A 72,089-nucleotide genomic window follows, 5' to 3' on the forward strand; every position below is an offset into this window, starting at 1 on the left:
TCTTTACCTTATATATGGTGTATTCACATGTATATCTTCTGGAGGGTGGGGCGGGATGAGGGCACAGAACTAGAGGAAGAAGGGTTAAAAAGTACATCAGTGGAGCTCACTGACATTTATGAAAGTGAACTACACAACTCGTGGGAAATGGGAGGGAGATGCTGGGAGAGAATGAGGGAACAGAAGACACTGTACGAAAGGAAATGTACTCATTACCTGATTCATGTAAATGTAACTCCTCCATATGTCACCTGTATGATAACAATAAAAAACAGAATTTGAAAAGATAATGTCTTGAGTTGAATATCTCCCCTTCCTTTTTCTAACCTAAATTTTATCTATATTTCAGTGAGAAGATGGGGTCTGTATGTCTTTGTGTGTATATGAGTGTGTTTGTAGAGACCTCCTTAATTGCTTCGAGACTATTTTTGGAATTGTCATATTTATAGTTAAAAAGAATAGCATGCTTGGTATGATAAGCTTGTTTATTCTCCACTGAGAAATTTGTTTCTTTATTTTTTTATCCAGTATGTTATAGAAACAATGCAATCCTTAATTTGTCAGGTTCTCTTTTAAATTCATCAATGTACGATTTATAGCTTTTGAAATTAGATCTCTAAACGAGCACAGCCAAGCATCTCTAGGGATGGGTATAGAAGTCGATCATGAGTATTAGAAAGATGTGAACCAGGATAAAAAGCAGAGAAGAACTGGAGGAGAAAGACTCTGTTTCAGACTCTTAGCCAAGCGTTGACACAAAAGAAGCGCCATGTATGTTTGCCAAGTCCAAAGGAGACAGTCTCTCACCAGGGGCTGTGTGCTGGATGAGGAATGAATGCATAAAGTGGGGATCCAAGATGAAGTCAGCTGGATGGGACTCCCAGCCCACTGCTTTCAACTGCTGCCATAGCTATGTATTTGTTCCTAAGTGGCTAGACTTGAGGCTGCTACCTGACACTGAGTCCTGGCAGGAAGGAATTCTCTTTGTGGACTAACACGTATCAGAGTGACTTCTAGCATTTGGTTCATTCCCACCCATATTTTTATTTTGGAAAGATACTCCTGACCTTTTGTATGCTTCTTTTCACAATCTCTGTATCACATTTCATATTGCCTTTTTGTGCTTTGTGATCCAGGGGGGATGAATTATTCCAATTGTCTTCCTTAACTGGCTGCTATTGTCTGGAGGGAACTTTAGTGAGGTCAGTTTACTTGGTAGACTTTCCCTCTGAGATTTTATTTCTGGTAGACTTCACTCATGAGCAGAAATACTCCTATTACAGACGTCGGTTTATCTGTAGATGAAAACCTTTGCATCTTAAATAAAACACTCAGCTAGCAGGGTCAGGCTGACTCTGGCTTCTCTGAAACTGTCTGCCAAGTCTGAGGTCCCAGACACAGACATCTTGGAGAAGCACTAAGAGTAAACGTGCTTTTCACTGAGTGTGAAAAATAGCGTTTTCCTGAAGGATATTTTGCTCAATTGCTCCAAAGTAATTTACCTTTGGGAGCACAGGCCAAGTCTAAAACATTCAAAGCTGAAAGGAAACTAGGGGTTTCTTCCTTCTCTTTAAAGAACATATATTTATGAGCAATCAATAGAAGGGATTTATTAGGAAAGTTATCTTTCATCCTTGACGGTGATATTGTGGTAAAAGACATAATACATTTATGAGCAGAAAAATGTAGAAGTTCCCATCTCTTATTCTCTTCTTATTTCTAGCTCCCTTCATTTTGAATGAGGAAAGCAAGCAAATTTGACTGTGAGGTTTATTTTAGCCAGAAAGACAGTTTTCCCAGTGTCATACGATTTTTATACTATGCAACAACTGTTAATCTATTTTATTTAGTTTATGCAAATGAAATAGACTCTTGGTGGTGGTAGGAATACTCAATACAATCACACTGTTTTCAATCTCACTTTCCTAATATAGGCATGGTATTTAAGATGGTGACATTTTCAGTTTCCAAAAACCTTATAACAAGTTTTAAAAACTGGGCGTTAAATCTGAGTGTTTTTCCTTTTGTTTACTTCACACCATGAACTTATACTTCTCCAAATTCTACATGATAGATCTGGCAGTCATCTCCATTTCTAGAAATCCTCATGGTTTATTCAGATTCAAGGATGTAAAATCAAAATAGTTAAACAAAGGTCCAATTAGATGGCATTATTTTCCCAAAAGACTTCATTGAATATGTTAGTATGTAAAAAGTTGTGCAAAGTTAACGTAGACAAATCCATGAGTTTGGGATAAATATTTGCCACCTCCCATGGTTCTGCCTTCTTAGTGGTTTTCTGAATTTTTAAGATCTATTATTTTAGAAAATTACTATAGCTCTAATCATTATTTTCTTTGATGGCAATCCCAATTTCTATTCTAAGCAATAATGTACTGATGCTCCATTTCTCTACGTCTTGACATTATGCCTTATCTTTTTCTTTTTTGAATACTCAACATGCTAACAGGTGGAAGGTGGTATTTCATAGTGGTTGTGATGTGTATTTCCCTGATGATTAATGGTGTTGAGTCTTACCTTTTTATATACCTGGGCCATTTCTATATGTTCTTTGACAAGTGTGTATTCAAGTCATTTGCTTCTTTTTAATTGAGTTTTTTTCCTACATTATCTAGTTCTATATATCTTTTAGGCATCAGTCAGGTGTTTTGTGAATATTTTCTCCTATTCTGTAAGTTATCTTTTCATTTGGTTGATAGTGTCCTTTCTTGTACAGTCCTTTACATATGAAATAATCTTATTTATCTACTTTTGCTTTTTATGTCTGTTGTTATGGTCTGAATATGAAACATACCCCTCCCCCTGCAAAAATCCTTACGAATTTAGGTCTTGGTCCAAGTGGGGCTCAGAGTGTTTAGAGTGAAGCTTTTGGGATTGAATGATTAAATCATGAGGGGTCTGACATGATCAATGGAGTCATCATTTGAAAGACTATGGGAAGGTGGTGGGGCCTGCTTGGAAGAAGTAGGCCAGTAGGAATATGCTGTGTATTTTCTGCTGTCTCTTGGCTTCTTGGTAGCCATGAAGTGAGCAGCCATCTTCTACCATGTTATCTTATCATGATTTTCCTGTCTTAATACTGGTCTCAAAGAAAGTAGAGCTAGCTAGTCATGGAGTAAAACTTCTGAAGCTGTAAAAAAAAAATAAGTCCTTTTTTTTTCTTAAAGTTGATTTTCTCAGTGATAGAAAAAAGTGACTAACCTACAAGTGCTTTTGGTGTTCTTTCAAGAAAATTATTTCTTTTTAAAAAATTTTTTTTAATTGTGAAAATACTGTACAGAGGGGTTACAATCACATGAGCAAGGTAATGAGTACATTTCTTATCAAGCATTGTTGCCTCCTCCTTTGTTTTTCCCCTACAATCCCTTCCCTCCCATCTCCACAGCTACATTCACCTCCTCTCCCTCTCCTTCCCCCTCCCCCCTCTTCCTAAATTGTAAAGTTCATTTTTTTGACATAGCATCTTGTACATCTCATTGCTGCAATGGGTCAACCTGTATCCCTATTTAAACAATTTGTTTTTTCCCTTTGCTCCCCAAATTATACCAACATCAAATACAGTGAAAATAGGGGTTATACTGTGGGGGAGGGACATACAAAGCCACAAAAAAAATCAAGTGGTACCTTATAAATACTTTAGAAACAATAGCAAGAAAGAAAAAAGCACTTGTGTCCTTATCTTGGGGTTCATTTTTGCTTAACATCATCTTATCTGACCTTTTTTGCTTGTCTCAGATATATACTAGTTATTGCAAATAAGGGAAACCATGGGACCCATGTTTCTTTGGGTCTGGCTTACTTCACTTAATATGATTTTTTTCCACAAGTAGAAAGTCTTGACAATAGGATAGACCATGCAGAAGATCAAATCTCGGGGATTGAAGACAGCTTAGATATTATAGAGAAAGAACATACAACTATCCAAGACAAATCCAAGAAATACAATAAATAGATCTATTCAACATTTGGAAGACATCATCAGAAGGCCTAATCTGAGGACAATGGGTGTAGAGGAGCACCTAGAGACAGAAGTTAATGGTCTGGGAAATTTATTTAACAGGATCCTAGCAGGAACTTCCTAGACATGCAAAAGATTAAGATACAAGATACAAGAAGCTTTTTTTTTTTTTTTTGATACAAGAAGCTTTATTAAGCCTATTAAGATACAAGAAGCTTTTAGAACCCTAAATAGACCAGACCAGAACAGGACATCCCACTGTCACATTATAATCCACACAGGATCAATTCAAAGGAAAGCTGTCAAGGAGAAAAGATCTATCACCTATAAAGGGAAACCAATTAGAGTCACCTCAGATTTCTCAGCAGAGACAATTAAAGCAAGAAGAGCCTGGAATGATGTATGCCATACCCTAAAGACAAACAACTATCAACCAAGAATACTGTACCCAGCTAAACTCTCCTTCATAACAGAAGGTCAAATGAAAACCTTCCATAGCAAAGAAAAATAGAAACAATATATCTCCATCAAACCAGCTCTACAAAAGATACTTAAAGATGTCCTACATATAGAAAACCAACAAGACCACAATAAAGGCCAAGAAAATTATTTCTAACAGCAGTGTTAAATAGGCTTCTCGCTATGTTTTCTTCTAGTGTTTTTTTTTGGTTCATCTTTTAAAAATATGTTTTTATTGTAAAAATACTGTACAGAGGGGTTACAGTTGCATGAGCAAGGTAATGAGTACATTTCCTACCAAGCATTGTTGCCTCCTCCTTTGTTCTTTCCCTACTATCCTTTCCCTCCCACCTCCACAACTACACAACTACACTTCCCCCTCCCCCCCCCCCCCCACTCCACCTAAATTGTAAAGTTCGTTTTTCAACATAGTGTCTTGTACATCTTGTAGTGTTTTTTAATTCTAGGTCTTACATTTAAATCCTCACTCTATGTTGAGTTGACTTTTGTGTATGGAATAAGATATGAACACAATTATATTTGTTTACATTGGTGATATTCAGTTTTCCCAGCATCACTGCTTAAATAGATTAACCTTTTCTCATTGTGTGTGCTTGCTTTTGGTATCCTGTCAAAGATACTTTGCCCTACGTATGTGGGTTTATGTCTGGGCTCTCCATTCTGTTCTGTTGACCTATGTGTCTGTTTTTAATGCCACTACCATTCTGTTTTTATTAGTATAACTTTGTAACACAATTTGAAGCCAGGAAATATGCTACCTTCAGCTTTGTTCTGACTCTAATTTGTTTTGGCTATTGTGAATTATTGGCTATTCGGAATTATTTTCCTATTTTTGTGAAAAATTCCACTGAAATTTTGATAAATATTGCATTGAATTTATGTATTAATTCCAGCAATATGGACACTTTGATAATTTTAATTCTTCCAACCCAAGAATTCCAGATATCTTTCCATTTATTTATGTTTTCTTCAATTTAGCAATGTTTTGAAGTTATCAATGCATAGCTCTTTTACATCTTTGATTAAATTTTCTCCTGAGTAGCTTGTTCTTCTTTTGGGGATATTAAAAATGAGGTTGTTTTCTTAATATTTTTTCATATAGTTTGTTGCTAATGTATAGAAACAACACTTGTTTTCACATATTGATTTTGTATCTTGCAATGTTATTGAATTTGCTTATTAATTCTAATGGTTTTGAGTCCAGAGAGTTTTCTACATGTAAGATCACATATCTGCAAACAGAGACAGTTTTACATCTTCCTTTTATTTATTTTCTTTCTTTCCTGATTGTCTAGGAATTTTAATATATGATGAATTGAAGTGACAAAGGGGATGATATTTGTCTTGTTCTGAGTCTAGAGAAAAGGCTTTCAGTTTATCGGCTTGAAGTACAATACAGTGATAGGATATATGGCTTCTGTTATGCTGAAGCACATTCCTTCTGTATCTAATTTGTTCAAGTAGATAAACAGAACAGTGCAATTCACTAACAAGAACTGCCTATTTGTGAAAAAAAATCTGGGATGGGCAAAAAAAGTTATGTCCATAATCTTTAATTCCCTCACTATTTTTTAAAGTTTGAAGACATTTATAGTTTAGAAAACATAAGATAAAAAGGTAATTTAGAGCATTGGACTAGGCTGCCTGAGCTCAAATATTACCTTACAGTGTCTATCTAACTACGAAAAAAAAAGTTGAAAATGTCAGGCATTATTTTCAGCAATGAAAAGTTTAAAATAAATTGAGTACAAATGCAAAAGATGAGTGTTGATTGCTTTGAAACATCTCATTTGAGAATGGAGTTTGTTACTGTTTTGCCTCTGTTTTGATTTGCAAACTGAATCTCAAAGGATTTGTTTACCTCCTTGTGCAGTGAGTTCAAGTGGTTCTTAGCTGACTATGCACTGAATCATGTGGGGGCACTTTCAAGGCTAGCTTTGACAAATTCTATGCAGACATCTAAGGTGGGTCTGGGGAATTACACTACTTCATGGAATCCCTGGTGATTTCATTAGGCAGTGTTGAAGTGGGAAGTTAGAGTGTTAGTTGTCTTTTGCCTTGTCCAGATGACTCAGCTGCCACTTAGACCCAGAGTAGCCTGACCTCAGCCACAGGTCAGATGATCTAAGGAAGATGAGAATTTTCTCTTTTGTATTATTCTGTCAAAAATAAATCATAACTCATTAGTGAAATCAATACAAATTGAGCAACAAAGAAGGTAAACCCAAGAGCAAATTATAGAAATCCTTCACCCTCATTTCTAACCAATATTAACTTATTCTGTAACCCTATCTCTTCATAGATCTCCAGTAAAAAGGTTCTTGTTACCCAATGCTGTTTCCTGGAATTTAAATACAAAAGCTCTCCATGGGTCAGTCCTAGATCCCTGGAAGAAACAGACTTCATATCCAGGACTGCATATAGAACACTTTCTATGGACAGGGCATTGTGTTAATCTCTGCAGGCATATTGTCTTCTTGTCCTTACGTGCATCAACATAAGGTAGGCCTAATTAATGTCCCATTTTTCAGATGGGAAGAAACTATCTTAGGTCATACACCTGCTACAAGGCACAGTTAAAGGGTATATGTCCTAAAAGCAGAGCAGAATAGTGTTGGGAGTATTAACATTGGGGCAGACAGACCCGAAAAGTTGTCACACTTCCTGTCTGTACTTTGGTTTCTTCATTTGTAAAACAGATTTATAGGTGTAAATCTTCCTGCTGTTATTGTTAGAATAATAACACTAGAAATGGGGAATAAAAGTGACAGTTATTAATGAATCAGTAAGTTAGATGAGTTAATTGTCATGGAAGAGTTCTACTTATTTTTGTTATAGGTCATTACTTTATTTTTAAAATTTTTTATTGTCATTATAAAGGTGATGTACAGAGAGATTATAGTTACGTAAGTCAGATAAATAGTACATTTCTTGTTGAGCAATGTCACCCCTTCCCTTGCTCTAACCCAGTTTTTTACCTCCTGTCCCCAACCACAAGTTGTACAGTCCATTTTCAGCATAGTGTCTAGTGAGTACCACTGCTGCATTTGTTCATCTTCTGTCTCTCCATTTCTGTGACCCTTTCACTTTCCCAAAAATGATAAATGAATGAACAAGAAAAAAATAAAACAAAAACAGCAGCAAAGAAAAAAAGTTCTTGTTTCCATTTCCTGGAGTTCATTTCAATAAATATTATTTTATATGATCAGATGCACATACATATTTTGCATAAGAATATCCTCTTTTGGTCTCACTGTGTGTCAATACTAGAAATCCTGTATAATTTGTCATATTCCGGTGTATTTTGTAACCATCCAGTGTGTATTCTTGTAGATTTATAGGCATATTCTAGTCCCCACAAATGAGGAAAACCATGCAACCTATGTTTCTCGGAGTCTGGCTTACTTCACTTAATATAATTTTTAATACACTATAAGCTTTCTGTTTTTTTGGCCAATGTTACATTAATTCATTTTAAAAAATGATCATGAGGTAGTTGTAAAAGGGTTTCCAGTCAACATGTCAGTCTGTGAGGATGATGCATCTTGATCCATGTCACCCTTTCAACATTCCCCCCAGTCTCTCCCAACTCCACCCTGGGCTTTCAATGGATTAAAAACGTTTCTTAAATTATTTTATAAGAAATACACATTGATTGTACAAAATTGAAGAACTCAAACAAAAGGAAAAAAAAATCACTATTAGTCTCACAACTGGGAGAACTTACTGAAAATGTTTTCTGTCCTCTCTGTATTTTCTCTATGTACACACATACACCTTATTTAGATGTAGAGTTGGGATGCTCTACATTATTTTTCTTCATAATGCATTGTCATTCAGTAATGTTGATATTTCCTTTTTCTCTTAAAACATTTTTTTTCCTAACACATTGCTGTTACGCTTGTGTTTGGATGCTTATACTATTGGTGTTTAGTTTACTTAAAAATAAAGCAGGTCCTTGCCATGGGGATCATAATTCAAGAATTGTTCTCTATAAGTAGTTCAGTAGTTTTTCTCTGAGCAAAGATTATTCCTCTCAGGTATACAGAGTGGAGTGAAGGTGCTGAGGCACGTGGAACCAAGCCTGCAGAGCAGCTAGTCAGAGCTAGTCATTGTTTTTGGAAGGTTTGGTCCTGGAGTTCATCAGTTAAGCATTTCAGGAGGCACAAAGGAGACACCAAGGAGGTCTCTGTGGATACTTGCGTTGTAATTGGGAGCTAATGGCAAATGGAGTCCAGGACCGAAAGGAAACCTTGGCTTGGGAGAGACTGAATATACAAATGGTCAATAGCTGGGCCATGTATATAAATAGAACTCTGATATGCAACCTAGAACAACCTGCCTAGAAACTACCCTCTTATCTACAATAAACAACCCAGGTAGCTAGCCTGCTGTAAGTCAGACTTTCGGGAAGCCAGATTATTATCTTCAGTAATAGTCCTGAAAGCCAAACAATAACTTCTACAGACATTAACCCGAAATAACCAGGCTTGATTAATACATAACAACTTCTCTAATTCTATTCCTTATTTCCAACTTTGGACCAGCAAAGAAAGTCAAATATGTCCCCCTAATGAATCTAAAAGGATGCCCCTTTTCTGGTGAGTCTGACTATAGTGTCACATCTCACCCTCCATTAGAGCACACTGATAATTCTGTTTCCACTCTAAACCTTCCCTACCCCTCTGTCTGCCTTTGACTTTCTGCCAGGGTCATCAGACTGCCTGCTAGAGTGAACTTTGAGTAGATAGGCTTGTTTCCCTCATTTGATTGGTCTTTATTTATTTCTATACATGCTCCATGCCTTGGCTGCTCGCATGTAACCTTTGTAAAACAGGCCCTTTGTCTTTAGTAGAACTTCACTTGATTTCTTTTTGTGAGATGCAGGCTATTTTTCTAGAAGGCAGGGATCATAACTTACTTAAATCAGTATTCTTAGTGCCTAGGACCAGCCTGGTCATAATAAAGGAAGGAGAGCTGGGAAGGTGGCTCAGTGGTAGAGCGCTTGCCTTGTGTACATGAGGCCCTGGGTTCGATTCCTCAGCACCAAATAAGCAAAAAGAAAAAAGCCAGAAGCGGTGCTGTGGCTCAAATGGTAGAGTGCTAGCCTTGAGCTGAAGAGCTAAGGGACAGCACCCAGGCCCAGAGTTCAAGCCTGCCTGCGACTGGACTCAAAATAAAATAAAATAAAATAAAGGAAGGAGAAGAAGGGGAAAGAGGTCCCACACACTCATATGAATTAGGCCTTTAGCTTTCTTGTGTGGCTCCAGAACAGCTCAACATGACTACTTTGCTTTGATAACCTGAGATCACCCCAAATGCTAGCTTAAATGTAATCCAGAAAAAAGAATTGACCTATAAGGTGGAGGCGTTAGCAGTCTTGGATTTTGGAACATCTTTAAGAGAACTACTTTCAAATCTTTGGGGCAAAACTTCTCTCTCCCCTTCACATTGCCTCAATCTAAATTCACATGACATTTGAGGGAAATATAATTTAAAAAATATTTTCCTCTATCTAAATGGAAATAAGTACTGTTGTTCAGACTAAAGAAAACTACTGCTTGCACTACTGCTTGCTTATTCTCCTTGTTTGCCACGAAGATGACTAGAATGATATGAAGCCAGTTCATTGTCACTAAGCTGAGTCTCTGTGATGATCCTCTGCATGATATGTCCCACCAGAGCCCTGACCAGAGACACCAGGCTTTGTACAAGTCATAACCACTGTAGACACCCTCCTAGAGAGCAGAACATCTGCCCAGGTGAGCCAGGGAAGGGCCTAACTTAATGTGCTTAGTCTGTAGATCACCTTGACCTTGTGTGTTCCCCAGAGCACTCTCTGGGGATTTGTAGCTAAGACTTGTAAATGTGTGGGAACAAAATGTAAAGGTGAGTAGCTTGCCTGCCCACTAGTGAGGAAGCTCCATACTGCATGAGCGGTGTCTGTCTGCTTTATTGGTGTTTCCTGTACTTGACATAGAATAACAGCAAAATTTAGTTCCATGACGGGTAGGAAGTCGACATTCAGTCCTTGACGGAGGTGTGGCCATTGCTTGATCACTGTGGGACCAAAAGCAAAGTCTCCAATATAAAATTCTTGCAGATATCAACAACACTGCAGCAACTCCTCTTGCTGAGAGAGGGTTCTTTTGACTGGGTTTGTTAATAATTACAGTTTCCTACACCACTCTCTTAGTAGAACCTTTGGTGGGTCAGGATGTTCTGCCCAATGAGTCTATCTCCTTCCACTGTGCCTTCTACACACGCTAAACAGTTAATTACTCATCAATTGCACCATCCAGCAGAAGTGAGGTTGTACTAGATGGTGGACATTCTGTAGAGCAGAGTAAGGAGCTCAGACTCCTAAGGCAAGGAAATGAGAGTCCTAAGGAGAACGATTCTTGTCCTTCAATGTTGCTGCCAGTGGAGGATTGCTACACTGGAAAGCTTCCTCCACTTGCATATAAGCTCTCTTTCTCCCCAGTCATCTAACATGCAGCTCTGCTGATGCTATGCCATCCATTTGTACACCCTGACTGTACCTAATCACCTGCTTGTCTCATATCTCTTCCAACAGTCTGCAAAAAGAGGGATTGAAAAGAAGGTTGATTTGTATAAGCATAAAAACATGTCACTCAATATCCTTTTCAATTTCTTTATACTGTGGCTTCATAGCTAAAAAGGAAAATGTTGCATCTCCCAGACTCCCTTGCAACGTGTACATCTGAGATGTAGAAGGCTCACTTCTAGAAGTCATACTTCTTTAGAAGACAGAGAAAGAGACAGAGGTATTTCCCCTAGCTCAAGAATCTAGAGCCTTTACTGTGGATGGAAGGAGAAAACTGGGAGAGAGCGAGGGAAGAGGTGACATTAACCAAAAAGAAATGTACTCATTACCTTATGTAACTGTAAACCCTATGTACATCACTATTATAACAACAACTTTTTAAGTAGCCTAGAGCTCGTTTCTTTAGTACTCCAAGAACTCTGTAATTTGTATACTGATATAACCCCATTCCAGTGAATTCTCTGCAATAGAATCCTAACCATAAAGCCTGCCCATGAGGGACTGAATCAGACCTTCTGAGTTAGGTATTACTGAATTCTGCCCTCTCCAGTTTTGATTGCCTTGGTTTTAGATACTTATTTGCAAAAGCACTCATGTGTTACTTCTGATTCCTGAATTCCAAGCTATTGTGTATTTGTCTACTGTATTCTGGTAAATGGTAAACAATTAGAAATGCATAGTTATGGGTTTTATTATGTTGACTAAAATGTTGAATCTGTTACATATTAAAATTTGTTCAGAAAAGTGTTGATCTTACTAATTAATCCATCTAGGATTTGGGCCTAGGATCACCCCATTGGTTATTTTTTTTTAATTTTTAAACTTTTTTATTTAAATAAGGAAGAGTTCTTTCATATGGAAAGAGCTAGTACAATCACATATTTGAAAGGAGAAACAACAGGTTCTGAACTGGAGGGAAGGGAGGGTGAACCCACAATTCCATTTTCCATCTGAGGTATCAGTTTCTCCTATAAACACATATCAACAAGCTGCACAGTACACCGTTAGCCATCGTCTGCCCTTTCAAATACCTGGTCTACATGAAAGAGAGGATAGGCCAAAATGAAAGCACAAAGAAATGAAAACAAAAACGTAAGTTTCTCAAAAACAAACCACACAAATCTTTTTTTACTACATGAGGGATGAGGCCCCAAAGCTTAGGTACAGGTGCACTTTGCACAGTGGGTCCTCGGAATTGCCACTCAGAGACTGCAAGTGCTGTGACCATCCTGGAAGCCACCAAACTGGGTGGAAAAACAGTGAACTGTTTTTCAGCACTTGAAGGTCACTCCCTAGACCTATTGGTTATTAATGAGTCTGTGCTCCCTGGAGTCTCAGTAATATCAGATGATGTTGAACATAAAATCAATACCAATAGCCAATATAATAAAGCATTGTATTCATGTTTTCTGTGATTTGTGAAACATGTGATCCTTTAGTAAGAAGTAAGGGAAGCCATTCAAAGAAGAAAGTGGACATTCAGAGAAGTACAAAAATGTGTTGGATATCACCAGGCTGTTAGCACCAAAATCAGGTCTACATCAGGTCAGAAAAGACAGAAAAGGTCAAAAAAAGACACCAAAAAAGTAACTTCCTAGCCAGGTGCTGGTAGCTTATAATCTTAGCGACAAAGAAGGCTGAGATCTGAGACTCGCAATTCAAAGCCAGCCAGCTCAGGAAAGTTGGTGAGACTCTTATCTCCAATTAACCACCGGAAAACTGGAAGTGGAGCCGTGGCTCAAAGTGATAGAGTGCTAGCTTGAGCAAAAGAGGTCAGGACACAGCACCCAGGCCCTGAGTTCAAGTCCCACGATTGACAAAACAAAATAAAACAAAAAAAGAAAAAGAAAAAAGAAAGGAAAGAAAAGTAACTTCCTGATGGTACAAGTTTTCTCCACTAAGAACTGGGTAAGGCCCTGAAACAACTGATAGTAACAGTAGTCAATTGAAAAAGATTTGTAAGATAGTTAAAAAAAAAGTGGCAATGACTTCAGATTTACCAATTTCTTTGCAAAGGTTGGTGGCTAGGAGTTGTTGGCAGAGGGACAGAAGAAGGGACAGGATTCCAGCTGAAGCAATTCCTACAACATCTGTTAGTGCTGAGTCTGAGTCTGAGGCGAGCTTGGGTTACGGCTTTGTTCCATAAAACAAGGATGTGAACTCAGTATAAGGAAAAGACATTAGGATGTTCCGAGCAGGGCGAAGGATAGTAGAGGGTAAGTTGTGGGGAGCAGAGCAGATGACCTGCTAGGCTTAGAGCCTCAGTTAACACTTCTTTTCTGCTTTCTTCTTGCTATTAATTTCTATTGTTAAAGATCTCTTCCAACGAATGGTTGCAGATTTGAAGCAGAATGAGCATGAAGCATGCTTTTCCACCAGATTGTTCTTCAACACTTATGGCTAAGACTTTCCTGGACTTCATCAGAGCTTTTCTGGTACACGAGAAGGTTTCCTTTTGCTATGGAAGGATTTACATGGAGCCAAATATTTCACAGCCGTATCTGCAATGTGCTTTAAAGCCTTTTCTGAAAGTGAAATTTATTTAAAGGAAAAGCTGTTTCCTACCAGTTGAAATAGCTTGGAGTGGGGTGACTCATGCCACTGAGCCCTGTGGGGCCTTCCCACTGGAACTTGCCACAGAACAAACAGAGCAAGCCTAGAGATGAACATCTTCAGAATCAGGACCTAATTATTTCTAGTGATTTTTATTGATTCCTTTGGGAAGACAAAGCAGATGATTGATAGTAGAAACTAAAGCCTGGTGATGATGTGGCCTTTCACTGAAACATACACTTTGGGAGGAGGTAAATTGGTGGCTTTAGAGGAAAGTGGAGGTTAAGGCTTCCTTGTCCAAAATCTGGCCTCCAAATCATGGCCGAGCCTGTGTTGTTAGGTCTGCCGAGGATCCCGGCAATGTCCTTCCATCATGGACCCTTCCTTGCCTTTGAATGCAAGCAGATCTACGCTCAGTTATTTTCTTTAGCTGTAAGGAAATTAGTTAAGCAAATCATTTAATCTCTCTTTCAGTCTGGATTTCCTTCCTGGCTTGTAAAATAAAGGCGATGCCATCAAATCGCTATTGGAAACACTAGGGAAAAAAAATCATTTCAAGGTGACAAGTGCTTGGTGCACAGCAGTTACTCAATAATTGTCAATGACAACTTGAAATACGATCATCGTTATTTGCTGGTTGTTTCCTTGAATCAATGAAATACAAGTTTCTTTCCAGAAGTCTGTGCTATCTGTGCTAATTGTGACTAGCCTGTACTAGCTTACTCTAATAAATACTTGAGAAAATCAACTTACAACGAGAAGAGCTTGATTTTGGCTAATCAGCTTTCAGTCCACGGTTGATTGAATCTGTTGTTTTAGGCCGGTAGTAAGAAGTGAATGGTAGAGCAAAACTACTTGGGTCACGTCTTGAAAAAACAGCAAGGAAAGGGTAGAGGTCTCACTGTCCCCTTTGAAGGAACTCCCAGCCTGAAGCCCTTCCAATAGGCCTGTCTCTGAAAGTTTCCATCACCTGCCAATAGCACTATGTAGGGACCAAGCCTTGAACACATGGATGTGTGGGGAACATGTAGGACCAAACTACAGCAGTTCCCTGTATTGCTGTTATGAGCACGAAGTTTAGAATGCTTTCACATTCTAAAACTTTGTGGAGGAAGAAGGGGTAGTGTAGATGTGGAGGTGGGAAGGAAGGGATGGTAGAGGGAAAACAAAGGAGGAGGCAACAATGCTTGATAAGAAATGTACTCATTACCTTGCTCATGTAACTGTAACCCCTCTGTACAGTATTTTCATAATAAGTTTTTTATTATGAAAAACTTATTTTAAAAAGTTATCCTGATAATAAGCTTTGCAAAACAGATAGCCAGGAGAGTTAATGCCTTTATTTAGAAGTCAAACAATGAAGTCGAGAAACAAACAAAAAAAGATAGTGAAAAACTACCCCAAGAGTTCTACTTTGAGGGTTTATGGCCTTTAAATCTCTGAAAACAAATGCAAAAAAACCCCCCAACAATAACTTTGTTTGATACATTTGGGTTGTGAGAAAGTCTGTAGCATTTGTTCCTCAGATTCTCAGAGTGGTCTGGTATTCTCCCCTACAGAGACAGTTAAGAAGCACCATGGTCAAAGACCTTCTAGACTAGAAAACTATTTGGAGACAGTTCATGAATTCTCTGAGCCAAGCACTTACCAGGCTCACCAGGCCTGACTCGGCTCAGATTCTGAGGTTAGAGAAGATGAAGGTGCATTCAGAATATTGCTATTGATAGCTTCTGCTTTTATGCAGGCAACACAGTAGGACATGTTCAAGTTCAAGTTCAAGAAATTGGTGTAGTAGTACAACTTGCCTTTGGCACCAAGTCACCAGGCACAGACTCACCACATACAGTTGTGGGGAATCTGGGACTTCACCTGCAATGTGAAGAATGATTGTATTTCTCATGAAACATTTGTGAATACATACAAAATGTTATCTATAAAGTGTTCAAGGACTTCATATGATAAATGCTCAAATGAAAGGAACTTATTACGAGTAGTAATATTAGAGAGAAGGAACAGACGGAAAGTCTCACTTTTGATGGGAAATTGCTGGTTAACTGAATGAGCTTATTTCTTTCAGTTGTTTTTGAGCATGGTTTTATTCATCTGGAATATTTGTCAGGATCAGTCCTAAACTGTGAAGTCTAATGACAAGAGCAGATCAGTCACATTAGGAATGATGGGCAATGTCATGTTGTTCTTTCTCTTTCATTTTTGGTTTTCCTCCATGAAAATGTATGACTTTAATTAAAAAGAAACTTTGTTTTTTTTTTCTTTTTCTCAAAAGGAGTCTCTTGCTGTGTGATTTATAAAAAATAATTCAGTCTATTGTAATAAGTTCTTTAGTTAATTAATCAGGAATTTTACTCCCCCTATTATGTTATTTAAAAAAATTAGATTATACTCAAATTGTTTTGGCTTAAAAGGCACTTTTCTGGAATTAAAATGCATTCTTAGGAAGCCAGCTTGGGTGGAGGGGTTACAGAATTAGCCTTTTAGAAGATGTGGCTTACATAGTGAATACTCTCTGTCCTCTCCACCCCCTCGTTGGTTCTTTCTTTCTTTCTGTCTTTCTTTCTTTCTTCCTTCCTTTCTTCCTTTCTTCCTTCCTTCCTTGCTTCCTTTCTTTCTTTCTTTCCTTCCTTCCTTTCTCCCTCCTTTTCTCCCACTCTCCCTCCTTCCTTTCTCCTCTCTCTCCTTCCTTCCCTCCATCCCTCCCTCCTCATTTCCTTCCCTTCCTCTGCTCCTTCTTCATCATTACTATTGGTAGTGCTGGGAACCAAATTCAGTACCTTGTGAACACCAGACAGCATTCTGGCATTGAGCTACATCCATAGCTCTATAATTGGCTAGCTTTAGAAAAGATTGAAAAATTCATTTGAGTTTCCTGAACGAGCTTTCAAAGGAGAAAAATCTTACAAAATTTGTAAGATATGCATGAAAATATACTTTCTGAAGAGTGGACTGTACTTTTTAGGTATATTAGTCTTATATTTAAAAAAAAAAAACAGGAAATGGCGCTGTGGCTCACGTGGTAGAGTGCTTGCCTTGAGCTGAAGAGCTCAGGGACAGCACCCAGGCCCAGAGTTCAAGCTCTACAACTGACAAAAAAAAATTAAAAATAAACCATTAGTTAGATTAATTAACATTGACATATTGCTACATATGGACAAATATTTTCAGCTGCAAAAGTGATGAACTGTGGATTGTAAAGTCACATAGTAGAGATCAACAGCAGGAGCCAGGCCAAATGAAAAACCAATGAAGTGTTAATATGTAATAAGCATTAGTAATGCAAGAATACAGACTTGAACTTTGAGATGAGACTCCGTTTTTTTTTTGTTAATGACAGGGATAGGTGGCAAAATCAATAAGCTACTGGGAAAGAAATACAGCAAAGGAAAATAAAACTTAAGAACTTATATGAACAAGAGGGAACAGCATGGGCTTCAGATTCAAAGTAAGTTCACAGGTCCTAAGAGGAACATTTTGAAAAACTACAGCTCTGATTTTGAATTAAAAGTTTGCGGTAATCAATGAGGAAAAATAAAAGGTAATGAACTGATAGTGGGAAAGAGCCTGCTGAGAATAGGCTCAGGGTTGTTTTTAGTTTTAAATCTTTCATCTTCCTTTGCTTAATCTAATATCTGCAGCTTTCCCCCAGCACCTTGCCAACTACATCTCTTTAGCATTAAGCTCTTCACCAAGTACTGCTGGCTCCTTGAACCCATTCCCTAGACAAATCCCCTGATGTGGTGAGGTGTATATTTCCTTCCAAAGTGTGGCCCATTCTGTTTCTTAGACAATTCAGCAGTGTGATTGGACATGCAAGGAGGGTGACAGGAGGCATTTGGATGAGATGATAGGTTAATGTAGTCCCACTGAACAAGTTAGTAAAGATGGTATCTCCTCCAATCAATTCTTCAGACACAGCTGGAATTCAAAACCACCACAGGGTTCTTAGATGAGGTAAGCCGGAAACCAAACTTCATTGGTTCATGGTCAATTGAGGAGAAAAGGGCCTGATTGGAAGCTCAGGTTATTTCATCACCGTAGCCTCAGGGGATTTCCTCTAGTCAAGTACCCAGAGTCCTCTAAGATGCTCCAATCTCTAATTTGGTCTATCACCTACGTTGTGCTCCATTCTCTGTTCTTGGTGTCCAGCCTTGTTCTCATCTCCAATTCCTGAGCCTTAGGTATAGGAGGACTGGACAATGGCTTTATAGCTGTCATCAGTCCAGACTTAAGAAAGGAGTATTTCCAATAAACCTCGTTTTCTTATAGCATTCTAGTTCTAGTTTTAATCTCTGAGCTCCTCTGTCCTCCACCAGCCCCTTATTTATGAATAATATTGCTCACTGTGTCTGATCTTTGTTGTCTCATTACACTCAGCGTCTTTGCACATACATTGCTCCTGTCACTATTTGCCCTCTTGTAGTGACAGTGGCTTTTATTATGAATCCCAGGATCACTTTCTTTCCTTGCCTCAATCCTTTTTCAACTTTTTCTGAATATCTACTTGCTCTGGATATAAAGGATAGACCAAAATATAAGAAAACAGAATATCTGCCTTTTTGAATCAGGTGCCTCTGGGAACCTTTACTGTCAGCTCTCTTGCTATAGAGTGACATTGTACTAGCCTGAACATGTGGCAGATGACATAGTTACTCTGGGCGTGAAGAGTGGACTTAACTACTTGGAACACTTTGTGGCTACTCTGCTAGTTCTTCAATGACTTACAAAGTTTACTGTAACAACAACAAACACACAAACAAACCTGTAGTCTTGTAAGCAATAGTCTCGTGCATGGGTTGAATATCCTGCCAGAGCATTCTCTTGTCACTGTCAAGTTCAAAGTCTTCTTGGGACATGATGATCTGAGCTAGTACAATATGAGAATGGCCAAGAGGCCCCTTGTGTGAAAGTTCTTGCCTCACATAGCTCTGGTCAACAAGTTGACTTTCCAGGCACAGAACAGGCCTTGAGTTTTCCACTGAGCCTAAATAAATCAAGTGAGGAAATACATAGAGGCGTTGGTTTCCAGCACTTAATTTTTCCTGTGGCTTGTCTAACAGGCAAGGCAAGGGACTATTTCAAACTTGAGTTTTGCAGCACAGCAGGGTTGCTTGAATAAAAGTAACAGTTAAAAGCTGGCAGCTTAATTCAAGGGCAATCAATCTAACATCTCCAGGGACTGGTTTGGTGAAGTAGATCCAAAAGTAGGAATGAGGTTCATGGGTTAAGGTTTTGGTTTTCTTCCAGGTTTGCTATTAATGTGTTATGTGTTTGGGTCCATGCCTTAGCCTTATTTTCCTTGCTCTGTGGAAGATATCATGGCATCTGCTGAACTGCTGTAAAAATTTACCAGGACACCTGATCTATAAACTTCAGATTAATAAGTAGTAGCATGTGGTCACTCACACTGTTGTGCATCAGCCATCAGAAACAATGCACTTTTATTAAAACGGAATTATAGCTGGCTGTGGAGGTACACCCTAGTAACCAACAAGGAAGATGAGGCAGGAGGATCACACATTCAAGATCAGCCTGAGCTATACCTTTAAAAAATGGAATTGTATTTGTTCTGTGTGTATATCTTTCATTGATGGAATTAGGTTTTGTTTTGTGCTATTTTAACCCATATGGTTTTCCTTTCAACTACTTCCTCAATTTAATTACTGGCTTGATATATTTCTTCTTTGATTACATCCCTGGTTTTTCCTTTTCTCCTTTTCAAGTATCTTTCTCATTAGTAAATGTTATTCCTCTGTCTTTATCATCCTAGAATTTTATTTTAGTCTTGGGATTTATTGAACTTTCTTCTTCCATGTTTCACGAGCATTTTATTCGCCATTTCTCAGAATTCCTAATTCCTTCACATGATTCAGCCATTTTTATACTTCTTTAAACTTTTAAACTTTTGGTTAAATAAATATATACTCCAGAACACATAAAAATTCCTTGAATTGGATAAAAAGGGACTTTTCAGAAATGAATACAATTCTTATAAACATGTTTATGTACCGTGTTAAAGCCAAAATAGATGATATGTTTAACATTACACATTGTACAAATTCTAAATTTAAAATTTAAAAGGTTGAGTAAATACACACTCAGAAAGGCCTGGAATTCTTATAAACATTTCCTATCTACCTGTCAACTGTCAGTGTCAACATTTATAAGTTAACAGATGACATGCTTTAACACAATTACTATATCCTTGTCTGTTTATTCTAGAGTGATCATGTGAAAGTAATATCCCGCTGAATCTTGGAAAAACAAATGAATTTTACATAGAGAACACACAGAAAATAGAGATTTTCAGCAATGCATCTGTCCGGAAGTCTTAGAGGCCTGATCTATTTGCAAGTAAAACAGCTTTTTACCTCTCCTGGCCAGTCTTGTGCTTTAGCGATAGCAATGTTAGAAAAAGTAATTTGATTTAGTAAAAATATTTCTTGTACACTACCCATGAATCGAGTGAGTCTTTGTATCCACTGCAAAAAGTCATAAGAAATGTCAGTACTAAAAGGCTTGGCATGGCCGTTTACCAAGTGACAGCTGATGATATACTGGGCCTTAAAAATAGAAAGGGGTAATGGTAGCCCAGATGCCCTTCTCCTACCTGCTTCCCATTGCTTCTCTGTCTTGTCTCCCTTTGTCACATAGTTCTGCTGTGATTTTTGTCTGGCTTTGGTAGACGAATTATACCAATGGCTCCAGTTGATGGCTTCCTTACGCTCTTGTGCAGTGTGATTTTTGTCGCTTCTCCAATCAAGAGTTTGAGTTCCCAGTTCTTCTGTCTGGCTGGTCTGTGAGGTTTTCTCTAACTGATAAGGGTACAGTGGAAGTGATGGTAGGTTGGTGTTAAGCCTGGGCCCTAAGGTAGATCCTTCTTATCTTTTGGAACCTAACCTCCACCATGAGAACAAGCCCGGGCTTGCCTCAGAAAGCATGAGAGAGCATTTAAAGCAGAACTAGTCATCTTAGCTGAGGCCAGCCAGCTCCCAGCCATCCAGACTAATTACTCCAGGGATATGAGTAGACTGGTCAAGATCAGTTAAGCTCAGCTAACACCAGAACTATCCTCCTGTTATGTGAGCTAAATATATGGTTTTATTTTCTGCCATTCTGTTTTGTGGTTGTCATGCAGCATTGTAATGGAAACAGATAACTGATTCACTGACTTATTTCTTCAAAGTGAAATAGCTTTCGTGTTTACTCTTGATATAAAAGTTAACATGGCTAATATAAAATGTTTAAAACAGTACAGAAAAAGTACAAAGGAGAAAGTAAAAGTCATTCCAGATTTTACACACAGAGATGGCCAACCTAGTGAACACATGCACACACACACATAATTTTGACATAGATTTAGTCATACTATCCATGCCTCTGCATTCTTCCTTTTCAATGAATAATGTGTCACAAACATTCTTCTGTGTTAACGAAAATCAGTCAGTCCTATTAATTTTAATACCGAATGCTTTTGTGAGTGTCTTTGTGGTTGGCTGTACCTTTCTAACGATTTCTTCAGGATCATTGAAACCAGCTGGGTATGCTGAAGATGAGATATATCCAAACATTTTATAGTGCTAAACTGCCTTCCACAAAGCTATTTTTGTTATATGACCTATAACCAAAGACACTGGTGCTTGTGGAGACAAGACTTCAGTTATAGATGGCAAAGGTTGTAGAGAAGAGAAAAATTAGTGAGTTGCGGGGCTGGGAAGGTGGCTCAGTGGTAGAGCGCTTGCCTTGCATGCCTGAAGCCCTGGGTTCAATTCCTCAGCACCACATAAACAAAAAGAAAAAAGCCAGAAGTGGTACTGTGCCTCAAGTGGTAGAGCGCTAGCCTTGAGCTGAAGAGCTGAGGGACAGCGCCCAGGCCCAGAGTTCAAGCCCCACGACTGGAGCCCCCCCGCCAAAAAAAAATAGTGAGTTGCTATTACTAGTAAAGCACATGAGCAGAGGAGGCATGGCCAAAGATGTTCAGAGTGACATTGTTTATATTTTATATTTGGAAGGAAAAAAGCCCCTACAAGGTAGTTTTAATGAAGAAAGAGAAGAGGATTGTGTAATAGTGAGAAAATAGTCTTTGAAGCTAGAGAGACTTTGATTCCTGGTGCTATCACTTCTTGGCTAAATGATTTCAGTGAAGTTAATTCATCTCTCTTTCTTCACCTGTAAAATGAGGATAGTAGCAGTGGTCACATCCCTGGTTGTTGTGAGAATTCAACAGCAGGTCCATTAAATACAGAGCAGAGTGCCTACTAAGTAATAGGCTATAATCAATGGTGACAGTTAAAAGGCTGACCTAACTCCTTGCAGGGAATGCTTTGGGAATTGAAGTACTTTCATACCGTGTTGCAGCAGGTAGATTCAGAATTTACAGCGGATATGAGAGACTGCAATTTTTGAATAAATGTAAGAAAATGTCTTCTAACACTTAGAACATGTAGTGCTCTGAAATGATAGAGCAGACAGCTTCTGGACTCTGGATGTTTTCAGGAAGACCATCTGGCAGAGATATTGCCAGGAAGATTCCCGCTAGAGAAGAAGTTGATAGAATGAAATTTTAAGATCTCCCTTAGATCTGATAATATGATTATGTTTCATTTATTTAAAATATTTAATTGTATCTTTCTTTAGAACCACTTTTGTAACAATGCAAACCATGCAGAAATCAAACTATGATGTACACCCTTTCCTCCTGGAACAACTAATGCCAACAACTTAGTTCCTGTTCTCTTTCTGGACTTCCCTTTATATTCATGAAAGCTTAGGCAAATACTCATCTATACCACTGCCTTTCTTCCCCCATAGTGTTTTTTATTTTTTAATTTTCTGGGATCATAAGATCACAGATGCACTCAATAACTGGTCGTTTTCACTTCATAGATCATAGAAATGGCTGACTTTCAGCTTCATGTCAAAGAGGAAGTGTGCTTGAAATACTAAAATGATTTGAACATCACCTTGTTCAAGTATTAAACATTACAAGGTTACTTAATTAAAATAGTGGATGTCAGCACAAAAATTAAATCATCATTGAGAGTCCAGGAAGAACTCCAAGTTTAAAAGGGAAGCTGGCATTTTAAATTGGTAAGAAAATAGTTCCCTTCTTTGCCATTGTGGCAGATGTTGGCCGTGAACCACATATGAGGAAAAATAAAAATAAATTAAAAATTTTTGAGTGTTAGAAATTAAAACATTGGAAGCTAACCTAAGATACTCTCTGTATAACCTTGAGTGAACTTCTAAATAAGAAAGAACTGCACATGCCAAAAAGATAGACAAATGTGATTATATAGAAAATACTTCTGCTTAGACAAACATACAAGAAACAAAATGATGAAAACAAATTAGGAAAAAATATTTGTAATACTTGTGACAGCGAATGGGTTCATATATATATACATGCATAAATATGTATATATATATATAAACTCATAAAGAAAAATCATTTAACCTACTTTTAAATTTTTTTGTTAAGATGTTGTACAGAAGGGTTACAGTTATATGAGTAAGGCAACGAGTACATTACTTGTCGATCATTGTTACTCCTTCCCATAACCTACTTTTTTTTCCAGTCATGGAGCCTAAACTCTGGGCCTGGGCGCTGTCCCTCAGCGCTTCAGCTAAAGGCTAGCTCTACCACTTGAGCCACAGTGCCACTTCCAGCTTTTTCTGCTTATGTGGTGCTGAGGAATCGAACCCAGGGCCTCATGCATGCAAGGCAAGTACACTACCACTGAGCCACCTTCCCAGCCCCCCATAACATACTTTTAAGCTGGAATGTGGTGAATCAACAGAAATCAGATGGACAGTAATCACATGGAAGATGTAAGCATTACCAGTTAGGAGGTAAATAGCCATTAAAGCCATAAACTGTCATTTTTGTGCATTTTATTGGCAAAGATTTATAATATCTTGAAGCAGAAAGAATGGTGGGAAATAGTGTTCATTAATTGCTCTTGGATATATATATATATATATATATGTATATATATATATATATATATATATATATATATGGTAGAAAACATCAGCTTTTATAATTAGGGTTTATGTTGAATAATTAGCATATTCGTACTGTAGAATATTATGGAGCTACACTCACAGAGAAAGAGAGAGAGAGACAGAGAGAGAGAGAGAGAGAAAGGGGGGACTCACATCTATAATCCCGGCGACTTAGGAAAAGAGATAAGAAAATTGAGATTTGAAATCATCCCTCAAAACGAAGTTAGTGAGGTTGTATCTCCAAAACAAGCCAGGAGTTCTTGGTGCATGTGTGTAATCCCAGCTACCCAGGAGGCTGAGACAGGAGGATGGTAGTCCTTGGGCAAAAGTGAGACCATCTCTGAAGAACAAATTAAAGAGCACAAAAGGATGAGAGTGTGACTTAAGTGTTAGAGTGCTTGTGTGAGGTCACTAGTCCAATAAATAAAATAAAAAGGTGATATGGATTAGGTTAAGGTAATCTTAATTTACTTGATTAAGAGAAACATTTTAAAGTGGCACACAATATGGAAAATTCCAGAAAAGGGTATTTGGGGGGAAAAAAAACCCAAAGACACCAAAACAACCCAGCCCTAGTATATTTTGGTCAGGTTTCCAGTTCTCTTTGTTATATGTACTATGAAATTTACTTATGGTTATATTTATCCATATTTATATCTAAACTGTGAAACTTAGAATTAAATGATTACCATTTCCCCCCAATTAATATGTACTACCATTCTAACAGCTGAAATAATAGTGTCTCGAGGCTATAGCACAGTTGGATTTTGTTCCTAGAAATCAAGGTTATTTACTATTTTCTGTCATTAAAATAGTGTGCTAGGCCTCTCAAACACTGCCGGTGGAAAACGAGAATGGTACTGGAGAATGGTGCTCTGGAGAAGAATCTGGCAGCTTCTATAAAAAAATGAAATATGAACTACTAGCATAGAGCCCAGCAACTGAATTTGGGCATTCCTCCCATAGAAATAAAAACTCCTCCTCACATAAAAACCTGTTCATGAATATTCATAGCAGCTTCATGTGTAGCAGCCCCAGACTGGAGGCTACGTAAGGTGTCCTTCAAGAGTCAGAGGTGACACAGACAATTCTTTCTGGATGGTGTGGGTGGGCATGACCCCACAATCATGGAAGATACTTCTGAGGCACATGGGCATGTGGAGGAATCTCCAGGCAATGAAGTTGAGTATGAGAAACAAGTCACAAGGATTGTGTCTTGTAAGAATGCACCAAATAACCTTCTCCTTCTCCTTCTCCCTCTTCCTCTTCCTCTTTCTCTTTCTTTTCTTCCTCTACTACTTCTTTCTCTTCCTATTCCTTCTCATCCTTCCTCTTTTCTTTATCTATAATACTGGAGTTGGAACCCAGGACTTCACGCTCAAATACCTTACCATTTGAGTCACACTTTTTGTCATTTTTGCTTTAGTTACTGTTCAACTAGAGTCTCATGCTTTATCCCAGTCTGGCTCTTGGCCAGGAACCAAATAACAGGGATTACATTCATGTACCATCTTTCCTGGCTATTTTTTCTTTTCTTTTCTTTTCTTTTTGAGATAGGGTCTCATTATGATTTTTGCCTGAGTTGGCCCTAGGCCACAATCTTCCTATCTCTACCTTCTGAGGGACTGGGATTACAGGTGTGCTCCACCATGCTCAGCCCCCACAATAATGTTGTAGAACCACTAATAGGTCAGTGATTGCCATAGATTAAGGAGAGGGGGTGAAGCCAAGAAGGGAGTATGGCTACAAAAGGTGTCATTGCTGATAGGTCCTTGTGATGATTGAAATAATTGTCTTCTTAATTGCGTCAGTGTCAATATTCTGATTGTAATATTACACAATACTTTGTTTTTATTAGAGAAAAGCTGGCAAAGAGTCCACAGGACTACTCTAGATTTATTTCACACAATGTTTCCATGTCTACAATTATCTGAAGATAAGCATTTAAGGTAAAAGAAAAAATATTAATGCAATCAATATTCTTATGTATTGCTTTGTGTGTGTGTGTGTGTGTGTGTGTGCAGATCTTGGGGCTTGAACTCAGGACCTTAGGCACTGTCCCTGAACTTTTTTGCTCAAGGCTCTACCACAGCTCTACTTGTGGCTCTTTTGGTGGTTAATTGGAGTTAAAAGTCTCATGGGGGCTGGGAAGGTGGCTCAGTGGTAGAGCGCTTGCCTTGCATGCTTGAGGCCCTGGGTTCGATTCCTCAGCACCACATAAGCAAAAAGAAAAAAGCCAGAAGTGGCGCTGTGGCTCAAGTGGTAGAGCGCTAGCCTTGAGCTGAAGAGCTGAGGGACAGCGCCCAGACCCAGAGTTCAGGCCCCATGACCGGACTCCAAAAAAAAAAAAAAAAAAGTCTCATGGACTTTCCTGCCTGGGTTGGCTTTGAACTGCAATCCTCAGATTTCAGCCTCCTGAGTAGCTATGATTACAGGCCTGAGCCACTGCTTTTTAGATAGGTCTGTAGATATTCTGTATGAACTGATATGCTCAAGGTAATGCGGATAGTAGCTTCAGCTTTTCTTTAATAAAAAACATCATATTCTAGTTCTTTTGTGGAAGCATTTCACCTCTAAGAAACTTCCCAGAAGGCTTTGGCAACTGGCCTATTCCTTCTCCACCTATACAATGAGGAAATTGGTGACATGGCTGAGACTCATGCTAGGTTTGTTTAATGACAAACCCATTGTACTAACCACTGCACTGTCTTGGGCTTTTATTTGTTCAACTATTACTTAGTTGTTAGATATGCAATCTAGAGATTAAATTACTATTATCTAAACATAGATAAAAGAATTACTATCTAAATAAGGCTGACGTCTCAGAAGACCCCACTCCAAGAGAGTTTTTTTTTGTTTCGTTTCTTTCTTCCTCCCCCCCCCCCCCCCCCCCCCCGGCTTTTCTTGCTTTTAAAGAAAGCAATGATGGCTATCAGCTGATTGGGTGCATGGAAGATTTAGGCCTGATTTTAAAATATTGTCTCTGTAACACTTTTAGTCACATTCTTAACTCATTTGGAGGCCAACTTGAATGTTAAAATATGGGAAGGGCACATTATCCACACAGCCTTATGTGTGCTTGCTCCATTTGTGGGAAGCAGCTCATCATTCCTCTCATAAATGTGCTTGGTCTCTCATCCTTCAGTTGTCCCAAGTAGGGAGTTAATCGTTTTTATTAAGTGTTTCCCAGTGAGTCCAGTTTTAACCAAGTGTCTCTTTGGTTGTGTGAGTTTTCAGATTTCATTTTAATGTCCCGAGTTGAGTCATCCAGAAGCATGACATCTTCATGGTGGTCCTTTATTTATATAGGGCTACATTTCTCTCACAACTACTTAATTTGATCTATTTGTGTAATTTCCTAGAGTATAGCTGATAACATTTAAAGTTGGCAGTTTTTCTGATAGGGAAAAAAAATTAGACAGCAATTTTTTTGTGTGAATCTTTCAGGAACTGGAGTTTTACATGATTTTTAAACCAAAACCTAATTGTCATTCATTCAATTTAAACAAATAGTTAAATAGTCTCTTATCAGGTAATCACAATTGGGTTAAAATTCTGAATCATTGTTAGAATTGTGGCTTTCTCAGTGCTAAGAGAATCGGTTAATATGAATAACATACTTGTCATTCATTCCATTGACTTAATTAATTTTGTTACAATAGGCATATCCTTTCTCTATGTTGCTAATTATTCCAAAGTGATGTTTACCTTTCCCTAAACAGAGCCCTAAGTTTTCCCATTTCTTAGTCTGTGAAAAAATGTGTCTTGCCCTCCTTTCTTTCTGTTGCTCGTCTCTGAAATAGTCTTTTCTGTTTGGAAGAGGGTGACCAAATAATAAAGATAAGACATGACTGATTTATAAAACAGAATGATAATATATCCTGTAATTCCCCAAAACTCTCTAACTCCTATGGCAAATGTTTTGGAGGGGGGACTACCACTACGTACTGAGCCTACATCTTCATTGAGCTGTCCAGAAAGACACCTCACTCCTTTTACAAGTCTGGAAGTTCTCCATGTCTTTCTCAGGGCCAATGTTAAGAAGGATTGTAAATTGCCAAGAAAAAAAAATAATTTAGATATAATGAACGTCATATGACAGAGGTGATTGAGTTCTTGGCAGTGAAGAGCAATTGGCTCTTAATTGTGGAGTCCAATTGTTTATAGCACGAGCATGTGTAGAATTTATGTGTTTGGATGTTCTACTCCACATTGAATGTTAAGTGGTATTCTCCTGCATGCCTGTTCACATAGAGTCCATGCCTTCCAATCAGGCTTCTTATTGGGCAAAGTAGATGACTTTTCCCATGTGGAGGATTCTTCTACTTAAAGGGGGTCTTGGACTGAGAATGCTCACATGGTGGCTCTCAGAATTCTTTTCATAACCTTAGTATTCTTTTATACTCTCATATGTAATGTGTGACTCTCCACGGTGGCTCTTTTTTCACTTCAGAGATACTCGTGTGTGTGTGTGTGTGTGTGTGTGTGTGTGTGTGTGTGTGTGTATGTATACTTGTACTGGGGGGTTGAACTCAGGGCCTTCTTCGGTCATTTGACTTTTTCTGCTCAGGGTTGGCACTCTACTACTTGAACCATACCTCCACTTTTGGCTTTTTGCTTATTAATTGGGCATAACAGTCTCACAAACTCTGCTTTGAATGGAGATCCTGAGATCTCAGCCTCCTGAGTAGTTAGGATTATAGGGATGAGCCACTAATGCCCAGCTCAGAGATGGTGAGTGGTGGAACAGAGCTTCCTGGGAACATGAGCAGAATGTTTGAAAGTGACCCCCAGGAGATGGTATGCTCCCATCTGTCCTGTCCTGTCATCTCATGTCCCACTTCTGTGGAGAATAACTCATGTGTGAACCTAGCAAGGAATATAGGAAAATAATGCATTATACTCTATGCTCCAAACAGAAAAACTTTCAAATAAATGGACTCTTTGCTTGGAAACTTATGAATTACCATGACTGTAAAAGTAAAAATTATGTAATGGACCAAAATACTCAAGAAAAATAATTTAATGTCAGAGACTTGGTCCAAACAAAGGTGTTAGAACCTTGTAGTTCTATGAGAAGTTCTGTTTTTTAAAAAAGAAGTTCTGTTAAACATTCAAGGAACAAACTATCCCTGTGATATGTTCTAGTAGCGTCCTGTACTATCCCATTTTTTTAAACCAATGTCTGTGCATGGTATTATGTGTACAAATGGGAAAAAAATGGAAATAAATACCTCAGAATGGTAAAGGCATTGAAGTTTGGAGTTCTTTATTTTTTTCTTCGTACTTTATTTTTATAAATTCTCTATATTTCTGTGAATTGATGCTTAAAGTTTTAGAATACAAATCAATGCATTGCCTGCTCTTGAAGGATAGAAAAGAAGTGCAAATAGATTGAGTGACAGATTGAGTGTAGCACCAAATGCCCATCCAGTGACACATGTTACCTTATGTTAGAGAGGTCTCCAAGGATTTCCTGTTGTCACTGTTGTTGACAGGACTTGAGGATTCCCCTAAGCCCCTGGCCTTGAGCCGTGGCTGCACATTAGAATCACCTGGGCTTTAACGTATGTATTTAAAACTCTCAAAGGATTCTACCCTATAGCCAGGTTCAGAGCCTTTGGGAGAGGCTCCCTGAATCTCATTTAGAACGTTCTGGCACTTGGATTCATTTTAAGCAGCTAAGGGAGTAACAAGTTGGGGGTCCCTCTGGAAGGCTAGCCTATTCTGGTTTTTGGCTCTTTGAATGGAGGAGCTGAGTCTGCCTGTCACTACTGAATTAGCCAGGTATCCTGTCTGAGTACTGGCCCGGCACTGAGATGTGATTTGGGATAAATAGCTCTCTGGTAGGAAATCCTTCAATAGGAAGCTATTGTTTATATGAACTCTTCTGTTCAACCCTTCTTGGAGAGGAAGAGGTTTAGTTTGGTTCTTGGTGATGTAAAGTTCCAGGAATTTCCATGACACCTGGCCTGAATGTCAATTCTATTTCTTATCACTCAATAAAATGATTGATTAGGAAAATAAGTTTCAAAGTGCCGGATCAACCTATACAGCTCTTGAAAATCATTAATGTCCTAAATCGTGTTGGAGAGCAGCAGAGGTAAGGGAAACCCATCTCTCCTTAGGACTTCTGGCTGGAAGCTGGGTCTTGTGGTCTGTGCTGGGCTCGAGAATGAGGTTGTGCAAATAGTAGTGAGCTAAGAGGGAAGGGCTTGGATAGAGGCTTCAATGCCCAGCTCTGGCATTTGGCTCATCAACGGTGGCTCCATTTAGTTATTATCACAAATAGGAAGCCTGGTTTCTTGGCAGTGGACAAGAAAGAGAAACCAGCGAGTAGAAGGAATAGGGCACAAAACACTGCTTGACCAAGCAGCTTTTAGTTTTTCCATGGGACCTGAAAAGGTATGGGTAGTAAGCACAAATGATCAGAAAAACAGAGGAGCAGAAACTTTTCTGCCATTTCTCAAACATCCCCTCTTATGTCTCTGACGTTTCAGGTGATTTATCTTCAAAGATCTGCAGCTCTCTGGAGCAGTTGGAAAATTGTTGTTGTACCTGTCTAGCTGCAGGAACATTTAAAGCTTTTATAAAAATCCAATCTCCCTTCCTTCTTGCCCTCATCATCCAGTGAACCACAAAGATTTTTGTAGATACAAGTATTTTCCATCAAGCTTATGAATAACACTACTTGGCAGAAAAAAAAAAAATCTCGAACAAAGACCCAGACGGTGAAGTTCTGTAGTGACTTTACATACAATGTTCCTTAATTACTGGCAAGCCTGAAAGGCGTGTGCACCCACATGTGTCAACACTTTCTTAATACACTGTAATTCATCATGTTCACATGGCAGAAACAAGGTATTCTCCATCCATGCACTCTTCCTTCTCCAAGTGTTGGTTTTGAATTGTGGATCCCATTTGAGTATCTTCATCTGGTGAACAAAGAACAGATGATAGCATTGAAAGGGTGAGGTCCCCAAAACCATCACAGTCGTCCATCACAGGGCACTTTAGTCTGAGCTGCAGAACATTCTCTGTCTGAGAAGCCCTGCTGCATTGTCAAAAGATATTCGCTTAATAACGGCAGTAAATCTTGAAAGACAGTCTAAATTCAGGCAGAAAACTTGGCGAAGAGAGACTCCTATCATTTACCCCTGGTGACAATTTTATTCAGTGAATTCATTTTCATGCTAGTCGTGTGATTAAATTAGGACGGGGATTTATTTCTTTTTAATTAAAAAATAAAGAATGCCTTTGGGATGGGGGAAGGAGGGTGGGAAGAGAAAATAACCAATACCACGTTTCAATTGGAAAGAGAATGATTTGAAAATGCCAGGTTACGATTTCTGGATCATCTTTTAACCCTATGGCTCTTTGGAGTGAATTTAGGAGTGGGCTCAGAGCCTGATTTTAGATGGTTTGGGAAAGAAGTAGTGAATCTGAGCCCTGTCTCAGAGGAAAACGGGCATTACAGCTGAAAGCAACTTTATTTCTTCTAGCTATTCAAATTACTTATTTCACTTTTGCCTCGCAGTTTTATAGCTGAGAGAAGACAAACTTATCTACCCAGAGTGTCAGGTTGCATGAGATATTCTTCAAATGATCTCTTGGGCAATGCATGCATTTAAGAAAGTTCAGAGAGTCTGGGGTGGGAAACGGAGAAACTTTCTTCCTGATACTATTGAGGCTCTGAGGAAAGTTCTTCTCTTGGTGCTTATTTTGCTGTCCATATACCTATGTTTGATGGTTGTTACTTGCCCTTAATTGTTGAAATACAGACAGCTGTTAATGGCGGCCTTCTTGGTCAACAAGGAGATAATTTTTACCTTGATCTGTTGCCTGCCATATTTTTCAAAATTGGAACAAGTTACATATGGTAGAACTATATGCTCAGTGCTTATATTCCAATCTTTAGTATATATTTTAACAGTCATAAGCATGCACAGTACAAACATATAAAGAGTGGCAAACCCCTGTAGCAAAGTTTATCTCTCTCCCTATTTGTTCATATTTGTTACACATGAGGAACACTAAAGCATATAAAGAATGAACTGGACATGGGTGGCTTGCACCTGTAACTCTAGCAACTCTGGACGCTGAGCTCTGAAGATCACTGTTCAAAGCTAGTCTAGGCAAAAAATATCTAGAGGACTCTGATTTCCTATTAGCCACCAAAAAACTGGAAGCAGATGTGTGGCTCAAGTGGTAAGTGGCAGCTTTGAGTGAAAAGCCAAATGAGAGGTAAATGACCTGTGTTCAAGTCCTAGTATCAGTCCACACACACACACACACACACACACACACACACACCACACATGACATATAAGGAAATGTGCATTTTTGTCTTCTAGAGACTTGTAATCTGATGAAATAGCATATGGTTAAGGGTCAATAGGAGAAGTACTGCCAGTAAGCATCATACAGCAAGGGACCTGAAAGTGGTCACAATGTCTCTGGATGGGACCGGTCTACTTTCTGATAAGAGAGCTTACTAGAGCAAAAAGAGAATTTCAGAAAGAGACAAAAGTTGCTTACCAACTAGCCTTTTCTGAGAACACAGAGCAAATATCTCCAAAAGAAATGTTCTCCATTTCTAGCAAGACACAGTATTGAACCACACTCCAATGACACTGTATTAAACTACACTCCGATGACTTGATGAGATGATAAAGACAGTTTTTTCCTTTGTGTTTCCTTTGTAATTCACATAACCAACATCCTATCGGGTTCCAGGTTCTAAATCTCAAGGGGATCTTTGTTTCTTGCATTCCCTGTCACCTAAATCCTGTTGAGTTCTTATTCTTCCTCCCAATTCTCCCTCCTTCGTGATTTCAGACTGATAATATCTCCACTAGGTTCTTGGCCTTCAGCCTCTACCAGGTCCATAGGATTTTTATTTTTTAAAGTACATTTCTTGCCTTTTTCTGCTCAAAAACTTCAGTAGTTTTTATTATTTATAGAAAAAGGTCCTAGCTGGGTGGTGGTATCTCATGCTTGTAATCCTAGCTATTCAAAAGACAAATATCTAGGGGCTGGGAAGGTGGCTCAGTGGTAGAGCACTTGCCTTGCATGCCTGAGGCCCTGGGTTCGATTCCTCAGCACCACATAAGCAAAAAGAAAAAAAAGACAAATATCTAAAGGATTGTGGTTAAAAGACAATCTGGCCAGAGAAGTCGCAGACATTCTATCTTTAATTAACTAGCAAAAAGTGAAGCTGGAGCCATGGCTCAAATGGTAGAGCACCAACCATGAGCAACCAAGCCAGGTGAGTATAAGGCCCTGAGTTCAAACAAACAAGCCAACAACAACAAAAAGAAAAGAGTAAAACAAAAGATCTTGTATGCAAAAATGTCTTTATTTTTTTCAGAATGATTCATACTTTGTAATTCAGTTAAGCAAAACTCGCCCATCCTTTTTTCCATCCTTGACTGTTCTTTCTCCTTTGAACTCAGTGCTATAGCCAGTGCTTGAACCATGACAATTGAATAAGTGTGTTTGAGTTTGAACCTGAACATGAACTTATTGGAGGTTTTTTTTTTCTTTTTTTTGGGGGGGGGGTGTCCAGTTGTGGGGCGTGAACTCTGGGCCTGGGTGCTGTCCCTCAGCTCTTCAGCTCAAGGCTAGCACTCTACCACTTGAGCCACAGCGCCACTTCCAGATTTTTTCTTTTTGCTTATGTGGTGCTGAGGAATCGAACCGGGGCCTCAGGCATGCAAGGCAAGTGCTCTACCACTGAGCCACCTTCCCAGCCGCCTTATTGGAGGTTTTTATGAGTTGGCTAACAAAATATTAACAGGAGTTAAAGACAAGCTGCTCAGAGGTATTCATCTGTAAGACCAACATTCAATTTCTTTCATTTCCATTAAATTGCTGGTCCTGTTGCTTACTGGCAAAATTAGAAAACTGTTACGTCATTTCTCTCCTAACAATATCAGATTCTGATAGTCAGAAATCTAGATGGAAGATTACAGACCGCAGAGGAACAAAAGGAAGATCAGTACACTAGAGAAACATCATGTCACTATTTTATGCATTAATCAAGTAAATATCTACATACCATGGTTTCATATAATGAAAGTTCATTGCTAAGCAAAAGCCAGTGCAGGTCAGATGATCTTCACGAACAATTCTCCAGCTACAGGCTCTGAGATCCATACTTCCTCCATGGCATGATCTTACAGTGCCAACATGTGAATGAGTCCAGGGCCTCTTATTTCATATAACACTTTCATTAGTATTCTACTTGAGAAAGCAGCGGTGTAGCCCTGTCTTACTTATAAGGCACCTGGGAATTCAGAGGGAAATGTAGGGTACGGTTGCTACCATTCTCTGTATCTCAGAAAACAGTGGAGTATGATGATGAAGTCCCAAGTACTAACACAGAAGATGATGGCTTGATTCTTGTTAGCCACGTGGCTTTTGGCAGATGCTAACTCTCTGGGGCCTCCACCTTCATAGGTATCAAGTATACTTTATTATAATAGTACCTATCTTAAAGGGAGAGTTTACCATCTATTTTGTTGTTGTTGTTAGTAGTGGGGCTTGAACTCTGGGCCTGGGCACTGTCCCTGCGCCATTCAAGCACAAGTACTAGCTCAAGGCTAGCACTCTATCATTTGAGCCACAGCACCATTTCCAGAGTTTACCATCTTTGTAAAGCAATTGGAAGTGTCTGCAGTGTTGTGTAAAGTATTGATGTTTATACTAATAGAGAAAATTAAGATAAGAGACAAAGGGAACCAGAACTTGGAACAAAGTTCTCAGAAATAAAGCTTAAAATGAACAAAATAAAAATTCCTTTTAGTCCTCATAAGCTTTGGTGAAACAGTCCCAAACAGAAGTATGAGAATGGCTCAACCTATAGAGTGCCTGGTGAGAAAGTGCAAGTCTCTAAGTTCAAACCCTAGTACTGCCCCCAAACCAAACTACCCCTAAACAAAAAAAAATTCAATCCTAGTGCCTAAGTGATAATATCAGATCATTTTCTTCAAGAGTTTGGATCAAGAAGAAACAGTTATTTTATTATTATGATTCTTATAAAGGAGTCTTTCTCTAAAAATGATGCTCAGATCAAATTTTAAACTATGGCCTGGGTAGAAGAGAATCCACTTGACAGGACCAGTCTTTTCATAATCAGGCAGTAGAATGAAGAAGAGGGGGACTTGGAGGCTCCCAGTAGCAGAAGATGGTAAAGGAATTTGTTCATGAGGAAAGCTACACCTGTGGTGTCCAGAGGAGCTATCAGCAATGGAGTCTGTTGGTGACATTCAGAGGAGTGGCTATGGAATTAGGCTGCAGGGCTCCAGGCCTGAACTCTTTCCCAGCCGTGTAACCTTCATCCTCTGTGCCTCAACCTCACAAGCTGTAAAATGGACATAATAATTGCACCCAGTTTCCTGTGAAGGTTAGAAGGCATTGGTACATTTAAAACACTACGAAAATGCCAGCTCCACTGTAAGTGCTCACTACTGTGAACGATGGGTATCTGAGAGTGTTCAGACAATATGTTGGGGTGAGAAGGAGCCATCAGTGCCAGCAGAACTTCACAAACACAGCCAGGTATATTAAGTGTGGAGCCAAGTATCCAAGAAGAGGATAGAATCCCTGCTATGAGTTGTCATGGAGGTTCAGGGGAAATCCTGTGAACTAGTCCATGGAAAGTGTTCTTATGCTTGTAAATGTGGATGAAGTACCCACCTTCACTTTCCCTTAGTGACTGGGTTAAGAAGCTAGATAGGCTGATAGATTGTTCTTTGTGATGGTTCTTTTGTGATTAAAAAGTGGAGGGGCCCTGAATTCAGTCAGCACAAGTCTTCAATTACCAAGTCAGGTGCTCCTTGGGTTCCCAAGTCAGGTGCAGGATGGAAGCAGCCATCTGGCTAATTTGGGCCCAAATGCCACAGGAAAATGAGGGGAAGGAAGTTTTTGAATTTCAATTACCTGGAAAATTACTGTAATTCCTAACATCTTTTTTTTTCATGTTACAAATCTTATTAACTTCTTGCTAGTCTGAAAAGCAAGTTTGTGGATAAGGATTTATGCCTTAATAAAGGTTGAAAGTATTTGGAGATTTCTTGGCATTATTTTTAATGTCTTTCCCCAGCCACAGATGCCTGGGCATATTCAGATAAGGGGGCCTCTATTTTTAGTTTTGTTTGTTCTTAGCCAGGAGCAGGAAACCTAGATTGCCTTGAAGTTAGGGAGGGAAGTATAGGGTGATGCACAAAATTGTAACAGCACATAGAGGTTGGGGCATTGTATGCATTTTTAAAAAATTGTCAGCTATACCTCATGGCTCATGCCTATCATTTCAGTTACCTCAGAGGTGGAGATAGAAGAATCATGTGAGCAGCTCAGGCAAAAATGTTGGTTAGAGTTCATCTCAAAAACAAGATGGGCATGAAGGTACAAATTCCTAATCCAGAAACTAGGGAGGCCGAGGTAGGAGAATCACGGTCTGAGACCTAATGCAGGCTAAATGCATGAGACCTGAACTTAAAAGGACAACTAGTATAAAAAAAGGATAGCATATAACTCAAGTGGTAGATTCTTTACCTAGCAAGGACAAGGCCCTGAATTTAAATCCCAGAACTACAAAACAAAAACTTTTGAATAAATACAAACATATATCTTAAAAGTAAATGACAATATTTATTTTCTTAATATAAACCACTTAAAGATTGTAAAAAATACATTGATTATAGAAAATATGTAGTGATCTTCTCTTCCTTCCCTCCTTCCTTTCCTCCTTCCTTCCCTCCTTCTTCCCTTCCTACCCCTTCCTCCCTTCCTTCCTTCCTCCTTCCCTTCCTTCCTTCCTTCCTTTCTTCCTTCTTTTCTTTCTTTCTTCCTTTCTTTCTTTCTTCCTTCCTTTCCTTCTTTCCTTCTTCCTTCCTTCCTTCCTTCCTTCTTTTCTTTCTTTCTTTCTTTCCTTCCTTCCTTCCTTCTTTCCTTCCTTCCTTCCCCCCTCCCTGCCTGCCTCCTTCCTTTCCTTCCTTCCTTCCTTCCTTCCTTCCTTCCTTCCTTCCTTCCTTTCTTTCTTTCTTTTTTCTTTCTTTCTTCCTTCTTTCTTTCTCTTTCTTTCTGGTGTGTGATAGTTGGAGTTTGCTTATACCCTGGGGCCTCATGCTATGCAAATGTTTTATCACTCCAGCTATGAGCCTATATATGTTTTTCTTTTTCCCCCTCTGACACTAGAGTTTAACTATTCTAGAGATTAACTACCCTTGGTTAATTTGCTTGCTTATGACTGGCATTCTACCACTTGAGCCATGCCTCCAGCTTGGCTTTTTGCTAGTTAATTGAAAAATCTCTTTGGATTTTTCTCTCTAGAGAAAAATCAAACCAGGATCCCCCAGACATCCTCCTCCTGAGTTGCTAGGATTACAGGTGGGAGCCACTAGCACTCAGCATTAAACCTGTTAGACAAGGTCTCCCCCTTGCCTTTGGCTGGCCTTGAACATGGCATCCTCTGCCTTCTGCCTTCCAAGTAGCTGGAATCACAGAAATTGGCTAGCATGCCCAGATAGATATAATGATTCTTAATGGTTTGAGGAGGAGGGTATCATAAATTTGTTGATGAGTAGTGTGTATGTATACAGGTACATAAATATATGTGTATATATATATGTGTATATATATATATATGCATATATATATATATTTATAATGTATGTACTGTAGTAAGCTATGTTCATTATCTCAACAGAAATCACACTTCCTTCTTGGAACAAAGCTCAGTTCATACACATAGGAAGAAATGCATGACAGTGTAGTGAAAAAGTTTTAGACACTTAATGAATTAGGTTCTTCCTATACTGGTTTCAATTCTGCAACCTTGAATAGGCCACTTTGCCCCACTGAGCATATCTCCTCATTTCAAAATGTCACTAATAATAACAATCTTGTTGATCCTTGTTTTGAAATGTACATAGCACAAGTGTTAAAAAATGTCTTCCAATGCTGTTGAAAAGAGGTTATCATGATTGTTATATTGTAACATTATATCTGAATTTACCTTAAAAAGTGGACAACAAAGATCCATTTACTGCCAATACATAGCATATACATACTAAAAAAACAAAAAAAAAGCTCATATATGCACTATAATTTTTGCATTTTTGACTAAGGAATTCAATCTTTTATTTTAAACAAATGTTCATTCTAATTTCATTTTAAAAGTGACAAAATGTGCTTTTAAAATAGGTGAAGGAACTGGGAGCCACTGGCTAGCTCCCAGCTCCTCAAAATGCTGTGATTTGAGGATTGTGGTTCTAAGCCAGCCCAGGCAGAAAAGTCCACGAGACTTTTATTTCTAATTAACCACCAAAAGGCCAGGAATGGAACTGTGGCTCAAGTGGTAGAGTACTAGCTTTGGCCCAAAATTCTCAGGAACAGTGTCCAGGCCCTGAGTTCACGTCCCAAGATTAGCCCGTGCGCACACACACACACACACACACAAATAGGTGAAGGTGAGAGGTAAAAATCTCAAGGATCCAAGATTGAAGCCAGCCTATCCAAAATGTTCACAGAACCTCATCTCAGCCAATAAAAGGCTAGACATATAGGCTTATTATCCTGGCTTCAATGGAGATGTAAAAAGGAGGATCATAGTCCAGGTTGGCCCTAACAGGCATTATCCTATTAGAAACAAACAAACTACTGGAGCATAAAGGGCTGCTGCAGGACATGGTAGGGTGCTTGCCTAGTGAAAAAGACTCTGAGTTCAAACAATGGAGCACCCAAATTTATCAAAGAAACACTACTTTCCCTCAAATCCCATATAGATCCAAAGACATTAATTGTTGGGAATTTTAACACACCACTCTCCCCACTAGATAGATCAACTCGGCAAAAACTCAACAGAGAAACCGCAGATCTAAACAACTGCATAGATCAACTAGACTTAACAGACATCTACAGAACATTTCACCCAGCAGCATCAGAATACACGTTTTTCTCAGCAGCACATGAAACGTTTTCTAAAATAGACCACATGTTAGGCCACAAAGCAAACTTGTCTAAATTCAGAAACATTGAAGTTATACCTTGCATTCTCTCTGACCACAAGGGAATAAAAGTAGAACTCAACACCAAAAGCCACCAAAGAAAGTCCGGTATCACATGGAGGCTGAACAACACACTGTTGGATCATGAGTGGGTCATGGAAGAGATTAGAAAGGAAATTCAAATGTTCATGCTATTCAACAAAAATGAACACACAAATTACCAGCTCCTCTGGGACACAGCAAAGGCAGTACTCAGAGGCAAGTTTATAGCTCTGAGCTCCTACATCAACAAATTGGAGAGATCGGAAACTAACAATTTAATGACACATCTAAACCTCCTTGAAAAAGAGCAGCAAGATAAACCCCAATCCAGTAGACGGAAAGAAATAATCAAAATTAAATCAGAATTAAATTAATTAGAATCCAAAAAAACTATAGAAAGAATCAACAAAACAAAGAGTTGGTTCTTCGAAAAACTTAACAAAATTGACAGACCCTTAGCAAATCTTATCAGAAAAAGAAGAGAACACACCCAAATTAATAAACTCAGAGATGAGAATGGAAACATCACTACGGAAACAACCAAGATTCAGAACATTATAAGGGAATACTTCTCAAAACTTTATGCTAATAAGTTTGAGAACTTGACAGAAATGGACCTTTTCCTAGCAAATATTGACATGCCAAAACTAAACCAAGATGAGTTAAACTATCTTAACAGGCCCATATCAAGCACTGAAATAGAAACAGCAATAAGAGACCTCCCAGCTAAGAAAAGTCCAGGACCAGATGGTTTTACACCGGAATTTTACAAGGCCTTCAAAGCACAGCTCACACCAATACTCCTCCAACTCTTCAATGAAATTGAAAGAGAAAGCTCACTACCGAACACATTCTATGAAGCCATCATAACCCTCATCCCAAAACCAGGCAGGGACTCATCAAAGAAAGAGAACTATAGACCCATTTCTTTGATGAACATTGATGCAAAACTTCTCAACAAAATTTTGGCCAATCGACTTCAACAATTCATCCAAAAAATCATACACCACGATCAAACAGGATTCATTTCAGGGATGCAAAGCTGGTTCAATATACGCAAATCAATTAATATTATTCATCACATCAACAGGAGCAAGAATAAGAATCACATGGTTATCTCAATAGATGCAGAAAAAGCATTCGACAAGATCCAACACCCCTTTATGATGAAGGTTTTGGAAAAAGTAGGAATCCATGGAACATTCCTCAATACAATAAAGGCTGTATATGACAAGCCTACAGCCAGCATTATACTCAATGGTGAAAAACTAAAGCCATTTCCTCTTAACTCAGGAACAAGACAAGGATGCCCACTCTCTCCACTTCTCTTCAATCTAGTATTAGAATGCCTAGCTACAGCAATAAGACAAGATGCAGACATAAAGGGGATCCAAATAGGAAAAGAAGAAATAAAACTCTCCCTCTTTGCAGATGACATGATCTTGTATTTAAAGAATCCCATAGACTCCACTCCCAAATTACTCAAGCTGATTCAAAACTTTGGCAAAGTAGCAGGTTATAAAATTAACCCCCAAAAATCAATGGCTTTTCTGTGTGCCAACAATGAGAAAAGTGTGGCTGAAATTAGGAAAGCAACTCCATTTGTAATAGCCCCACAAAAAATAAAATACCTAGGAATTAACTTAACCAAAGAGGTGTAGGACCTCTATGATGAAAACTTTAAAATCTTGAAAAAGGAAATCAACACAGAACTTAAAAAATGGCAAAACCTCCCATGCTCCTGGATTGGAAAGATTAACATCGTGAAAATGGCAATACTTCCCAAGGCTATCTACAAATTCAATGCAATACCTATCAAAATTCCACCCTCATTCTTCAAGGAAATAGAAGAGGCAATCCAAAAATTCATATGGAACAATAAAAGACCCCGAATAGCAAAAACTCTCCTCAACGGAAAGAACACTGCTGGAGGAATATCAATACCAGATTTCAAACTCTACTATAAAGCCATAGTAATCAAAACAGCTTGGTATTGGCATAAGAACAGACCTCAGGACCAATGGAATAGAATTGAAAACCCAGAAATGAACCTACAGACCTATAGCCATCTAATCTTCGATAAGGGAGCTAAAATAATAGAATGGAAGAAAGACAGCCTCTTCAGTAAATGGTGTTGGCAAAATTGGTTAACGACATGTAGAAAACTAAAGCTAGATCCTTATATTTCACCCTGCACCAGAATCAACTCCAAATGGATCAAAGACCTTGAACTCAAAGCAGACACTCTGAAAACATTACAGGATGGAATAGGAGAAACCCTAGGTCTCCTTGGCTCAGGCCGAAATTTTCTGAATAGAGACCCGGAAACACAACAAATCAAAGAAAGGTTGGACAAATGGGATTGCATAAGGTTGCAGAGCTTCTGCAGGGCAAATGACATAGCTAGCAAGATCAATAGAAAGCCCACGGATTGGGAGAAGATCTTTACTAGCCATACAACGGACAAGGGTCTCATATCTAAAATATACTTGGAACTCAAAAAATTAAACCCCCCAACAACAAATCCTCAAAGAAACAACTGCCCAATAAATAAGTGGGCAAAAGACTTAAAGAGAAATTTCTCTGAAGAAGAAAGATGGCCAATAGACACATGAAGAAATGTTCAACATCCCTAGCCATAAAAGAAATGCAAATCAAAACAACATTGAGATATCACCTCACTCCAGTTAGAATGGCAAAAATCAAGAACTTTAACAACAACAGATGCTGGAGGGGATGTAGACAGAAAGGAACCTTACTTCATTGTTGGTGGGAATGTAAACTTGTTCAACCACTTTGGAAAGCAGTATGGAGGTTCCTCAAAAGACTTCACATAGAACTCCCCTATGACCCAGCAATCCCACTTTTGGGCATTTACCCTAATGTTTACAAACAAGACCACACTAAAGCTACCAGCACAACTATGTTTATTGCAGCATTATTTACCATAGCTAAGATATGGAACCAACCCAGATGCCCCTCAGTAGATGAATGGATCAAGAAAATGTGGTATATATACACAATGGAATTCTATGCCTCCATCAGAAAGAATGACATTGCCCCATTTGTTAGGAAATGGAAAAACTTGGAAAAAATTATATTAAGTAAGCCAGGCCCAAAGAAACATAGGTCCCATGGTTTCACTTATTTGCAATATCTAGTATATGTACAAGTCAAGCAGAAAAGGTCAGATAATGTGATGTCAGGAAAATGAACCCTTAGATATGTATCTTAATGTTTTTTCTTTCATGCATGTGTTTCTAACACATTTATAAGATTATTTCTTTGTTGCTTTGCATGTCCCTCCCCCACAGTATAACCCCTGCTTTCACTATATTTGATGTCAGTATAACTTGTGGAGGAGATGGGGAAAAACCAGTTGTTTAAGGATACAGGTGGACCTGTTGCAACAATGAGAAGTACAAGTTGTCATGTCCAAAACGAGCTTTACAACGTCGGTGCGGTGGGGGGGGGGGGGGGTAGGGGGGGGAAGGGGGAGAAGGAGAAGGATTGGGATTGGGGGGGAGGGGGGAGGCTGGGAAGGGATGTGAAGGGTAAACAAAGGAGGAGGCTGCAATGCTTGGTAAGAAATGTACGCATTATCCTGCCCATGTAATTGTAACCCCTCTGTACAGTATGTTCACAAATAAAATAAAATTAAACTGAAAAAAAAAAAAGACTCTGAGTTCAAGCCCCAGTACTGCAAAATTAAAAAAAAATAGGGGAAGGATAGATAATAATCATCTCCTTTACCCTAAGGTTATCCAGCATTCTTTCTGAGAGTGAATCTTCTGTGCATGAATTTGATTTTGAGACCATATAGAATTATTTTGTCATTCCTATAGTATCTCCTCCCAGAGAATGGGAACATTGGCTGTTCACATCTGAAATAATCTTTTTTTCCCAGAAATAACATTTGCTTGCATATTTGGATCCTCCCCTAAGGGTTTCAGGTGTCTGTTTGTCGTGAAGCAAATATCTGGAAACTCCAAGCCTCTGGGATTCAGTGTTCTCCCTTGGGAATTCAAGACTGAATTCCTACATTTGACTTCTTTGCTGCTGTCACAGAGAGCCCTCATCCCACAGTCGTGGTGAAAGAAGGAAGAGATATTTATAGACTCTCCAGTGATTTTACAGGCTTGCATCGCTATGGTTAAATACTGGGTTTCTGCCTCCAAATTAGTAGTTTACTATGTTTTCTTAAGTGTTGGAAATTTATGGAGTGATCATAGTTGAATTCTTGTTCCCAAAACAAAAACAAAAGAAAATACCACTTGCTGATTTCTTTCTATTTTGGTCTTTGGATTGCTTATAATGCTTTGCAGTAGCAAATGAGAGTATTGCAGAATTGTTTTCCCCAGATTCTGATTGATTTGGGTGGTTAAGCCATATGTGTCAGCTACTAATGATTCTGTGATTCTGTCCTCAAACTCAGGAATCATCAATAGAGTTATGTTATAATACCAGCCATTTCTTCAAGCTTATAATATTTTGCCTGACAAGTGAAATTAAGTACAGTTCATAAATCTAGATATATGTCCATAATTACTTAGGAAAAGCAGAACATAATTAGAAAGTTATGAAGAGCTTTCTGGGAGGTGACAGGATTCCTAAAACTAATTCACAGCATTATAAAAGCTTGAATTAAAAGGCACTTTGGCCCCCTGGAGAATAATTCTGAAGAGCTTCTGTGAATCCTCCCCTCTCACATGACAAGGACTCAAACTCCCATTCCACAGGAAGGAGCCCCAGATAGCGATTTCCTTCCAAATTGTGCAGCGTGGAAATGGGTCAGGGAAAGGAAGAGCCGTTTTACAGAGGAGAACCTGGCAAGTGCTACCCCATCCAGATTCAAGGGCAAGGTCAATAGTTATAAATCACTGTGACAGGATGGCCTGTTCACATAATGGCACTTTCCTTCTGAGGTCTCTTTCCCTGTAACCTGTAGCACTACTTTGATCATGGAGAAAACAGAACCCAAATTCTGAAAGTATTAGATTCTGCACAATACCTAACCAGTATTCTTCAAATTATCGAGGTCATCCAAAACAAGTAATATCTGAGAAACTACCACAATAAAGAGGAGTCTAAGGAGGCAAGACAAGTATATGGGATAGGCTATTCTGGAGCAAAAATGGAAATGAACAGTGGGCTTTAGTTACTAATGTTGTATTCGTGTTGGTTCTCTAGTTTTAATGAATGCATCACATCAGTATGGAATATTAACAATGGGGAAACTGAGTGTGATGCTAGGAATATGTCTCCCCCAAACCCTGTGTTGGAAACAATCCCTAATCCAACAATACTAAGAGATCAGACCTAATGAAAGGTGATTAGGCCATGATGGCTCTTCCCTTAGGAACAGATGTGTACATTCGTAGAAGGAATGTTCCTTATAAAAAGGAGAGTTTTTCCATGGTTTCCCTTATTTGCAATATCTAGTATATGTATGAGTCAAGCAGAAAAGGTCAGATAAGGGGATGTTAGGAAAATGAACCCTAAGATATGTATTTAAATGCTTTTTTTTCTTTCATGCCTTTGTTTCTAAAGCATTTATAAGATTATTTCTTTGTTGCTTTGTATGTCCCTCCCCCACAGTATAACCCCTGCTTTCACTGTATTTGATGTTGGTATAATTTGTGGAGGGGAAGGGGAAAAAACAAGCCGTTTAAATAAGGATACAGGGTGAACCCGTTGCAACAATGAGAAGTACACGTTGTCATGTCGAAAACGAACTTTACAACTTTGGTGGGGGGCGGGGAGGGTTGGGTGGGGGGGCAGGGGAGGCTGGGAAGGGATGGGAAGGGGAAACAAAGGAGGAGGCTACAATGCTTGATAAGAAATGTACTCATTATCTTGCCCATGTAATTGTAACCCCTCTGTACAGTATTTTCACAATAAAAAATAAATTTTAAAAAAGGAGAGTTTTTAATAACAACAGATGCTGGAGGGGGTGTGGCCAAAAGGGAACCTTACTGCATTGTAGGTGGGAGTGTAAACTTGTTCAACCACTTTGGAAAGCAGTATGGAGGTTCCTCAAAAGACTCCATATAGAGCTCCCCTATGACCCAGCAATCTCGCTTTGGGGCATTTATCCAAATGATCACAAACAAGACCATACTAAAGCTACCAGCACAACTATGTTTATTGAAGCATTATTTACCATAGCTAAGATATGGAACCAACCCAGATGCCCCTCAGTAGATGAATGGATCAAGAAAATCTGGTATATTTATACAATGGAATTCTATGCCTCCATCAGAAAGAACGACATTGCCCCATTTGTTAGGATATGGAAAGACTTGGAAAAAATTATATTAAGTGAAGTAAGCCAGACCCAAAGAAACATAGGTTCCATGGTTTCTCTTATTTGCAATTACTAGTATATGTCTAGAACAAGCAGAAAAGGTCAAAAATTATGTACATATGACCATATAAGATGATGCTAAGTGAACTGAACCCTAAGACAGGGATACAAGAGGGTTTTTTCTTTCTTGCTGTTGTTTTCAATGTACTTATAATGTACTATGTGATTTGTTTGTTTCTTTTGTATGTTCTTCCCCCATGATAGGACCCCTGTTTTCACTGTATTTAAGTCTGGTGCCCTGCATCTTGTATATACATTTTTCTAATTGGGGAGGGGAAGGGAAATAACAAAATGCTGAACTAAGGATATAGTTTGATGCATTGTAACAATGAGATGTGTAAGACACAATGTTGAAAATGAACTTTGGGGTGGATGGGAGGGAGGATTTTGGGAGGTGGGGAAGGAAAGATGGTAGGGAAAAAACAAAGGAGGGGGTAACAATGCTCAATAGGAAATGTACTCTTTACCTTACTCATGTGACTGTAACTGGTCTGTACAATATCTTTACAATAAAAATATATATTAAAAATAGGATATTTTGGCCTCTTCCCTTTTCTCTCCCTCTCTCCCTTTCCTTCTCCTACATCCCTCTCCTTCTATCTCCCATATTCATCTTCTTTTCTCTTTTCTTTCCATAGAAGTGTGATTTATCTATCCCTGTTTCTTCAAGACTTTTATCATGAAGAAATGCAAAGTTTTCCTCAAAAGCCTTTTCTGCATCTATTGAGATGATCATGTAAATTTTGCCCTTCATTTTGTTCATTTACTGTATTACATCTATTGATTTTTGTATATTGAGCCAAATTTGCATCCCAGGAGTGAATCCAAATTGATCATGGTGTATAATCTTTTTAATACGCTATTAAATTCAATGTGCAAGTATTTTATTGAAGATGTTTGTACTTCCATCTACATTAGTAAAGGAAACAAACAGCAAATCTAGGCAAGGCTTTTCTATCTGGTTCTCCTCCTAGCTCCTTTCTGTCAAAGAAAAACTTCTTCAGAGAAAGGACAGACCCTAGACAAAGATGATCACAGGTGGCTGCTAGCTGGACTACTTCATCTACATAAACAGTCTGCCCCTGTTCCTTGTACCTCCACACTTCCCCTTATAAAAGAGCTATAGTAACCTAGCTACATTAGGTTTGGGAGTGTCAGTCTGGTCCACATGATGGCCTATGTGTAACAATGTCATTGCCTTTTCTAAACTGTCAGTTTTTCAAAGATTCAATCGTGGAACCTGCAGAGAGGGAATAGGAAGGGACACTCCCCTTGACAACGTCTGCCAAATACTTTTCCTCTTACTGGATAAATCATGTGTATTTTTAAAAGTAATTTAATTTAGATTCTACTTAGCTCATTCAAATATTATTGTATGGAGAACTACTCAATATCCAATTTTCACTCATCCAAAAACAAAAACAAAAACAAACCAAAACCCCAAACCCAAACAACAAATGCCTATGTGTTAAGTTGTGTTTTCTTTAAAATTTCAAGCTGTCACTTGGCCAAATACAAGTGATGTTGGAAAGAATAGTCTGATTTATTGATTACAGATTAAGAAACCATCCCCAAATTTAGTGGTTTAAAGCACCAATCATTTTATTACATCTGTGAGTTCTTCAACTGTGTGGAATTTCTGTACTTGTTAGGATTTCTTATGGAGTTTCAGAAGATGGTGGAGATGTACCTGTGGCCAGTGCTGTCTTAGGCCTTGCTGTTCCTTTGATTAATTTCTCTCCATATGGTGTCTCAACTTTCTGAATCTGACTTCTGGTGCTCTGTTTCCAGAAAGGAGTCCAGAATCTTTACAAGGTCACTCAAGAAGGAAAAAAAGCTGCCAGGACATCTTAATGCCTGGGCTTAAAAGCCACAGAATATGCCTCTACATTTCATTGGTGAAGCAGCCACAGGACCAGCCAAGGTTTAAGAGAAGACAAACGTACTCTATCACATCATGAAAGAAACAGAATTTGCATCTAGGGAGGGGGTAGTGTTGTGTTGGGCTGATCATCTGTGGAGGTTAGTGTCCACAATTAATTTATAAACAGAATCAGAATAAGCTTACTTATTATAACCTTTATCCTGGAAGCCTACAATATGTGTGTGTACATGCATGAGTGTATATTACATATTATAGAATGTATTTAAATATTTATACATAATATATACACATATTTATATAATAATCAATATATAAATAGTTTAATATGAACATAAATATTTATATTCAAATATATAGCAGCTGTCTAGATCTTTCTCCATCGTACTGTATATTATACATAGCTAATCTAATTTATTTTTCTGTGCTGTAATCTGGATCTGGAATGTTCCTCACAGTAATGTGTTCAAGGTCTGGCCTCTTGCTGGGCACTGTTGGGAAGTGGTGAACCTTGAGAGGTTCTTGGAGAAGATTGTGGGATTTGGGCCTTTTCCTCTCTTTTCAAATCCTGGTCATGAGTTGAGCAGGTTTTTGGTGTGTGATTGATTACATCACATTCTTGCCATGGTGTTCTGCCTCACCACAGCAACAGGACCAACAGACTGTGGACTGAGCCCACCAAAACCATAAGTGAAAGGAAATGTCACTTCTTTCATAAGTTGATTGTTTCAGATATTTGTTACAGTGGCAGAAATCAATCAATCTTTTTCTTTCTTTCTTTCTTTCTTTCTTTCTTTCTTTCTTTCTTTCTTTCTTTCTTTCTTTCTTTCTTTCTTTCTTTCTTTCTTTCTTTCTTTCTTTCTTTCTTTCTTTCTATAATCATCTATCTATCTCTAAATAAAAGAAGTATGCTTTGGTGCTAGCTCAGCTATGTAGACTGACATGATTGACTTATAATCCTGTTGAAGCATGAAAGGAAATATTATGTGGCATAAGAAGCATGTGTAGAGTGGACTGGAAGCTAACCTTTGTAACTCTCCCACCACTACATACCCCTCAGATATGGGTGAAGTTTCTACATCAACCACTGTTTCACAGCTGTCTTTATACATAGCTTTTCCTGGAGGGGAAAATACTTCATCTTTGCTTTTGTCATTCCTTCCCTGACTCGCCTTTTCAGCTATTGGGGGACTATGTTTTTAAACGTACTAAATGCAAGGAAACAATGGATGTCTTTCTTAGTGATTTGCAAAAGGTCATGTGGACAATGAGTATGAGCAGAGTGGTTCCAACTAGACATGCAAGTACATGCGTAAATGAACACATTTAGTAAATTGTGTGTCAGGGTTAACCCTTTGCTCACCCGGGGCAGGGAGGATTATTTTCCTGAATCAAATTTGTGTAAAGTGGAAAATAGGAGTTAACTACTGACACTTTGACTTGTTCTCTTAGTGGCAGGAACTCCGGGAAGCCCCCTCAGTCAAGGAAGACAGAACACATGAGTGAACTTCTCTTCTTTCAGGTCAGGACAATATGCAGAGCAAGGCTCTGGGGAACCCTTCCAAGACCTCTAGTTCTATAAAGATTAGCATCTCTGTCACCAGTTGAAAGAAAAATAACAGTTAAACCATCAATAAGTACAGAGAAGCAGAAAGAAATATTCTAGTCAAAAATGCTTTAACTTTTATTCTGGTTCTTTCCATGATTTTATAAGAAAATACATATCAAATTCCTTCAGTGATTTATTTCTCCTATGTCAGTATTCATGCTTCGTTGTATTCTAAACATTTGTGTTGCTTTGGGGGTAATATGATATTGGCTCAGCACCATTTTCGCAGACAGTCCAAAGAATTACTTGTCAGGAAACTTGGTAGAAATCACCAATGTAGATTATTGGCTGATACTTTTACATTGATTTGAGAATACTATTTACTATGGGTTATCATAGGGCAGATTTGCAGAGTAGTTAGTGAGGTAAATCTTAAATTTCTGAAATATTTTATCATAATAGGCCTAGCTAAATGCAGAACGATGACAATATCTCACAGATCGTCAACGGGAAAACCTGATCTTTGGTGCCAGTATTTTCAGCAACAAACAAAAATAATCAGTCACCACATGTGATTTTCCAAATTTGTGAAACCCTGCTTTGTGATTGCCACATATAGACAAGAAGGGCCTTAAACAGTTTTTGTAAATCAAAGTAGCTCTGTGGAGCTATTGTATGGAGTAAAAAGTGGTTTTGCTCCACTAGCAAGGGATACAAGAAAACCTCTGCCCTGACCTGTGTGGGAGACACAAGTAGAAGACCTAGTATTATAAAATGTTCAACAATCCAGCCTGTCTTTTTTTTTTTTTTTTACCATGATGGAACAGCCATTAAATATTCATTGTGCATAAATAGCGTCCAAAAGGCTGAGAAATTGTGCAATCTGAATTAAGTTTGGGAATGTGAGTGAATGGAATTGATGATTTCATTTTGAACACAAGACTTTTTTTCTGCTTATTTTCCTTTTGTTTTTCTCTTCTCTCTTTTTCCCCTTCCCTCCCTCCCTCTGGTCTGAGCACCCCTCCTCCCGCCTCCTAAAAGAAGAGAACACTGTTCTCAGAACTCTCTCAGGCTTTCTTAATTGAAAGCAATGATTCTGAGTCACTCCTTTATATTAAGTGAAACACTTTTGCATGAATCTCCAGGGATGAAGTGATTAGCCCAGCAAGAAGCCAGAGGACTCCAGTTATCCTTGCAAGTGGTGGAAAGAATTAAATACAATTTTGCAAAGATAACACTGAAAGAATGGTATTTTCTTTCAAAACATGTCCTTCTCTGAAACATCAGTGCAGACATATGTCAAGATAGAAACTGGATCGTATTTCTAACAGTTGAAGACTCAGATTTCGTCAAACAAGCCTGTTTGTTCTCATGCCCAAACTGTATCCTACCCTGTCCCGTTGTCTGGACTATAATGGAATACAACATTAACTTCGGACAGTGGAGGTTGAGTTGGTGCCAACCTTGCTAATGAACATGTGGTTTTAATAATAACGAGGCTACTTGCACATTAGGTGGCAAAGTGCCAGAGACTTAATGTCAAGAGGGTATGGGATGTAAAAAGTACCATCTCTTTATATGATTGCATTTCCAAAAATGCCCTGGGTGTAGATTGAGACTCAGCAAACTAGGGAGTATCACTGAGTACCCGGGAGTTGGAGGCCCTGATAGACATTAGCCTGCAACATCCGGGGTCCTGGTGGTAATGCAGTGACTGGTGTGGCAGTGTGAAGGACTGGTCTGGCCTGGGAGGGTATGGGCTGGGAAGGATTAAGATCACTCTCTGCTTCAAGTTCCTGGTGTGCTGGACTCTGGGACTTGAGGGTCTGAAAGCTAGAAGACAGTGAAATGAATTTACAGTTTAATGATATTCCCACTACACTGACAAAATGGATTCAATTACATAATGGTAGCATTAAATGTTATTAAGAAGAGGTCCAAAGTCTTGAGGCCAGACTTTCACCAAATCATGATAAGCTGCTTAAAACAGCTGAAATAGCACATTTATAGGCTTTCCAAGCCCTCTGTTTGTTGAAGGGTAAAAGACTTTGTTATGTTTGCTCAAACATTCTACAGAGCTGGCCTGTAATCAGGGGCTTAGTGCATGGAGAGGGGTGCCGTGTCTGATTTGATTATTATGTCTTAAGATTTTTTTTTCTTCTTCTTCTTGAAGAAAGAGTTCGAGAAGTACAAAGCTGAATGGCTTGCCTGAGGCCTGGATGGCTTGAATGGCTTAGTAAGGCAATGATTTTCATTGGGGTCAGGACTTCTTCTGGAGGGGTGGCCAAGATTTTAGAAGATGGGCTTTTTCTTCAGTTTTATCTTCACCTTTTGTATGGCACATTTGGGGTCTGTTGTTTCATTTTAAAATGTGGGCACTGTAAAATTCACTTTGTAGAGCCAATCATGAAGGATGCCTTGGGTTATGATCCATTAGGGCAGTCGGCATATAGAGCAAGTTCCAGTATTCCAAAATAATGCCTTGTATGGACCATTTGCAGTCTCTTCCTTCCTTCTACCCTAACAGTTTTGTCTTTTTCCAAACATCATAGAAAGGAAATCTATGGTGTGAAGACCTTGGGTTCTTCTTTCTCTTTTGTTTGCAAAATGAACTCAAGATTTATTTAGGCTGTTTCATGTCTCAAAAGTTTATTGTTTCTTTCTTCCTCTACTTTTGTTCTGTATAGTCACTTGAGTGGATATACTTATGGTTGTTTGTCCAAGTGTAATCTCACTTCCCCTCCTCCAAAAGACATTTGATTCCAGAAAAATACTGTGGAAATTAAGTTACTTCTGCATGATGCTTGCGTCAGAAAGGAAATCTCAATGTTGTTCCATAGGCCATGAGCTGGGATTGGGGATTGCCTTTCCACAGTGCATCATAGACTTCAGTCTCTTCTCCTTATATTTTGTGCTTAGGGTGGAGGTTGCTGGGGCATGAGGTTGCTTTCTAATGTCCGTCCCCAGTTTCAGGTGCCTCAGAGAGGGTATCTTTCAGTACTCTTCAAGTACTCTTCAATGTACTGTTACTTGTCACTTGCTGGTTGTAAGAGTGATGGTATGGGCTGAGAGTACGCTTTCTGTTCTCATTAAGGCAGGCATTGTGTGTGTCTGCAGACCTTTCTCTGCTTTGTTTTAAACATGTTTAATTTTTTTCAGTATAGAGTTCATTCTTAAGGATGAAGAAGAGCAAAAAGAGATAACTTCCGGGCACCAGTGGCTCTCGCCTGTAATCCTAGCTACTCAGGAGGCTGAGATCTGAGGATCGTGGTTCAAAGCCAGCCCAGGAAGGAAAAGTCCCATGAGACTCTTATCTCCAATAAACCACTAGAAAACCAGAAGTGGTGCTGTGGCTCAAGTGGTAGAGCACTTGCCTTGAGCTGAAGAGCTGAGGGACAGAGCCCAGGCCCAGAGTTCAAGCCCATGAAAAAAGAAGAAATAACTTAAGATACTTTAATCTATAATCATACAACACCCAGTCCCAATGTTTTAAATGCAGATATGACTGACTTGGCCTATCCTACTCAGAGGACCACAAACTGATTCAATCTAGTGTGTGTCATGACACTGGCCCACATAAAGGGTCATTTGAAACTCAATGAAGGATCTTTTTGCTTAGTGCAGCTGAGGGCAATGGTCAGAAATGTTTTCCTGGATGAAACCTTTCTAGATCATTCCCCTAGTTCATCTTAGTCTTTGCTCCTTCACACAAGATAGGGCTTTGGGAAGGGAGAAGGAAGGATAGAAAGACTTAAAATGACATTACAAGAGGTAAGTTGAGAACACTATGGAAAAATATAGCTAATGCTTGCTTGAGTTCATCTTCTCCATAAGACTTCAGGTGTCTGCATGGAGTTATTTCCAGAAAAAAAAATCCAGAATTTTAAAATCATACCAATCTGAAATTTAAAATTTTGGCCTTGTCACTTTTAAGGTGAGGGATTTTGGGGAACATATTTCCCCAAAGTTTTCATTTCCTCATATTCAGAATTTCAAAGATGTTTCTTGTCTCATAAGATTTCTGTGACCATTTTGGGAAGCATCAGGCTTCAAGAAAGAGATCTGGATGGTATTGCTATGTTGTCATTTGAAGCCACAACATTGGATTGTCTTCAGTGCTTTAGGTACCTTCATGAAAAGCTTGACCAAGTATCTTGCAAGGAATCCATATTGGAAATAAGAAACATCTAACTTGTTTCTAGACATTCTTTTCAGAGTGACTGATTCTTTACTAATTGTGAGTAAGCATCATTCAAGTCAGACTTCATAAAAGCATATCTTAAAACTCCCACTCCTATCTTTACAAGAAAAAAATAAAATAAAATAAATCCACTCCTGTGATCATCTCATCCAGATGCCTACATCTTAGCATCCCCACCCCCCATAAATCCACAGACATTGTAGTGTTCATGAGCCCACAATATCTTGGCCATATATATTCATCTGGTGAACGCAGCCACCAACCCGGAATGTGATATTGTATTTTCTGGGCAGGATTAAGAGTGAGCTCTCTTAGGCTCAGACAGCCCCTGCAATCAGGGACAAGAGGGCTGTAATTGAGTTGTCACTCAGCAGTCATGCCAAGAGTAATGGAAACTGAGATGTCTACCATCCTTTGTGGTGAATGCCCTCCTTTGGGGATTAGCAAGATGGTCAGAAGATGAGTAGAAGGCAACATTCGATCTCTTCACCCTGATCCTTCCTCTCACATATAATCCTGTTTGTTTCAGAGATGGAACACTATTGATGTGGCCACAACAACTTCTTCCATAGAAAACCCTATTTTGTCTTCTTCACAAATAGAGACTCTAATTAAGATTATAGGAGCTAGCATGACACAGAAGGAAACATGTCATTTACAAGAAAATGGATGGAGCTGGAGATCATCTAAGTGAAAAAGCTAGACTCAGGAAAATAAGTACCATACACTTTCTCTCCTATTGGGAACCTAGGAAAAAATTATAAGAAAGGGGATTATTAGGGAAGAGGAAGAGGGAGGGGAGGCTGGAAAAAGGGGTAAGAGAATAACAGGGGGATAAATATGTGTTTTTATGCATCAATGAAGATATCACCATGAAGGCAAGAAACAGTGGCTCATCTCTGTAATCCTAGCTACTAAAGAGCCTGAGATCTGAGGATTACAGTCCAGCCAGCTCAGAAAGAAAAAGCCAGTGAGACTCTATTGCCAGTTAACCAGCAAAAAACTTGAATTGGAGGCATGGCTCAAGACTACCAGCTGTGAGTTGAAAAAGACATAGATGAGCAAGAGGCCTTGAGTTCAAGTTCAGGTAGCAGTACAAAAGAAAAAGAAAATAGGATAGTGAAACCCATTACTATATATCGTTAATATACACTAACAAAAATGAAAACAAATACATTGTTAAAAATATTATAAAAGCTAGGGAAATGAAGAGTGCTCTGTACTTGTCTGTGCATTCTTTCACTTACTCACTGTTCACTTGTTTATCCACTTACTGGAAATGTATGCAGCTCTTTGCCTGCCATTAGCTGGGCTTCAGGGAAATCTGAATTCTTTTTGTTCCTTAATGGAGCTATGGTCTGGTGAAGGGACAGAGATACTAATCAAATGATTACAAGGGTAAGTGTATTCTAGAGGTAATTACTCTGAAATGAAGTTATCTGATTTGATGATTTTTTGGAAGTCTTCCCTAAATGAGATAATTTTTAAACTAGATGATCTGGCCAGGGATTGGAGAAAGTTATACAGAATGAAGAAAACTTCTTGAGCAGCATATTAAAGTATACAGTTGATAAACTGAAAGAAAAGCAGTGAGGCTGTGGCATAGGGATGGGGGGAGGAGGTTGGTACAAAATAAAGCTGGAAAGCTTGGCAGAGCTCACCACACTGGATGTCACAAATCCTATGGAGGGTTTGGGGCTGCCATGGCTAGGGAGAACTTGAAAAGGTGGTTTTGTAGTTGTGGTTAGTGTGTGTGTGTGTTACTTGGATTTGAAATCAGGGCCTTATACTTGCTAGGCAGGCACTTTACCATGGGAGCCATCTGGTTCTCTTTTTTTTTTGTCAGTCATGGGGCTTAAACTCAGGGCCTGGACGCTGTCCCTGAGCTTTTTGGCTCAAGGCTAGCACTCTACCACTTTGAGTCATAGCACCACTTCTGGTTTTCTGGTGATTAATTGGAGAGAAGAGTGTCAAGGACTTTTCTGCCTGGGTTGGCTCTGAACTCTGATCTTCAGATCTCAGCCTCTTGAGTATCTAGGATTACAGGCATTAGCCACCAGCGCTCGCTTTTTAAACTTTATTTTTCATATGGTGTCTTACATGTTTTCCCCCAAAAGTTGCACCATGGACTATGTTGGACTGTGCCTCCGCTTTAGCTGATATTACAGACGTTCACCACTACGTCTGTCCACTGAATAATATTAATGGGGCAGAGTTGCAAATATCATAAAGGTTGCAGAGTGGAAGATATACTTTTTTCCTTTGCATACTGAGAGTGAATGTCATTAGGAAAGACTAGGTGAATATAAAGTAGAGAGAATAAGGAACTCATTTGGACTGTTGTGCTAAGAATGTCTTTTCATTTGAACTATCTCTGTGTCTTTCAGACCAGGCAGGAGCAATGTTTCCCTGAGTAATATTCTCTTAACACTTTCATCCCTTGCCTATGACACTCACTGGAGTTCGCCCAACTGGACAAAAGCAATAGTCACAAATCTCTTAAAATCTTATATCTTCCTAAGGTTTCAGAGCATATCCTACTGTCACATTGCTTACTTTATCTTAACCTTAAGGCTATTTCTTACTTTGAGACCCTTTAGGTAGTTAGATGGATTATCCTAAGTCTTCAGCACTTTCTTTCAGTAATACCTAAAAATGGAACAGAGGATTCAAATTGACCTCTTTTCACCTTTGAATATAACTAAAAGAAACTACTGGTGCATTTTAATGTTCTTTCTGGAAGGTTTTAAGTCATTAGAAATTTTGAATTCTATTTTGTGCATTATCATAGGCAACATAGGGATAACTTTTTACCACTATAAAATGGGTCCTGCTTTATTTGGCTTCCAATAGCATTATCTTCACAGACTTTTCAAGCCCTACTGGCCTTGGCCCGTGGCCAGATCCAAAGCCAGTGTTATAGGTTTTAAATTTTGTTTTGGTAACACTCCAGTTCAGGTACCAATGTCTGTTGTGGCTATTTGTGATCACAGAACCATCCACTGTGTAACACAGTGATTTAGAATCACTTTTATCCCTCACAGACTTATGGGTTGATGAAGCTCCATTGTGTGGTTCTCATTTGACATGATTAATGAGGTTGCTGTGAAATGACAGCCGTGCCTGGAGGTCAGCTTGAGTTGGATATCCAAAATGGCTTCTACATGATGTTAGCACCTCAGGTAAAATGGTTGGAAAAGCCTGAGTCTAGCTGGTCATGTCCCTCACTCTAGGAGTTCTCTCTAAGTTCTGAACTTAGAGGTCAATTGGCTGCCATAAGTGTCCAGGTTCCAAGTGACCAAGGTAAAATCTTAAAGCTTTGTGAGACCAATCTTAGACGTTTTACAGCGCCACATTTTATGAGTTACACATGCCAGCCATGATTTAATGAGGAAGGGACTAGACGAGAGCATGAATCTCAGGAGGTGTAGTTCACTGTAGCACCCACCATACTTGGAGATTAGATCACATGAAGATACACCATGGCTCTTTAACCACTCCTCTATTATGTTATAATAACTTTGGGTCAAAGTCAATACCACAGAATCTTTGTTACTGTGAACATGATTTTTTATATGTTTTATGCTAGTACCCAAAGCTATTTACATTTTTTAAAAATGTCAATTAAATATCAATAAGAGCTTTTAGACAATGGGGAAGTTTTGTTTTATTTTTGCTAATTTACAATAAATATTATTTATTTTAAAACTTTGTGCAAGACTAAATTAGTAAGACTTGTCGATAAGTACTTTGAAAAAGAAGAGTGAAAAAAGATCTGGCCATTATTTCAGCTCTAAATCTGCTATAATAAAAATGCAGAAAGAAAGTAGTATCTAGAACAAAATAGAATCTAGAATCTATCTTCTAAATTTAGCATTTAATAATGGTGGCATTTCAAATCGATGAGATACTATATTATTAATAAATTATATTAAGGTAGGGATATTTTTCTCATTTCTATTTTTATTGCCAAGGTGATGTGCAGAGGGGTTATAGTTACGTAAGTAAGGTAATAAGTACATTTCTTGTCAAACTTGTTACCCTTCTTTCATTTTTGTTCTACTTTCCCTTCCCTGCCCCCAACTGCCTCCACAAGTTGTACAGAGCATTTCCAACACATTGTCTTGTTTATGTTGCTGTTGCGTTGGTTCCCTCCTTGCTCTTTGTCTCACCATTCTCTTGTTCTCCTCCTCTTCCCTAATTCAAATAAATGTATATACAATAGCAGAGTACAAAAATCAAATACAGTGACAACTGAGGATATACCATTGGGGGAAGAATATGGAAAGACGTGGAAAAAATTATATTAAGTGAAGTAAGCCAGGCCCAAAGAAACATAGGTCCCATGGTTTCCCTTATTTGCAATAACTAGTATATGTCTGAGACAAGTAGAAAAGGCCAAAAGCTATATACATATGGCGAAATAAGATGAAGTTAACAGATACATCTATTCGACATCAAACAACTATATGTTAAAGAACTTCGAACCGCAGAGAAGAATTTGGAAAGCCGGAAATTATTAGGGTTAGGAAGAGATGTGGGTAAAGATCTTTACTAGCCATACAACGGACAAGGGTCTCATATCTAAAATATACTTGGAACTCAAAAAATTAAACCACCCAACAACAAATCCTCAAAGAAACAACTGCCCAATAAGTAAGTGGGCGAAAGACTTAAAGAGAAGCTTCTCTGAAGAAGAAAGAAGGATGGCCAATAGACACATGAAGAAATGTTCAACATCCCTAGCCATAAAAGAAATGCAAATCAAAACAACATTGAGATATCACCTCACTCCAGTTAGAACAGCAAAAATCAAGAACTCTAACAACAACAGATGCTGGAGGGGATGTGGACAGAAAGGAACCTTACTTCATTGTTGGTGGGAATGTAAACTTGTTCAACCACTTTGGAAAGCAGTATGGAGGTTCCTCAAAAGACTCCACATAGAGCTCCCCAACGACCCAGCAATCCCACTTTTGGGCATTTACCCAAATGATCACAAACAAGGCCACACTAAAGCTACCAGCACAACTATGTTTATTGCAGCATTATTTACCATAGCTAAGACATGGAACCAACCCAGATGCCCCTCAGTAGATGAATGGATCAAGAAGATGTGGTATATATACACAATGGAATTCTATGCCTCCATCAGAAAGAATGACACTTCCCCATTTGTTAGGAAATGGAAAGGCTTGGAAAAAATTATATTAAGTGAAGTAAGCCAGGCCCAAAGAAACATAGGTCCCATGGTTTCCCTTATTTGCAATATCTAGTATAGGTATGAGTCAAGCAGAAAAAGTCAGATAATGTGATGTTAGGAAAACAAAACCTCAAATATGTATTTTAATGTTTTTGTTTCTTTCATGCATGTGTTTCTAATGCATTTATAAGATTATTTCTTTGTTGCTTTGTATGTCCCTCCCCCACAGTGTAACCCCTGCTTTCACTATATTTGATGTCAGTATAACATGTGGAGGAGACGGGGACAAACAAGTCGTTTAAGGATTCAGGTGGACCTGTTGCAACAATGAGAAGTACAAAATGTCATGTCAAAACCAGCTTTACAATGTCGGTGGGGGGGGGGGAGGGGGGGTATGATTGGGTGGGAGGGAGGGGGGAGGCTGGGAAGGGAGGTGAAGGGTAAACAAAGGAGGAGGCTGCAATGCTTGGTAAGAAATGTATGCATTATCCTGCCCATGTAATTGTAACCCCTCTGTACAGTACGTTCTCAAATAAAATAAAATAAAATTTAAAAAAAAAAAAAAAAAAAGATGAAGTTAAGCGAAATGAACCCCACGATAGGGACACGAGTGTTTTTTCTTTCTTGCTATTGTTTCTAACGTATTTATAAGGTACCATGGTGATTTTTTTGTTGCCTTGTATGTTCCTGTTTTCACTGAGATGTAGAAGACAATATGTTGAAAAACGAACTTTACAATTTAGGTGGGGGGAGGATTTGTGTGTGTGTGGGTGTCTAACTGAGGAGGTGGGAGGGTAGGGGAAAAACAAAGGAGGAGGCAACAATGCTTGATAAGAAATGTACTCATTACCTTGCTCATGTAATTGTAACCCCTCTGTACAGTATTTTCACAATAAAAAACATTAAAAATAAAACCAGGAAGACCAGTGCACAATCCAAAAAAAAACATTTAGTGATTTTTTTGTTTTGTTTTTTTGTTTTTGGGTCCAGTCGTGAGGCCTGAACTCTGGGCCTGGGCGCTATCCCTCAGCTCTTCAGCTCAAGGCTAGCGCTCTACCAATTGAGCTAAAGCGCCACTTCCGGCTTTTTTTCTTTTTGCTTATGTGGTGCTGGGGAATGGAACCCAGGGCCTCAGGCATGCAAGGCAAGTGCTCTACTACTGAGCCATCTTCCCAGCCCTTGTTTGTTTGTTTTTATTGTTGGTTATGGGGCTTGAACTCTGGGCCTGGGCATTGTCCTTAGGCTCTCCAGCTCAAGGCAAACACTCTACCACTTGAGCCACAGCACCACTAGATAGTGATACTTTTAAAAGAATATATTCTTAGATTTCCTCTCCTAAACATATGTAAAAATAAATATAAGCTAGGTTCTACTTAGAAAGTAAAAAGCTAAAAAACATTATAGGAAAATTTGAAATACTTTCAAAGAGTAATGTCAAATGGGTAAAACCACTGAAACAAAAGTAAGATACGTTTGACCATGTTGTTAACTTTATGTTAACTTTTAATTTTATCATTAAAATTAAAACCATAGAATGAAAGAAAATGTTTGGCATACATACCTGATAAAAGGAATTAATAGTGGTAATACATAAAGAGGCTTTTATTTTTTATTTTATGTTGGTCATAGGGCTTGCTCTGGGCCTAGGCGCTGTCCCTCAGCTCTTCAGCTTATGGTTAGAGCTCTACCACTTGAGCCACAGCAACATTTCCAAATTTTTCTGCATATGTGGCACTGAGGAATTAAACCCAGGGTTTCATGCATGCTAGGCAAGCACTCTACCACAAGGCCACATTCCCAGCCCCATAAAGAGGCTTTATAAGTCAAGAATGTGTGTGTGTGTGTGTGTAGTTAACTTTAATTTAGCTTAATTATTTTTTCAGGACTAAGATTTGAACTTGGTGCCTCATGTTCGGTAGACAGTATTCTACTATTAAGCATAACTCAAGCTTGTTTTTTGCACTGGTAATTTTCTTTTATGGCATAAAGGCAATTTTGATAATATTTTGATAATATTTGATAATAATTTCTATGTCAAAAGTTATATACCTATCCACAGCAACTATGTTTGAGAAAGTTCCTTTGTCTCTATTCTCATCAGCAATGGATACTGCAGGTTTTAAAACAATGGAAATTTTTACCTAGTCATTTTAATATGATTTATTATAATATTAGGGGGAAAGTTAAAATTCTACATATATATATTATGCATTTTATTTGTATTTCTCCTTTGATGAGTTGCTCATTCTTATATTTTATATCTATTCTTTGCTTGCTTTTTATTTCCTTTCTTGAAAAATTTTTCAGCTAGTCACAGTGACTCATGCCTATCACCTAGCTACTTGGGAGACCAATCAGTTAAATCATGGTTTAAAGTCAACATGTGCCAGAGAAGTTCTTGAGACTTCAACAGATAAAGCTGAGTGTGGTGATGTGATTCTGCCATCACAGTTATAGCAGAACGCATAAAAAAGAGGATCATGGTCCAAGTACAGGCTGTGGGGAAAAGTAAGACTTTATCTAGGGTAATCAGAAGAAATATACAGGAATATATCCTTTCAATATAACCTGCTTGGGAGAAGAATGACAAACAGTAAGGTCTTTAAGCTTTGAAGGGAGGAAGGCCTAGATTTACAACTTTTAGCTATTAATTCCTGAGACTACCTTTACTATTTACAAGTGAATAAATAAAAGAACAAGTAAGATAATGACTTTTAGTAAGCAAATAAAGGGTGAACAAACGCAGCAGTAACACTCACTAGACACCATGTTGATAATGAACTATACAACTTGTGGGGGAGGAAAGTCAAGAGGGAAAAAAAAACTGGGATAAAACGAGGGAAGAGATGATATTGTTTTAAATATGGGCACCAAGCGGCTCACGCCTGTAATCCTAACTACTCAGGAGTCTGAGATCTGAGGATCATGGTTCAAAGCCAGCCTGGGCAAGGAAAGCCCGTGAGACTCTTATCTCCAATAAAACCACTAGAAAACTGGAAGTGGTGCTGTGGCTCAAGTGGTAGAGTGTTCGCCTTGAGCTGAAGAGCTGAGGGACAGAGCCCAGGCCCAGAGTTCAAGCCCCACGACCAACCAAAAAAAAAAAAAGTACTCATTACCTGACTTATGTAATTGTAACCCCTCTGTACATCACCTTTACAATAAAAATAAATAAATAAAATTAAAAAATAAACTACTAACTACTATTAACATTAAAAAACTTACATGATCAAAAATATACTATTCTATATATGCCATTTATGCTACTTAATCATTTTATATATATATATATATATATTATCAAAATTGCCTTTATACTATAAAAGAAAATAACCAGTGCAAAAACAAGCTTGGGTTGTGCTTCATGGTAGAATATATGATCAGATATAAACACATACCATATATATGCCATTTATGCTACTTAATTGTAACATATATACAATGTGCCTGGCCTGGGCCTGGGCCTGGGCTTGGATTCAGGGCCTCCTGCTCTCAGCTTGCTTGCTCACCACTGGTACTCTACCACTTAAGCCTACCTCTAGTCCAGCACTTTGCTGGTTAATTGAATATGCAGTCTTTCAAACTTTTCTGCCATGATTGTCTTTGCGCTGTGATTCTCCAGGTCTCAGGCTTCTGTGCAAGTTAGGATGACAGATATGAGCCACCAGTACCCAGCATCCCCTTTGTTTAGACTAGCACATTTCATTTCTTGGAGAATTTGATCAATGGTTTCTATAGGCTGGACTTTCAATAAAGAGAAGGAAAGGAAGAAGTTATGCTTTCATTTTCCCTTTGCAAGGGAAACTTGGAGGCTATAAACCACCATATAGCCCTTTGGGGAATGGTATGGGTGTGTGGAGTCATTCCTCCATATTCTGTTAATCCAACAAGAAGCTTTTATTACTGATTTGTTAACCAGGTCTCAGGGCTCCTTAATGATGAAACATGTTTGCAAAGAACTTAGATTCTTTCAAACATTAAAATGATGTTACTGAAAGCACCAAAAATAAATCAAACAAACCTGTTATGTTTATCAAATACAAAAAACAATGCACAATTGAGAGTTAGGTGAGACTAGATATTTGCAATGAAGAGTTAATTTTCTACTCTTTCATTTGTCTGCTTCTGGGGCATCTTGGGATAATGGTAGTATTTAGGTCTCATTTCATACTATTTAAAACATTTGCTTTCTTCCCAAACAAGCTGAATTGGGAATGATTTTTTTTTCAAGTATCACCTAGATATAGACAATTTTTTTATGCCCTTGTTCTCTATTAAGTAAGTGGTTTTAATATTGTCTGTTGTAACTCCCAATTGCGAAAAATAATGTTTAAATAATTTTTGCTCTTTCTGGAAAAGACCCTAAGTAGCATTCAAACTACGCAATAGTCCTCCAAGTTATGCCTTTAAAGACTCCTCCACTTTGGCTCCAAATGATCTTGGAGAAAGGACAGTTGAAGTGAAGCTAAGGAGATTCCGTCTAAGACAGATTCTGTTTAGTGTTTGGCTAGGATCAAAATATCAAAATGGCCCAAGGGCTGATCACATATAAATGATCACATAAAAATACTGCAATAGTTGCAGTTCACCTTTGAGCATCTATACCTTAAAAAGAAACATAAAAAAATGGAAGGGTTTACAAGAGGCTGTGAGTTGGCACAACTAAGCAGCAGGAGAAAGCGGTTAGCACAAGTGACTGTTTTGTGGTACCTACAATTTCAGGTTTCAGCTGCCTGAAGACCAGTCTCCTTATTTCTCCAAGTCTGTTGCTACTTCCTCCTCCTGGACTGTGCTTTGCTGGCTTTTTGTCACATTTTTTTTCTTCTAATTTTTAACTTCCTAGTTCATATTTTCATTTCATTTTACCTGCTTTCTCTCCTAGTTAACTTGTTAACTATTTAAACATTTTATAGATTTTTCTGAGTTTATTTGTCTATCTTGGAGCCCTTCATGTCAGGAGATAGTCTGGACCTGAATGATGTGAACTTATGGCTGGGCAGAGTTGAGTTACATCTACTGCTGATAAGGCAGGATTCATGAAAACAAAAACAAACAGAAATAAGCAAAGCAAAGCTAAACAGAAGATACAAGCAACTGGCACTGAACCTTTGACCCTTCAGCCTCTTCCTCTGACCATAACTACTTTCTTGTGTGTACGTGTGCAAGGGATTTGTTTGGGTTTTGGAAGGGGTACCTCAGTTTGCAACTCTCACAATGCTCCCTGAATTAGGACACAATGAGAAGGAGCTCCTTAATTACAGAGGATTTCTATTGGCTCTCAGGGCCTCTGAATTTTGACAATTCTTTGTTCCATGCAAATGCTTGTTTTTACAATGGCTAAGTTGGAAAAAGTATTTTTTTAGACACTATAGGTTTCTGCTCTTCATATAGGGTTAGCTATATATTCTTGTAGATGAATGAATTTTTCTAACATTAAAAAATGAGTGAGCAGATGGTGAAATTCTTTCATTGGAAGAGGAATGAGGGGTATAGAAGCATGTTGCTCATAGGGGTGAGTGTAGTTTTCTTCTAAATGTACAATATTTAGATTTTAAAATGCAATTGAAGCCGGGTACTGGTAGCTCATGCCTAAAATCCTAGCTACTCAAGAGGCTGAGATATAGGGATCAAGGTTCAAAGCCAACCTGGGCAAGAAAGTCAGTAAGACTCTTATATCCAACTAACAAGCAAAAAGCTGTAAGTGGAGGTGTTGCTAAAGAGGAAGAGTACCAGTTTTGAGAGGAAAAAGCTAAGGGACAGAACCCAACCCCTGAGTTTCAAGCCCCAGTAACATTAACAACAACAGAAATACAATCTAATTTAATATTCCATCTCAATTAGCATTTCAAAGCATCGGGTCAACCTACTACACAAATGAGAGAAAGTTTCTGTTGGTCAAGAAAGAAATAATGAAAGCAGAAACAGTCAGATAAGTTGATGTTAGGTGAAATGAACCCCAAGATAAGGACTCAAATGTTTTTCTTTCTTGCTTTTGTCTCTAACATATTTATAAGATATTTCTTTGTTGCTTTGTATGTTCCTCCCCCATGGTATAACCCCTGTTTTCACAGTATTTGATGTTGGTATAATTTGAGGAGGGGAAGGGAAAAAACAAAATGTTTAAACAGGGATACAGGTGGACCCATTACAACAATGAGATGTACAAGATGTTATGTTGAAAAATGAACTTTATAACTTTGGGGTGGTGGGCGGGGCGGGGGGAGGAGAGGGAGGGGGGAGATGGTGGGCGGACAGGGATGGGAAGGGGAAACAAAGGAGGAGGCAACAATGCTTGATAAGAAATGTACTCAGTACCTTGCTCATGTAATTGTAACCCCCTGTACAGTATTTTCACATAAAAAACTTAATAATAATGATAATAATAATAATAAAAGAAATGATACAGATAAAAAAAGAAAGAAAGAATGAAAGATCAGATTGGAAGAAAGTAAGCAGAGACACAATTACTCTATTTTGAAGGTTATGAGAGAGTAAAAATATTGTGTGTGTGGCAAAGATTCTTGTGTAAGGGCATTCACTTTCTGCCCTAGCTTGTTGGATGACTTGTGATAAAGTCACTTCAGAAAAGCGTGAGAGTTTTGTCTTGGGATAGGATTTTCTTTGCACTTTTTGCAACAGGCTGTGAAACAGAAGGCCTTGGCCTTCTTATTGCCAGTCATGAGAAAGATGGGTCGTCAGAAACCTGGCTTCCCATTGGTTAATACAGATACGGTGGGGCTATTCTTTATTTTGTGCCTGCTTGGAAGTTGGGGAAAGTGAAGGAGGTGTATGTGAAGCCCTCTCAGCCCTGGGGCTGCATGCTAGGCCAGTGCACACTGCCAGTTCCTGCTGGCTTTTAATAGGTACCACAGGACCCTTGGCTGCTGTCACAGCTGCCTCTGCTAAATTGCTTCATGCTTCTATGATGTGGGCTGAAGTCCACCATAGCTAAGCTGGCATCTCGACATTCCTTTCTTGGTTTGTGTGTCACGTTGTAAGTTGAGTCACAGTCTAGCACTTCAGATGGTAAAAAGATGGCTCCCTAGGGTACATGTATGAATCTCAGTCTAGGGGAATTCATTTCCTGGACTTATAAAGAGCGTCTGGATTGGTGATACTAATTCTGTACTCCTTCCTTCCTTCCTTTTTTTCTTTCTTCCTTCCTTCCTTCCTTCCTTCCTTCCTTCCTTCCTTCCTTCCTTCCTTCCTTCCTTCCTTCCTTCCTTCTTTCCTTCCTTCCTTCCTTCCTTCCTTCCTTCCTTCCTTCCTTCCTTCCTTCTTTATTTCTTGTTTAAACAATACTGGGGGTTGAAATCAAGGCTTCATACTTGCCAAGCAGGTACTCTATCACTGAGTCATGCCTCCAGCCCTTTTTTCATGATGGTTATTTTGAAGATAGCATCTTGCTTCCTGCCTAGGTGCATGCTTGGATTGCAATCCATCTATTTCAGGCTTCCCATTATCGCTAGGATAACAGGTATGCACCTCCATGTCCATCTCTCAGTTGAGAAGGATTCTTTAATTTTAATTTATTTATTTTTTGGGTCCGGTTGTGGGGCCTGAACTCTGGGCCTGGGCGCTGTCCCTCAGCTCTTCAGCTCTACCACTTGAGCCACAACACCACTTGCAGCTTTTTTCTTTTTGCTTATTTGGTGCTGAGGAATTGAACCCAGGGCCTCATGCATGCAAGGCAAGCTCTCTACCACTGAGCCACCTTCCCAGCCCCTCACTCTGTAATGGTTAAGAATTGTTTTTATTGTGGTGAAAACACAGAACAAAATGTACCATCTTAACTACTTCAAAGCATACAGTCCTCTAGCATTGAGTTCACAGTGTGCAACCACTCTACAGGACTATTTCATCTTGCAAAACTACAATAATTTCCTATTCATTGAACAATTTCCTATCCCCCTGCCCCGCCCCAGCCACGAACATTCACAGTTCTATTTTCTGTTTCTGTGAGTTTTGCTCATCTAGGTACCTCATATAAATGGAATCAGAACTTGTTTGTCTTTTTAGGACTGTCTTGTTTCAGTCAGCAAATGTCTGCAAGAGCCATCCATGTTGTAACATGTTACAGAATTTCTTTAATAAGGCTGAGTAATATTCCACATTGTGTTCATGCCACATTTTATTGAGGGACTCTGGGCTTGCTTTTACTTCACTTCAATATTTTTAGTCTTTTATGTAGATTGAGTGGTGATGCTGTCCCAGCAGTATTTCTGCAACTATTTGCCCCATAATCTTATCAGTCTTATTAGATGAGGCCGGTTTCCTCTAAGAAAGCACTTTTAAGGATATTAAAACAAAGTTTCACACTTAAAATAAGGCAAAGATCCCTCAAAGACATACTGTTGGCTACTGCCTAATAGACCCCTCAAGACATAGTTTTAGCTGTTACCTAAAGCTCAGACTATATGAAATTATAAGTATGAATCATAGATTTCGGTTCAATGTAATGTAAGAGATATTATCCAGTATTCTATCCAATAAATTCCAGTATCCATTCTCCAGTCTATTATTTTCCTCAAAGGCTTCTTGAGCCAATTTTATCTCCGTATGCATTTCCTCTTCCATGAATTAAATAAATCCTCATGTTTGTATATGAGCTATAATTATAACTTTAAAGAAATCACACATTGACTTTTTTTCCTGCCAGAGCAGCCCATGTCAGTAGCTACATTTCTCAATTTCAGTGATGCCCCTATTGTCAATCATACAGGGACCTTGTGCAATCAGAACAGTAATCCCAGAACCTAGTCAGCAATAAAATAGAATGTGGCTGCTAGAGTTTGAACGCAGTGTGTTCCAATGGCCCATGAGCTTGGTCCTTGGGATGGTGGTGTGGGAAGGGAACAGGATTTATAATGTGGGGCCTAGAAGGAGGTCCTTGTATCATAAAAAGGTCCTGTACTCAAAAAGGGACTGAAACAGATTTTGTAGGACCATTCAGTAGTTCTCAGAAAAAGGCTTCCTGATTAGAGCCCTGGCTGCTTACTTCCTCACATACTCCTTCCATTGCTATCTGCCCTCTTCTGACTACATTATGTTATTTGGACTCTGAACTTCCAGAACTCTGTGATAAACACACCTCTTTTCCTTCATAAGTTAGTCAGTCTCTGGCATTTTGGCATTAGGATTGAAAATGCTAATACGTTGGCTTTTTGCAATATGGAATTATAGAGGGCTTTAAAATTTTTTATCCAGTCCTGGGGCTTGAACTCAAAGCTTGGGTGTTGTCTAAAGCTACCAGCACAACTATGTTTATTGTAGCATTATTTACCATAGCTAAGATATGGAACCAACCCAGATGCCCCTCAGTAGATGAATGGATCAAGAAAATGTGGTATATATACACAATGGAATTCTATGCCTCCATCAGAAAGAATGACACTGCCCCATTTGTTAGGAAATGGAAAAACTTGGAAAAAATTATATTAAGTGAAGTAAGCCAGGCCCAAAGAAACGTAGGTCCCATGGTTTCCCTTATTTGTAATATCTAGTATATGTATGAGTCAAGCGGAAAAGGTCAGATAATGTGATGTCAGGAAAATGAACCCTTAGATGTGTATTTTAATGTTTTTTTCTTTCATGCATGTGTTTCTAACACATTTATAAGATTATCTCTTTGTTGCTTTGTATGTCCCTCCCCCACAGTATAACCCCTGCTTTCACTATATTTGATGTCAGTATAACTTGTGGAGGAGATAGGGAAAAACCAGTTGTTTAAGGATACAGGTGGACCTGTTGCAACAATGAGAAGTACAAGTTGTCATGTCCAAAACGAGCTTTACAACGTTGGTGTGGGGGGGGAGGGGGAACGGGGGGGGGGGGAGGAGAAGGATTGGGATTGGGGGGGAGGGGGGAGGCTGGGAAGGGATGTGAAGGATAAACAAAGGAGGAGGCTGCAATGCTTGGTAAGAAATGTACACATTATCCTGCCCATGTAACTCCTCTGTACAGTATGTTCACAAATTAAATTAAATTAAATTAAAAAAAAAAAAAAAAAAGCTTGGGTGTTGTCCCTGAACTTCTTCGTGCTCAAGGTTAGTGCTCTACCATGTGAGCCACAGTTCTACTTAGGGCTTTTTATGAGTCTCATCGACTTTGCTGCCTGGGCTGGCTTTGAACCGCGCTTCTCAGACCTCAGTTATCTGAGAAGCTAGGATTACAAGCATGAGCCAACAGCTCCTGGATAAAAATGATTACTTTTAAAGTATACATTTGAGTGTGTACATAAAAAAGCAATTGTACATAGCAATGGGACATCATATAAATTTTCATACATGTGCATTTCATGAGAATGATTTTATTTATTTATTGCTGGTCCTGAATTCAGGGCCTGGGCCCTGTCCCTAAGATTTTTTTAGCTCAAGGCTTGCACTCTGTCCCTTGAGCCACAGCTCCATTTCCATAGTTATGATGGTTACTTGGAGATAAGAATCTCAAAGACTTTTTGCCCCAGCTGTTTCAAACCTTGATTCAGATCCTAACCTCCTGAGTAGCTAGGATTACAGATGTAAGCCATCAGCACCTGGCTAAGAATGACTTTATTTTTTGAAGTATGTTTTAGCCTCTAAATCTGTCCAAGCATTCTAAAGCAGTACAAAGGCAAAGGGAACCTATGAGTTGCTGCTTGGACTAAGACCTACCAGATTCCATCATAGCCCAGACATGCAAACATTAGCCTCTAAAGGTAGAAAAGAACTCAGGGTGAGTCTCCCAAAAAGTCACAGAAGAAGAACTGATAGAGCTCACCCAGGTCTGAGTTTCAACAAAGAATAGGAAAATAAATAAATAAACAACAGGTTGCTTCCATAAACTTGGCATTCCCATATCCTTGCAGCCAGCCTTCTTCATGTGGCCATAGGCCCATGAGCAAAGGGCTCAATAGTATGGCTGTGTTTTGCTCTGGGAACGTGGAAGTGACTGGAGAGCAAGCCAAAGCAACACCTGTTGCTGGCTTGCTTTTCTTTTTCTTGGGTTTTGTGTGTATGTGTGCACGTGTGCATGTGCACACGTGTGTGGGCACATGTGTGTATTACTGCTCCAAACAGTTATTTAGCCTAGCGTTTTAACTGCCAAGAGATCAATTTATTTGACATGTACTGAAGAACGATGGCTCATTTAAAATGTCTATCCCTGGATTTTGGGGGCTGGAGGCTCAAGAAGTAGAGCACCTGTCCAGCAAGCATGAGACTCTGAATTCAAACTTCAGTGTCACTAAATAATCATGGTGATGACAATGGTTGATGATGATGACAATGGTAAAAATAAATGCTTTTTCCTAAAGAAGATTAGACACTTGAGGCTGGAGTTCATATCTTGGTTGACTTTTTTTTTGGGGGGGGGAGGGGTGTCCGGTCGTGGGGCCTGAACTCTGGGCGCTGTCCCTCAGCTCCTCAGCTCAAGGCTAGCGCTCTACCACTTGAGCCACAGCACCACTTCCGGCTTTTTTCTTTTTGCTTATGTGGTGCTGAAGAATTGAACCCAGGGCCTCATGCATGCAAGGCAAGCGCTCTACCACTGAGCCACCTTCCCAGCTCCTTGGCTGACTTTTAATACCTGAGAGACCAGTATGAATTAATCTGTGCCTTACTGAATTCTGCAAATGTTGCTACTTTTTGCTTTAAGAATCAGAGCATAAGCTGAATGGTTGTTTCCAGACTGAAATTAAAGGGCAATGAGAAAAGCAAATGGTTCGTTTTAGACTGAACACGGTGAAAAGCCTCCCATACAACTTCATTCTTGTCACATTATAAACCCTATCTTGAAAAAAAAGAAAAGGTTTTCAACCACGGCCTCCCTTAGTTTTCTTCATCGACTTGTGAGAACTCTCCTCTGTGAGGTTTTCTGTTTGATTTTGACTTGAAATGATTTAATCAACTGACATTCCACTATAATTTGGTAACACTTCAGCTAAATGTGAAGAGCTAAACAGACATGTACCCAGCATTGCACTTCACTCTGTGGAGTCAGCAGAATGCAAGATAAAAAGAAGTTCTCTATGAAGATTATTTTTAAAAACCCTGTATTTCTAGGAACACTTCCTTAATTCTGTGCTTCTAATGTGTATCTCTGCTGCACATGCAATACTTGTATTTTGAATTATTCCCATCTTTCAAACAAAATTGCTATCCAGTTTTCTTTGGGGTGGTTGAATTTTCATATTGATGCTGTAATATTTTAGGAATTACCACAAATGATTCTGTAATTCATCCAGACATTTTATTTTAAACTCAAGGAAGCCATGATCAGTATCAATAAATGTTTATGGAGTGTCAGCTGGGTATGAGCCTTATCCTTGGCACATTCACAAGTCTGCCCTGAGTGATCTGCACTTCTAAGATGTTCCATTACCTGCTTTACGAATCAGAGTCAGTTATTTCCCATAAGATGAATTCAGTGTGTGCTAGATTATTATTTGTTTTTATTCAGTAGTTGTACAAAGAAATTTCAATTCAGAAGTCAGGTTGTAAGTGCGATGCATCTCGATCAATGTAACCTCTTCCATGGTTCTCTTCCATTTCTCCCCTTCCCATTTCAACCCTCAAGTTACATAGTTTATTGTTTTTACATAATTTACATTGAATATAATGTCTGTATTTGTTCAGTCTTCTTCCCTCCATTTTTGTTCTACTCTCATTGCCTACCTCCCAATATTATGTGTTTACTTCCTGGTATTCATTTTGATAAACAGTTCATTTGTGAGGAGGTTACACTATTGGACGCCTCACCCAAGTATACCATCCTTTAGTCAGTTTGGGTGTATCTGAAAAAACTCTGTGTATGTTATTGTGTATGTTTGTATTTTAGATCTAACTTCCACATGTGAGAGAAACTTTGCCTTGGCTGTTTCTCAGAGCCTGACTTACATTATCTGTAGGACAAAAATGTCCTATAGTTTTCATTTATTAAGAACACACTTAGTTCTTAGAAACCATAGTTAGCTGAGTGTTAATCTGCATTCCAAATTTGAATCCCCACATCCATCCGCTGAGTTGGGGGCTTCCTCTTATGATCTCACTTTAGAGCTGAGAAGTCTGAGGGAGAATATGTCATTTCCTTCCCTTTATGAAGCAAGTGTGAATCCATTCTGAGACTGAGTGTGTCTGATTCCATAGCCTGATACACCATGTCTTGTTTGTTGCTTAATGGCTGTGTGTGCTTGTGTGTGTGTGTGTGTGTGTGTGTGTGTGTGTGTGCTAATTCTGACTTGGTGCAATGATCATTCAGGAGTTAAATGTCACTTGGTTACACATTAAAAACCTTAGGGAGCCAGGTCTGCATCCGTGAATGTTTACTAAGTACTGGCTGGCTCTGTACTTAACATTTTACATGTCTGTTTGGTACGGTCTGGATTTCCAAATTATTTCCTTAACTGATTATTTTAGTCAGACATGTTTCTGAAGGGGACTAGAATAATGAAAATCATTTCCAATTCCCCATTATACAGGCTATTTTGTTTAAAGACGAGAACAGCTGGCAGTATTAATTCCCTAAGTGTTGAAAAATTGTGGAAAAGAGAAACCCCAAACCAGCTTGTTAACAAATGACTTAACGCATGAATCAGCAGGATCGTGCTCACTAGGTTTCTTTCTGGATGTTTTCTCTGTGTCTCCACCATCGGGTGTAGTGTGATGAGTTGCTCTGCTAAGAAACCAGAGTTGAAGAATAAACAGGACTGATAGGATAAACAGAGCAAACCCTGAGTGTGTGTTGGAGGGTCGGGGAGGGGGGTGGGGGAGGGATGTTGGCAAGTCAAGCTCCTTCGAAGCCTTGACTCACGCGCCTGGCCTTTTGGGAGCACACCCAAAAAGTTTTCTCTTTGTGAACTGCTGTGAATGGCTCATTGCAGCCAGTTTGTCTGATTTCATGTTGGCTAATGCAGCACCCTGGGCAGGCAGCGTATCTAGGCCACCTTCAGAAACCTAGCAAACTGGTCACTGGACAGGGAACAAACAAACTTGCTAAGAAGGGCGCTACATGGCAAGGCGCGTGTGCATGCTTACATAGAAGTGGAGGGGTGAAGAGGGGGGAGGAGGTGAGAGGATTACCTAATAGGAAAGAAATGAATTTGTTAATGTTGATCATTATAGTTTACACTTCATATTAAATGACACATTTTCCCAAAAAAGATTTCCACTTTATATGTTTGTGGAATGCTGTCCTTGGAGATTTAAAGGCACATGCCATCTAGGAGAACAGAACAATTGGTGCTGTTTTATAAGTGCTGT

Source organism: Dipodomys spectabilis, unplaced genomic scaffold, assembly GCF_019054845.1.
Source record: "Dipodomys spectabilis isolate Male_0828 unplaced genomic scaffold, ASM1905484v1 ptg000095l, whole genome shotgun sequence".
NCBI classification, from domain to species: domain Eukaryota; kingdom Metazoa; phylum Chordata; class Mammalia; order Rodentia; family Heteromyidae; genus Dipodomys; species Dipodomys spectabilis.